This window comes from Bos taurus, chromosome 3, assembly GCF_002263795.3.
Source record: "Bos taurus isolate L1 Dominette 01449 registration number 42190680 breed Hereford chromosome 3, ARS-UCD2.0, whole genome shotgun sequence".
NCBI lineage: Eukaryota > Metazoa > Chordata > Mammalia > Artiodactyla > Bovidae > Bos > Bos taurus.
In genome coordinates, this window is record NC_037330.1 from 16,789,187 (window position 1) to 16,857,710 (window position 68,524).

At 49.3% G+C, this 68,524-nt stretch overlaps 5 protein-coding genes across 8 annotated transcripts; all 5 read left to right on the forward strand.

The window, feature by feature from the left end:
• The first annotated feature begins 19,303 nt into the window (after window positions 1–19,303).
• S100A2 (S100 calcium binding protein A2) lies at window positions 19,304–22,640 on the forward strand. Of its 2 annotated transcripts, none has more exons than NM_001034367.2 (3): window positions 19,304–19,343; window positions 20,721–20,874; window positions 22,388–22,633. In NM_001034367.2, the coding sequence occupies exons 2-3, from the start codon at window positions 20,734–20,736 to the stop codon at window positions 22,538–22,540; spliced, it is 294 nt and encodes a 97-aa protein (NP_001029539.1). In that variant the 5' UTR covers window positions 19,304–19,343; window positions 20,721–20,733; the 3' UTR covers window positions 22,541–22,633. The 2 variants fall into 2 exon arrangements, with proteins under 2 accessions (NP_001029539.1, XP_059739225.1); XM_059883242.1 differs by lacking the exon at window positions 19,304–19,343 and adding an exon at window positions 20,089–20,182 and having other exon boundaries at window positions 22,388–22,640.
• An 8,149-nt stretch (window positions 22,641–30,789) lies between these two features.
• On the forward strand, window positions 30,790–33,696 carry S100A3 (S100 calcium binding protein A3). Of its 2 annotated transcripts, none has more exons than NM_001083530.1 (3): window positions 30,790–30,803; window positions 32,662–32,801; window positions 33,234–33,696. In NM_001083530.1, the coding sequence occupies exons 2-3, from the start codon at window positions 32,667–32,669 to the stop codon at window positions 33,396–33,398; spliced, it is 300 nt and encodes a 99-aa protein (NP_001076999.1). In that variant the 5' UTR covers window positions 30,790–30,803; window positions 32,662–32,666; the 3' UTR covers window positions 33,399–33,696. The 2 variants fall into 2 exon arrangements, with proteins under 2 accessions (NP_001076999.1, XP_024845576.1); XM_024989808.2 differs by lacking the exon at window positions 30,790–30,803 and adding an exon at window positions 31,569–32,007.
• Window positions 33,697–35,073: 1,377 nt separating this feature from the next.
• On the forward strand, window positions 35,074–37,361 carry S100A4 (S100 calcium binding protein A4). The gene is given in 3 exon segments (NM_174595.2): window positions 35,074–35,099; window positions 35,904–36,059; window positions 37,063–37,361. Coding segments are annotated over 2 exon segments (306 nt in total). The 5' UTR covers window positions 35,074–35,099; window positions 35,904–35,918; the 3' UTR covers window positions 37,228–37,361.
• A 2,747-nt stretch (window positions 37,362–40,108) lies between these two features.
• Window positions 40,109–43,494, forward strand: S100A5 (S100 calcium binding protein A5). 2 transcript variants are annotated; one of them, NM_001192215.1, is made up of 3 exons: window positions 40,109–40,145; window positions 41,362–41,520; window positions 43,217–43,492. In NM_001192215.1, the coding sequence occupies exons 2-3, from the start codon at window positions 41,383–41,385 to the stop codon at window positions 43,358–43,360; spliced, it is 282 nt and encodes a 93-aa protein (NP_001179144.1). In that variant the 5' UTR covers window positions 40,109–40,145; window positions 41,362–41,382; the 3' UTR covers window positions 43,361–43,492. The 2 variants fall into 2 exon arrangements, with proteins under 2 accessions (NP_001179144.1, XP_005203744.1); XM_005203687.5 differs by lacking the exon at window positions 40,109–40,145 and adding an exon at window positions 40,673–41,102 and having other exon boundaries at window positions 43,217–43,494.
• Window positions 43,495–44,701: 1,207 nt separating this feature from the next.
• On the forward strand, window positions 44,702–46,699 carry LOC618256 (uncharacterized). Its single transcript, XM_059885072.1, has 5 exons — window positions 44,702–44,771; window positions 45,128–45,354; window positions 45,721–45,836; window positions 45,954–46,111; window positions 46,467–46,699. The coding sequence occupies exons 1-5, from the start codon at window positions 44,702–44,704 to the stop codon at window positions 46,601–46,603; spliced, it is 708 nt and encodes a 235-aa protein (XP_059741055.1). The 3' UTR covers window positions 46,604–46,699.
• Window positions 46,700–68,524: the final 21,825 nt, after the last annotated feature.

The window sequence follows — 68,524 nt, forward strand, 5'->3', positions numbered from 1 at the left end:
TGGGATCTTAGTTCCCTGGAGTTGTCCCTTTTCCTCCCTCTCCCCTGAAGTGGAATCACAGAGTTCTAACCACTGGATTGCACTGAGGATATTTTTTAATACCCTCACATTTGATTGACTATTTGGCTCTTTGCAAGATTTCTTTGAATATTTTAAAACATTGTGGTAACCTGCTATAAAGCACAGGAAGGTCACCTGGCACTCTGTGATGACCTAGATGGGTGGGAAGGAAGTCCAAGAGGGAGGGGATATATGTACACATATAGCTGATTCACTTCATTGTATAGCAGAAGCTAACACAACATTGTAAAGCAATTATATTCCAATAAAAAAAGAAAACTAGGGAAAAAATTTGCTGTTTTGTCTTCTTGCATTTAGTGTTTCTGTTGAGGAGTCTTATGTCACTTTGATTTTTGTTCCTTTGTATTTCTTTTGAAGATATTTAGAATTTTATCTGATTTGATGTTCTTAAATTTCAATATGAGTTTGAATGTGTTTCCCCCCTCCCCCATCTTAGTTACCCCAGTTACCACTTAGCAAATGCCTTCAATCTGAGACCTTTAACCTTTCTCTAATTCTCAGAAATCTATTACCATATTTCTTTAGCTATATCTGCCCCCTTTTTTTCTTCCGCTCTTTGGGGAATCCTATTATCCTGATCTCACACTTTTTATGTCATTTAGCATCTTTTGAAATATTCTGTCTCTTTAATCTTTTCATCTGCCCTCTGGGAGACTTTATTTTCTTGGGTTCCAAAATCACTGCAGATGGTGACTACAGCCATAAAATTAAAAGACGCTTGCTCCTTGGAAGAAAAGCTATGATGAACCTAAACGCCATATTAAAAAGCAGAGACATTACTTTTCTGACAAAGGTCCGTATAGTCAAAGCTATGGTTTTTCCAGTAGTCATGGATGGATGGATGTGAGTTGGACCATAAAGAAGGGTGGGCTCCAAAGAATTGATGCTTTTGAACTGTGGTGTTGGAGAAGATTCTTGAGAGTCCCTTGGACTGCAAGGAGATCCAAACAGTCAATCCTAAAGGAAATTAGTCCTGAATATCCATTTGAAGGACTGATGCTGAAGCTGAAACTCCAATACTTTGGCTAATTGATGTGAAGAACTGACTCATTGGAAAAGACCCTGAGGCTGGGAAAGATTGAAAGCCGGAGAAGGGGACAACAGAAGATGAGATGGTTGGATGGCATCACCAACTCAATGAACATGAGTTTGAGCAAGCTCTAGGAGTTGGTGATGGACAGGAAAGCCTGGCGTGCTGCAGTTCATGGAGTCGCAAAGAGTTGGACACGACTGAGCATCTGAACTGAACTGAACTGGGAGATTTCTTCAGCCTGATCTCCCATTTGTTCTTCAGCTGTGTCTATCCTTTATTTTTTCCCCAATTGTCGTGCTTTTAATGTCAATGAATATGTCTTTTATATTGGATATGTCTACTCAGTTATTTTTTTATGGCTTCTTGTTTTTTATTTCTATCATTTGTTCTTTATATTTTGAGGATATTTACTATCTTCTTTTAACTTCTTGGTTCATCAAGTTCAACATTTTTGCTCCAAACAGTTTAGGTTGCTCTTTTTTCTATGTCATTATAATAGTTAATCACTTCAGGTTCTAATTATTTTGGCTTGCAGGTATACGTTTCCTGGGCTGGGGTGGGATTTGTTCTCAGTCACTGTGTCTGCTGATGGTGCTGGGCCCCTCAGCCAAAGACACCAGAGAACTAGGGTCACTTTTTTCTTTGCTGCCCCTCTACTAGGCAGCACTGTGGGGAGGGATGTACCTCCAAACTTTAAGTTTAAACTCTGGGAAGAGGCAGTCTCTTTCATCCTCCAGCTCTGGGGATTTACAGAAGGAGGAGGCTTGGCTGCCTTAGGTCAGCCCACACCTGTTTTCATCAGTTTCTTATCTTGACAGGGCTTTTATGTTGCCCTGTTTGTAGTCAGCTGCCAAGAGTTCTTGTCTTTCCATGGAGGCAATCATCTTATCTTTTTTCTAATCCTGAGATCTTAAGAAAAATGGCCATAATCTTCAATTTAATGTCGAGTAAGGTGGTAAGGCAATGGCACCCCACTCCAGTACTCTTGCCTGGAAAATCCCATGGACGGAGGAGCCTGGTAGGCTGCCGTCTATGGGGTCTTGAAGAGTTGGACATGACTGAGCGACTTCACTTTCACTTTTCACTTTCATGCACTGGAGGAGGAAATGGCAACCCATTTCAGTATTCTTGCCTGGAAAATCCCAGGGACGGGGGAGCCTGGTGGGCTGCCGTCTATGGGGTCGCACAGAGTCGGACACGACTGAAGCGACTTAACAGCAGGAGCAGCAGCAGCAAGGTGGTAACAGTGGGAACCCTTTCCTTGTTTTTGACTTTTATAAGAATAATTTAAAGCATTCATTTACTATTGAGAATGAAATTACAGTAGGTTTTTGATAGATGCTCTATGTTAGTTAAGATATTTCTTTCCATTCTTAGATCACTAAGAGTTTTTATTATGAATGAGTATTGAATTTATTCTGGCATCTGTTGAAATAATCATATAATTTTTATTTTTAACCTGTTAATGAGGTAACTTACATTAATACAGTTAAAACCATCTCTGCATTCATGGCATTGATCCAACTTTTAACCATGATGCATTTTTCCTAACTGTAATGCTGGATTCCATTTGCTAATAGTTTATTTAGGATTCTGCATCTGTAAGCATAATTGAGATTGATTTCTAATTTTCCTGTCTCATATGGTACATTTCTGGTGCTAGCATCTAGGGTGATCTACTTAGTCCACAGCTTTGGCTGTGTAACGAATATCAAAAATAGCAGAGGCAAGGAGGAGGCAGAAATTGATTTGTTTATCTTGTACTATCTGGAGATTTGTGGTATAGGGCTGGTTTGGTGGTTCTGCTCAGCTGTCTCTGGTTTGTATGGTTCAAATGGCACATCTTTATTTTAAGCAGCAGTGAAGGAACAATGGCATGTTCTCTGCTATTAAGGGCATGAATCAGAACTTACACATATCAAACAAACAAAAGTTTCGCATATCACTGTTACTGGCTGGAGTTGGGACCGAATCCAGGTTCAGCTCAGAAGTCAATGTTTGAGAGACAAGGGTTGATGGGAAAAGACAGATGCTTTATTCAGGAAGTTGGCAACCTGGGAAGATGGATGAGTGTTACCCAAACCATCTCTCAGCTGCCAGTTAGATGGAAAAGGATTTTATAGGGAAAAACTGGGAACTTCCAGGGTGTGCAGGCAGGGGTTACATGCAGAACAGCACAGTCGGCTCTGACCAGCATCTCAAAACCAGCCATACAGTGACCTGGTCAGTAACATCTGTAATCTACAGCTCCAGGGTTGATTTGTTCACATTTCCTTGAGGCCCATTTCTGACATTAGGCAAGCTGTAGATATCAGTACTGCTCAAGATGGAGCAGCTTATATCAAGGCTACAGTTTGGTCATCATGCAGCTAGCCGTTTCCTCCTGGTGATGGTTTTAGTATTCACAAAACAATTCAGGAATTTGTGCTGGACACTGGTTTCCATGTCTTTCAGGAGAAGCTAGGATTTCTGGGACTGCCAGATGGCTGACCTGTTGTTAAATTGTTACTGGTTCTCCTGGCCCAGCTACTATCTTTTGTTACTATATATTCACATTCTTTCAATCCTTGATGCTTGAACTGGCTTTTTGTGACTCATAGAATGCCTGGGAGACCAAAGGTTTCCTATGAAGAAGCAGCAAGTGGAGGGCATGGATGGTGGAGTGGGGTTTGCCCCGGGAAGGCCCCACAGTTTCCTGCTCTGTTTCATCACTTTTATCTACTTCTTTTGGCCAGAGCTTAGTCATGTGGCAGGGAGGACTGGGGCCTGTGGCCTTTACTTGAACTTAAAAGTAAGCGTTCTTTTGCTACAAGAGATAAGAGGAGAATAAGTAATGGGACAACCAGCAGTCTTTACCTCAGAGACTATCGTATCTGCCTCATAAAGTCTGGTGCTTCTGCTGCTAAGTCGCTTCAGTTGTGTCCGACTCTGTGCGACCCCACAGACGGCAGCCCACCAGGCTCCTCCGTCCCTGGGATTCTCCAGGCAAGAACACTGGAGTGGGTTGCCATTTCCTTCTCCAATGCATGAAAGGGAAAAGGGAAAATGACACGACTCTTAGCGACCCCATGGACTGCAGCCTACTAGACTCCTCCGTCCATGGGATTTTCCAGGCAAGAGTACTGGAGTGGGGTGCCGGTGCCTTCTCCACATAAAGTAAGCTAGGCACTATTTTCTCTTTTTCTGTTTTCTGGAAATATAAGTTTTGTATAAGACTTTTTTTTCTTGGCTATTTGGTAAACGTCGGCAAAAATCGTCAGGATCTGTTTTATTTTTAATTTTTATCTTTGTTGTGTGGATTTATACTAGTGATCAATTTCTTTGATAGTTACAGGGCTTCAGTCTTCTTAGTCCATGTTGATGAGTTATATATATGTATGTATTTCTCCCCTGCAAAACTGCCTATTTTATGTAATTTTTCAAATGTCACGCTCAGTTTTATCCGGGGAAATCCCGGTTAATCTGTTTTAAGAGTTTGGGCCTTCAAAATCATTTTTCGTTTATTGAGTACCCCAGGCCATCACCAGTTTAGCACCACATTTTATGCTAACTTTTTACTTCCAGATTTTCTGAACTATGCCAGCCCCATAAACTAAAGTCCCAAATCTGCACAAAGACAGACCCAAGGTTAAAATTTCTCTAGGAAACCTATTTTCCCCCATCCAGAGTCCAGGTCAAGCTATAGGAGCTTCCTTGTAATCTCATTTTGCTGGTGGGAGATTTTCCTTTCAGGCCATTCTTTCACTGAGGAAGCAGTCCTTTGAGGGTCTTGCTTCGTGTAAGGGGCTTTCCAATCCCCAGATGCTTGCAGATAAAAGACTCATTTCTTCTCAACTGGTCCCTAAAAACTGAAGCCCTTTGTTTCTGAGACTAGAAACCACCCCTTCCCAAGCACAGCTGTAGCATTAACTCATGCTCACTCTTTATAGTTTCTTCTTTGCTTTGGGCCTCTGAAAATTTCCTTTCTTGTGAGCTTAGCTATGAATTAGAAAAAGTACGAATGCTACATCTCAATCAGAGGGAGATAGAAGTCTGATTCTTTTTTCTTTCTTCCTTTTTTAAATTGAAGTATAGTTAATTCACACTGTTGTGTCGGTTTCAAGTGTCAGCAGTGATTCAGTTACACGCACACATTCCACACATGCTTTTTCAGATTCTTTACCATCAGTATAGACTATTACAAGACACTGAGTATGGTTCTTTGTGCATACAGTAGATCCTTGTTGTTTACTTCTTCTGTATGCAGGAGTGTGTTTATACTCATTGGAGATTTTTCTGTTTCCCGAGGGAGGATTATATTGCTGTAAACGTCTCTCTCAGAACTGCTTTGCTGGGTCTCGTGGGTTTTGGATTGCTGTGCTTTCATTGTCATTTGCCTCTACTTACTTTTTGGTTGCCTCTTTGATTTCTTCAGAGCTCCATTGGTATTTGCTAACATATTGTTTAGCCTCTACGTATTTGTGTTTTTTCCAGTTTTTTTTTTTTTCTTGTAATTGATTTCTGAGCTCATAACCTTGTGCTTGGAAAAGATGCTTGATATCATTTCAATTGTCTTGAGTTTACCGAGGCTTGGCTTGTGGCCCAGGATGTGATCTATCCTGGAGAATATTCCGTATGCACTGAGAAAAAAGTGTATTCTGCTGGTTTTGGATGGAATGTCCTATAAGTAGTGCATATGTGTTAATCCCAACCTCTTAATTTGTCATCCCCCATTCCCTTTGGTAACCATAAATTTGTTTTCTAGGTCTGAGTCTATTTCTGTTTTGTAAATAAGTTCACTTACATCATTTTTAAATTTTATTAAACATTTTTGATTAGTTAATTTTTTCGCCTCACTTCACGGCACGTGGGATCTCAGTTCCTAAACGTGGGATTGAAGCCATATGCCCTGCATTGGAAGCTCAGAGTCTTAACTACTGGACTGCCAAGGAAGTCCCTGTATCACTTTTTGAGATTCCACGTATTAAGTGATATCATATGATATTTGTTTTTGTCTGACTTACTTCGCTCAGTTTAATAATCTCTGGTCCGTCTGTATTGCTGTATACTCTGCCATTTTTCATCGAGAGTGCCCCAGAGTCATGTTTAAGAATGAAGTTAGATTATGCCACTCTATTACTTAAAATCCTTCCCCGGTGTCCTATTAGAATAAAATCTGTAACTCCTTACACTGGCCTACAAGGCTCTGTATGACTTGACCCCCTTCTGACTTCTGCAGCTCCAGCTTGTGCTATTCTCTGCCTCGCCATCCATGCCCCATCCACACCGGTCTTCATGTACTTCTTTCACACCCCAAATTCCCTCCCATCTCTGGGTCAATGCCTGGAATGCTCATCTTCCACTCCCTTTGGGAGAACTCCTCATCCCGCAGGAGGCCCTTCCTGACCACCCTGCCCAGGTGATGATTCTCTCTCATTGCACGCATTGGTTTTCATGCATGGCTCTTACTATAACTTGTAATTTACGTTTACTTGCTGTCATCCTCACTTGATTACATGCCCCACCAGTGTAAGGAATGTGTCTGTTTTTTTTTTCACCAAGGTATCCCCAGGGCCTGCTGCAATGTTACTACCTAATTAACATTTGTTGAGTGTATGAATGAGGAATGAAATGGAGAGCTGTACCCTTGAGAGCCACACTGAGGAGTTTATTTATTTATTAAAAAAAGTTTTTATTTTATATTGGAGTATAGCAAATTCACAATGTTTTGAGAGTTTTAGGTGCATAGCAAAGCAATTCAGCCGCACATATACTTGTATCCACTCTCCCCCAAACTCCCCTCCTATTGAGGCTGCCACATAACATTGAACAGATTTTCCTATGCTACACAGTGGGTCTTTGTTGGTTATCCATTTTCAATACAGCAGTGTGTACATGTAGGTCCTAAACTCCCTAACTCTCCCTTCCCCCATCCTTCTTCCCTGTTAACCGTAGGATTGTTCTCGAAGTCTGTGAGTCTGCTTCTGTTTTGTAAATGAGTTCATTTATATAATTTCTTTTCAGATTCTTCATACACACTGAAGAGTTTAAATGATGTGATGGTCAGTGAAGAGATCCAGAAGTTTCTTGAGTAAGTGAGGGATAGAATGGATAGCTATGATCAGAATGAATGAAGGGAGGGGCTGTGGTCCAGGAAGAGACTCGTCAGGAGGTTGCTCTCCCAGGGCAGCTGTGAGGCTGTAGCTACAGGCACAGAGGGGAAGAGGTGGCCAGGTGAGGTTCCCAGGAAAACCCAGAAGCACTTGGTCTGTGCTCAGTGAGGACGTGGGTGGGCGAGGCTGCCTGGCTGGGTCTGGGGTTTCTACAGAAGAAGGCAGGGTGATGCCCATTAGATGACCAGGGGAGCAGTGAGAGCCTGAGACTCTCAGGGGAGGGTGGGGCGGCCTGAATGCAGATTCACACTCTTTCAAGTTGGTAAAGAATCTGCCTGCAATGCAGGAGAACCGGGTTTGATTCCTGGGTTGGGAAGATCCCCTGGAGTAGGAAATGGCAACCCACTCCAGTATTCTTGCCTGGAGAATCCCATTCACAGAGGAGCCTGGCGGGCTACAGTCCACGGGGGTCACAAGAGTCGGACACGACTGAGCAACTAAACCACCACCAAAATGAAAGGATAATGATGCTGTGAGAAAGAGGGGGAGAAAGAAAGGAGATGGAGGGAAGCAAGCAAGGGAGAAAAGGGTTGAACACTAATGTCAGCCACCAGCAGAGACAGGGAGAAGAGCAACCAGGGAAGTGGCTAGAGAAGAAACTTCGGGTGAAGGAGAGGCAGGGAGTGGGGGTGATTCAGGAGTGGTGCTCGGCAGCCAGGCCAACCTGCCTTTCAGTCCTGGCTCTATGCTTAATCCCCTGAGCTTCTGTTTCCTGATCTATTAATCACAGACATTCCCCACATTACAGGGTGGTTGGGAGGATTAAATTAGATAATGTAGGTATAGTGCTTGGAACAATGTTTACACAGAGTAAACACTCAGTACCTGTGAGTTTCTCCCCTCCTGCTTGACTGCTGGCCTCTTTCTGGTTTAGAAGCAGATGTTTATCAAGCCAGAAGCTGGGCAGGTTTAAAAAGTCTGTATTACTTAACTCAAGGATGAGCTTGTTCCGAGAGACTAATTCTTGTGAATTCTTATGACTGTGTGATGAACGCAAACATTCCAGAAACCAGCTCCATTTCTTACGAGAAGGAAAGTTTCTGTGAGAATCCAAATAAAGACCAGAGGTTGGCTGCTGAATAAACAGCCAGGAGAACTAGAGGTGGATGATCTTAACATCCTGAGTAACCTGGGATGATGATGTGTGTGTCTCCCCTCATGTAGGGAATCAATTTCCTTATCCATGACATGGGGTTCGGGGAGGCATTGAGCCAGATCAGCCTCGGTTGTCACCAAACTGCTAAATGTGAAGCTGGTCCTAGATATTTTACCAATTATTTGGACAAAATATGTTCATTTCCAAGCTAGGAGAACAAATGAAGGAAACGAGCAGACTTTCCTCAATTTTAAGATTTTCTTTATTATTTTTATATTCAGTTCAGTTCAGTTCACTCGCTCAGTTGTATCCAACTCTTTGCAACCCCATGAATTGCAGCACGCCAGGCCTCCCTGTCTATCACCAACTCCCTGACTTCACCCAAACTCACATCCATCGAGTCGGTGATGCCATCCAGCCATCTCATCCTGTCGTCCCCTTCTCCTCCTGCCCCCAATCCCTCCCAGCATCAGGGTCTTTTCCAATGAGTCAACTCTTCGCATAAGGTGGCCAAAGTACTGGAGTTTCAGCTTTAGCATCAGTCCTTCCAATGAACACCCAGGACTGATCTCCTTTAGAATGGACCGATTGGATCTCCTTGCAGTCCAAGGGACTCTCAAGAGTCTTCTCCAACACCACAGTTCAAAAGCATCAATTCTTCGCCGCTCAGTTTTCTTCACAGTTCAACTCTCACATCCATACATGACCACTGGAAAAACCATAGCCTTGACTAGACAGACCTTTGTTGACAAAGTAATGTCTCTGCTTTTGAATATGCTATCTAGGTTGGTCATAACTTTCCTTCCAAGGAGTAAGTGTCTTTTAATTTCATGGCTGCAATCACCATCTGCAGTGATTCTGGAGCCCAAAAAAATCAAGTCTGACAGTTTCCACTGTTTCCCCATCTATTTCCCATGAAGTGATGGGACCAGATGCCATGATCTTAGTTTTATATTAAAAAGTGTTAATACCTGATACTGTTCGTGCATGCTCAGTCATGTCTGACTCTTCCCGCCAGGCTCCTCTGTCCATGGGGATTCTCCAGGCAAGGATACTGGAGTGGGTTGCCATTTCCTTCTCCAGGGGGTCTTTCTGACCCAGGGATCAAACCTGCGTCTTCTGTGTCTCTGGCATTGACAGGCGGGTTCTTTACCATTGAGCCACCTGGGAAATCCCTGAGATTAGCAGAAGACAAGATAAGGGCTCAAAAAAAATGTATAAATGTTGACAGGGAAACGAGAAGTAGACTCTGGTCCTTGAGTTTCAGTGGATGTGTGGGGCCTGATCCTGGTTTCATGTTGCTGACGTGTCAGACAACCCCATCTGGGCAACGACATTACGTCTAACTGTATATCCTGGTTTCCGCTTTTACTGTTGTATCTAGTAACATTCACTGAGTGCTCGCTGGGACTCTACATGTGTGATCTCATTTGATCTCTCTGGTAGATGATAGTGTCCTCATGTTACAGGAGTGATAGGAACCTCCTGATTCCCAGCGGGGGTTAAGTCATGTTTGTAAGGTCACGGGTGAGTGTAGTGACTGCAGTAACTTGCTTCCTCCACTTGGAAAGAGATCCTTGATGGTAGGCTGGGAACCTTACCCACGCTGGCCGTTTATAATACCCTGCGTCCCTGGAAACAGGGATTGGTCAACAGCTGAGTACGTGAACCCGGTGGGGCCAATCAAGGCTCTTCCTGGGCTATGTGAACCCTGGGTTTACAAAGCTGGAACAGTCTGTGGCTACATTCCTTGATATATAGAGAGACCTTGTTACAGTAAGAGTGAAGCCAACGTGCAGAGAGACAGTGATGAGAGAAGAATGGACAAATAGATGGATGGTCTTAAGTTCTGGGTCCCGGGGCTGTGGTTCATTGACCTGTAAATTATCACAGTGACCTTACCAGTTATGTAACATAGTATATCCCCTTTTTTCTTCAGCGAGCTTGCCTTGAACTGCCATCTCTTATGGCTGAAAGATCTTGATCAATGAAGCTAGAATACAGTGGAGTTAAGATTCAATCTCAAACTCCAACGTCTTAACTTCTTTGCTACAACCATTTCCTAGTATTATACGTTGATCTCTTAGAACATCTCTCTTTAAACCACTTCCTCATGAGCAATATCCTATGGTTTTAAAAATCACTACTCACCTTCCTGAGTTACCTTTCTTTTTCTGAAACTGCTTTTAGCTCCTTTCTGAGATTTCAGAAGTTCCTAGATTTATCAGAACACAGCAGAATGCATCTCTCAAGCTGAGTGTTTCTGGGAAGAATGTTAATCACTCCCCTTTGTGTTGATTCCGGTTGGCACCAGTTTCACCAGTGATATTTTCCATCTGTGGCCCCATCTTCTAGCAAATGGCAGAACCCCACTTCAGACCTAGGTCTGTCTGACACCCAGGCCTGAGTGCTTGCCAGCAGGACAGCCAGAATCTAGGCCCCTGAGTCAGGCATCGGACCTTAGCAACTTACAGGCCCCTGTACTCTGACCTTGTAAGGAGCTGCGGGCCAGAGAGGCAAGTCCAGCAGTGCGGGGGAATGGCCCGGAAGGCGCCCGTGCCCCTGGGAGCCCTCTCTCATGAGGACACAAATGAGGGTGAGGGCGGCTGGAGGTGGGTGGGTGCAAAGAGTGGTTTGTTCCTGGCCAGACCCCTGAGGAATGACCCTGGTTAAAAGGTGTATATGCAGTAGAAGGGCCAAGATGGAGGAGACCTAAGTACTGGGGTTTCTGAGGGTACTAGTTGTTCACAGCCCGCTCCTTTTTGAGTTTGGAGAAAATGGACCAGAGAATATAATTTAGAACTGGAGCCCAAAGCCCTGTAAGTTCCCCCTGCTGCTTCTTGAGTTGACCTTCCCCATCTCATCACAGAGGGCAGCTGCCCTCCTGCCCCTGCCCCTGGGGGTAGTGTGGTCACCAGGGAGGTGAGGACAGGATAGGGCTGGCTGGTGGAGAAAGAGAGCAGCAGGCTAGGAGCGTGGCCTCTTCTAGCAGAGCTGGGAGGCGTGGACTGGCCCCTCCCTCTGAAGAGCCCTTCTGAGGAGTGGGCTGTTAAGTTGCCCCCTCCCCCAAACTGGCGTTGGTAAGAAGGCGGCTTCTGGTGACACTGGAGACAGCTGGATTTGTAGGATGGTAGAAAGTCAGCTTTTATTTGTTTATTTGCCTGCGCCTTGCAGCTTATAGTATCTTAGTTCCCTGACCAGGGATCAAACCCAAAGCCCCTGGCAGCAGGAGTGCTGAGTCCTAAACAGTGGACCACCAGGGAATTCCTGCAAGTCAGCTTTGAGAAGGTTCAGGGATGGGGGTAGAGGATTTAGAGTCTCGGAAATGTGGGGTCAAAGGGAGGAGAAAGGGTGGTGGCCATGAGGGACTGTGCTTGTGCCTCTTTCTGGCCATTCACGGGACACTTGCTCCGTGTCAAACACCGGGGATCCTAGGAGATGACCATACTCAGCATCCAGGTCCCAGCAGCCTGATCTAGTTGGGGAAGACACATAAATAAATGGCCACGACTACACATAAAATGTGCTGTTACAGGGCGATTGGCAATGGGCTGCAGAAATACGTAGGAGGGACACCTAACTTAAGCCAACACCCCGCTCTGTGTGTGTGCACATGAGCACACATGTACACTCACGTGTTCTAGTATGTGAGGGGGCTGGGGAGTAGATCCAGGGATGCTGCACAGAGGAGTTGATCTTTGAGCTAAATTTAAAGGGTGAGTAGGAAGAACTATACAAAAAAGATCTTCATGACCCAGATAACCATGATGGTGTGATCACTCACCCACAGCCAGACATCCTGGAGTGTGAAGTCAAGTGGGCCTTAGGAAGCATCACTACAAACAAAGCTAGTGGAGGTGATGGAATTCCAGTTGGGCTATTTCAAATCCTAAAAGATGATGCTGTGAAAATGCTGCACACAATATGCCAGCAAATTTGGAAAACTCAGCAGTGGCCACAGGACTGGAAAAGGTTTTCATTCCAGTCCCAAAGAAAGGCAATGCCAAAGAATGTTCAAGCTATTGCACAATTGCACTCATCTCACATGCTAGCAAATTAATGCTCAAAATTCTCCAGCCAGGGTTCAACAGTACATGAACTGTGAACTTGCAGATGTTCAAGCTGGATTTATAAAAGGCAGAGGAACCAGAGATCAAATTGCCAACATCTGTTGCGAAAGAGAGTTGCAGAAAAACACCTACTTCTGCTTTATTGACTATGCCAAAGCCTTTGACTGGCTGGATCACAACAAACTGGGAAATTGTTCAAGAAACAGGAATACCAGATCACCTTACCTGCCTCCTGAGAAATCTGTATGCAGGTCAAGAAGCAGCAGTTAGAACTGGATATGAAACAACAGACTGGTTTCAAATCTGGAAAGGAGTATGTCAAGGCTATATATTGTCACCCTGTTTATTTAATTTATATGCAGAATACATCATGCGAAATGGTGGGCTGGAAGAAGCACAAGCTGGAGTCAAGATGGCCAGGAGAAATATCAATAATCTCAGATATGCAGATGACACCACCCTTATGCAGAAAGCGAAGAAGATCTAAAGAGCCTCTTGAAAAAAGTGAAAGAGGAGAGTGAAAAAGTTGGCTTAAAACTCAACATTCATATAACTAGGATCATGACATCTGGTCCCATCACTTCATGGCAAATAGATGGTGAAACAGTGGAAACAGTGGCTGACTGTATTTTTTTGGACTCCAAAATCACTGCAGATGGTGACTGTAGCCATGAAATTAAAAGACACTTATTCCTTGGAAGGAAAGCTATGACCAACCTAGACAGCATATTAAAAAGCAGAGATATTACTTTGCCAGCATAAGTCTATCTAGTTAAAACCATGGTTTTTCCAGTGGTCATGTATGGATGTGAGAGTTGGACTATAAAGAAACCTGAGCGCCGAAGAATTGATGCTTCTGAACTGTGGTGTTGGAGAAGACTCTTGAGAGTCCACTGGATTGCAAGGAGATCCAACCAGTCAATCCTAAAGGAGATCAGTCCTGAATATTCATTGGAAGGACTGATGCTGAAGTGAAACTTTGGCCACCTGATGTGAAGAACTGACTTCGAAAAGACCCTGATACTGGGAAAGATTGAAGGCAGGAGAAGGGGATGACAGAGGATGAGATGGTTGGATGGCATCACTAACTCGATGGATATGAGTTTGAGGAAGCTCTGGGAGTTGGTGATGGACAGGGAAGCCTGGTGTGCTGCAGTCCATGGGGTCGCAAAGAGTGGGACACGACTGAGCGACTGAACTGAACTGAGGAGGAAATTCCCTGGTGGTCCAGTGTTTAAGATTCTGAGCTTCCAATTCAGGGGCACTTGTTTGATCCCTGGTCAGGGAACTAAAGTTCCACATACTTAACAGTGTGGCTAAAAAAAAATAAAGGATGAGTAGGAGATCGACAACAAAGGTCCCTATAGTCAAAGCTATGGTTTTCCAGTAGTCATGTATGGATGTGAGAATCGGACCGAAAAGAAGGCTGATTGCCGAAGAATCGATGCTTTAGAGCTGTGGTCCTGGAGAAGATTCTTGAGAGTCCCTTGGCCTGCAAGGAGGTCAAACCAGTCAATCCTAAAGGAAATCAGTCCTGAATATTCATTAGAAGGACTGATGCTGAAGCTGAAGTTCCAATACTTTGGCCACCTGATGCGAAGAGCCGACTCATTGGAAAAGACCTTGATGCTGGGAAAGATTGCGGGCAAGAGGAGAAGGGGGTGACAGAGGATGAGATGGTTGGATGGCATCATTGACCCGATGGACATGAGTTTGAGCAAACTCTGGGAGACAGTGAAGGACAGGGAAGCCTGGCGTGCTGCAGTCCATGGGGTCTCAAAGAGTCTGACGTGACTGAGCGACTGAACAGCAACAACAGGAGATTGACAGGGGCACAAAGCAAGAAGAGGCTTCTTCCTGAGAGAATGAACAGCTTGGGCAAGGGCTCAGAGGCATGGAAGGGCATGGCACGTGCCTCAGCACAGCTGGGTACCTAGGAAGGTGCGCCACGCTGGGTAGCCTTCTCCTAAGGTTAAGGGAGATCCCTCAGTGTTTTTACATACGGAGTGACATGGTCAGATCTGAATTTTAGGAAGATCACCCTGGTGGCAGAACAGAGAATGGGTCAGAGTGGGGGACATGGTTCGAGGTGGGGGAAAAATCCGGATGTGCTTACAATAGCCTAGGAGCAAGGTGATACAGTGGGATCTCAGGCAGTGTAGACAAAACTGAGCAGTTATTTAGAAGGTCAGCTTGCCTGACCTGGGTAACTGGAGGGCAGTAAGGGCAGGATAGGAAGACAGCCAAGTTTTTGATTTGGGTCACTGTGTGAATAGAGGTATTATTTGTTGCAACAATAAGAGTCAAGGGAAGTTTTTTTTTTTTTTTTTTTTAAGCTTATTTTAGATTCAAGCCAGAGTGCATTTGGAGGGAAAGGAAGAGGGGTCATTGAAAATGTCAGACCAGAGCAGGCGACAGATGGGCTCCTGGGTACTGGGTGAGGTCCAGAAATAAGACTCAAAGGTTGGGTAGAATGTGAGGGGATGGCTGGTTGGTCTGTGTAGGAATCAGAAGGTTAGGATTCTAGAGGAGTCTTTTTTTTTTTTTTTTGATGTGGACCATTTGAAAAAAAAAAAGTCTATACAGAATTTGTTACAAAAATGCTTTGGTTTCGTGTTTTGGCATTTTGGCCACAAAGCATATAGAATCTTAGCTTCCTGACCAGGGATTGAACCCACATCCCCGACATTGAAAGGTGAGGTCTTAACCAATGGACCATGAGGGAAGTCCCTAGGGGATTCTTGATGACTGGCTCTTCTAGGGAGAAGGCGATGGCACCCCACTCCAACACTCTTGCCTGGAAAATCCCATGGACGGAGGAGCCTGGTAGGCTTCAGTCCATGGGGTTGCTAAGAGTCAGATGCGACTGAGTGACTTCACTTTCACTTTTCACTTTCACGTGTTGGAGAAGGAAATGGCAACCCACTCCAGTGTTCTTGCCTGGAGAATCCCAGGGATGGGGGAGCCTAGTGGGCTGCCGTCTATGGGGTCGCACCGAGTCGGACACGACTGAAGTGACTTAGCAGCAGCAGCAGCAGGGAGGTTTACCATTGTGACCACCTGTGTTTAAGCCATGCCTCATTAATTGTGTGAACTTGGGAAAACTTCTCTGAGCCTCAATTTTCTCCTCTGCAAAGTGGTGGTAAGACTGTACCAACTTTCTGGGATTTTTGTGTAAATTAAATGGGGTGATATATGGACATCACTCAGCACACAGGAGGTGGCTCATAATGTCAGTCTGGACTCCTCCAGCAAAGGATATGACAAATCCATTACACATGGAAGATCCAGAATGACCCAAACCCAGTGTGATAATGCAGATTCTCTCATGCCGAATAGGCTATCAGGGGATGCGCTGTGCTGGGCTCAGTCTACTCAGTTATGTCTGACTCTTTGTGACCTCATGGACTGTAGCCCGCCAGGCTCCTCTGTCCATGGGGTTTCCCAGGCAATAATACTGGAGTGGGTTGCCATTTTCTCAGGGATGGAACCCTTGTCCCCTGCGTCTCCTGCCTTGGCAGATGGATTCTTTACCACCGAGCCACCGGGGAAGACCCATCAGGCAATAGCTAGATAAATTATTTCGTGCAGTTTGTTGAGAGAAAATATCTCAAAGCAGATTTGGGGAGGGCAGAGGAATAATAAAAAGGATCCTTGTGGTGAAAAATTTTGACTTCAGAGGTTGGTGCAACTTCCTCAAGTCTCATGCTTAAGTCAGAGGAAAGCAAGGGCCCTAGGGCCCCAGCAGTGAGACCATTTCTCTTTCCCTGGAACTGCCCCAGGGATGGTGGGGAGGTTGACAGAGCTTGACAGTGTTCAGCCCCTCCTTTTTGCCACCTAGTTCCTTCCTGCCTCCTCCCCACGGCTTTTAAACTGTTTCCAGGCATCCAACTTCCATTTCAGAAGTCCACCTGGGTGTCTCAGCAGGAACTGTCCTGGAAACACTTCATACGTCATGCAGGTGTGAGAGGTGTGGGCGTGGGAAGGTTTGCTGGAGATGAATTAGCATTGTCTTCTCCTGCCTGAGTCAAGAGCCGGGCTGGGCAGGGGCTGGCCGACCCAGACAGGAGGGAGGGAAAGAACAGGGAGACCAGCCTGCAATGTCACATCTCAACCACCAGGGGGCATGAACAAGACGGGGAAAACCCAGGAGTTGCTGATGGGAAACCTTTGGCACCTGGAACCACGCCTAGCGGAAAGAGGACACCCCGCTTCCCAAGCTGGGCATGGGCACAGTCACTGCCAGGATGTGTCCACTGCCTGCCTACGTCCTGGCTTCTCTGCCTTCATGAAGAAGTGGAGAGCATAGAATGGAATTGGACTTTGAGGGGTCAGCCTATCCAACCTTCCTGTTCTGCAAGGGGGAAGGAATTACTCTAGATTACACAGCAAGTTAGTGGCAAATTACTGTGATTTTCATCAATTTCAGGAATATGGCTCCTTGATGGGCCCAGCCCTGGTCTCAGTTTCGGGACAGGTGTCCAGATGCTGCCCCTAGCGTCAGAGGCGCTCTCTCTTATCGCTCTGGTCTTCCCTTTTCCCTCACACTTTCCATGACTCTGTTTTTCTTTGACTTTTTCTCCCAGTTTCTGTCTGACTGCCTCTTCCTCTCTTCCTCTGTCTGCCTCCTGTCTCCATCCCTGCCCTCTGGGGACTTTGCTGTGCTCCTTCCCTCAATGGGTCCCCAGAGCAAGATATTTCCTGCCGTCACTCCTCAGGGACTCATAGCTCTCTGAAGCTCTGTTTTCCAAGCCAGTGTCTCAGTTCCACTCCTGGGAGCAGGCAGAGAAGTTATGATTTGGTAGCATCATCAGTGATGTGATTTCGGGAGGTGGGAAGGCCCCCTGATACTGTCCCCAGCACTCCACCACCTACGGTGCCAACCGTAAACTCGGGATGGCACCTGGTGTGGGCAAGACCCGTTGCTCATGCGGTCCCTGCCCGGTGAGCTCACCATGTGGGAGTGAGGGCGAGAGAAGACAGGCACACGAGTGATTCAATCGAGATTAGAATGCTCTGAGTACCAAAGGAGCGCTTGCCGTTGGACAGAGCAGGTGGAGATAGACCCTGGTTAGCCCTGGGGCAGCTCCGTGAGGTGGGGGCACTGAACTGGGCTTTGAAGGATATGTGGGACTTCGGGAGGCAGGGATGTGGTGAGTGGGCACATTCTGAGCAGAAGGATGGGCATAGGCAGTCCTGGCCACTCCAGGTGCTCAGGCACAGTGAGCAGGCAGTTAGGAGACGTGCAGGAGAGGTTGGATATGCAGGTAGGGGCCAGAGCCCGAGCACCTCACTTCCAGCAAGGGCCATGGGGACGCCACTGCAGTTTCTGAGCAGAAGTGCCATCTGCCGAAGTCCTCAGTTAAGATGGAAGAAGTGCTGTACAAAGCAATGCATTGCACCCCACTGATCCTTACCCTCAGGGAGAACAATTTTTATTCCAAGCTCGACCTGAAATAGGTTTTGACAGGGAAGAGCAGTAGCACAAGGGGGCCAAGTGCCTTGAGGAGGAAGGACACTGGGTGGCTTTGCAGAGGTGTAGGAGAGGGCACCGGGGCCCCTGAGACCTGATTTCATCTATGCTGCTCAGGCCGCTCCTGAGTCCCATTGTGAGTGACCGCCGGGGAAACAGCAGCCTGGCTCGATGTCTGATCCTCTGTGGATCCTCAGTCTGAGTTCTCTGTGGTGTCATGACCCCAAACTCCCCAGAGTGGGCCTGATGAGGGGGTCTCTGTTCCAGTGCCCTGTCTGCCGGAGCTGAGTTGGGGTTTCTGCCTGCTGCCCCGTGACTCTGGCTGCCCTAGCCCTGGGGGAGGAGGGCGGTGCTGCTGAGTCACTGCCTGGGCCTCTGGGCCTGGAACTGAGGGTGAGTCACCTAGGACTAGGGGCTCCGGAGGAGGGGAAAGAAGCTGGTGGACATCTGGAGGGGGGAGGGGAGCTGGCACACAGGAAGGGCGGTGCCCGGGCTGGACTGAGGCAGTAGGCCAGGGGGGCCTGGGAAGAGGCCGCGTGAAGTCTGCTCTTCTCTGAAAGGCCCTCCCCTGGGCTGGGTCCTAACAGGCCTCAGTGTTTGCCTTTCTCTGGGCGAGTGGGTGAGAGAAGCCGAGGCTGTGACCTCATCCCCAGCCTGGCCTCCTGGCTTGGGAAGCTGTGCGGGCCTCCTCCTCACCTGCCCACCTCCCAAGCTGGAGGAGACTCGCATTTTCTCCTCCCTTCAACTCTCCTGGGCCTTCCTTACACACACAGACTGCTGCTCACCCCAGCTGACTATAGCAGAGCCATCTCCACCTCTCGCTGCCTCCCTGTCTCCTGCCAGACCCCTTCCTACCCGAAGGGGGCCTTTCCAGGTCTTTTAAAGCACACCCTCTTGCCTCAGTAAGTCACTGACAGTTATTCTGGGGCCGGCTATTAAAAGCCACTTTGTTTCCCTGCAGTCACCCCTGCCCTCTTCTTCCTGATAGCCCCCAGCTGCCTCCTGGTTCCCAGGCCCGTGAAGTCCCAGCACGCACCTGCAGCTTCAGGCACGCCAATGAACTGTGACTCGCAGGCATTTGTCATGAGAACAAGACTGGGCCTGAATCTCCAGGCCCCCATGAACAGGGGCTGCCTCCCCTTGCCCAGGGCCCAGAATACCTTTTCCCCGTGACACCTCCTGCTCCCGCTGTGGCCAGGGCGGGGCCGGGGGAGGGGCTGCCCTTGGCTGCCCAGGAGCTGGTATTGTCGGGAAGGGAGGGACTGGGAGGGGGTGTGTGGGGGTGGCAGGAGGCCAGCCTTTGGTGGGATCAGGTTAGGGCAGGTTTGGTTTCCTTAAAATGCAAAGTTAGGGGCCAGTGGGGCTAGCATATAAATCCCAGCTCTGGGCACCTGGACCTTTGCTTTCCTTCCTGAGTCTCTCTCTGCCCTCTGGTCTGGTGAGTACCTCTGTCCTGGGCAGGGCTGGGTGGACAAGACCCCCATGGGTCTCTGCCTTTGTCCCTTTGGCTTTTTTTTTAATGGGTTTTTATTGGAGCAGAGCTGATTTACACTGTGGTGTTAGCTTCTGCCGGATGTCCCCTTATGTTGGTCTTTGTCTCCTGGTTCCCTTGGTGGAGGGCCCGGGGTCTCTGTGGGTCTCTGCATTTGGGGGGACCTCCTGTGAAGTGTCAGATAGAGGCTTTTTCCCAGTTCCTCTGTGAGGTTTAGGGGTTGCTCTTGGGGTCTGTCTTGCAGCTCTCAGTCTGAGTGTTGCTGCTTCTTTGGGGTTTGGGTCCAGGCATATGAAGTGTGTGTGGTAGTGGGAGGTTTGGGGGGTGCTTTAAGGAGAATCCTGGTTTGGTTTGTTTGTTTTTGAAAAGTCCTGGATTCCAGCAGGACTAAGAGCCAAGGATCTCAAGCGAGTGGGCCTGACCGGGCCCCTGCCCTGAGCAGCGGCACGGCCCTGCCACTTCCCGTCTTCTCCCACCTCCTGAAGGCAAGGCTGGCAGGATGGGCCCAGGGTGCTTCTTGCCCCTGGCGCCTGCTCCTCTGGCCTCACCCTGGGACCTGCCTAATCCTCCCGGGGTGGTGTGACCACTCTGAGAGGCAGGGCCTTGGAAAGAATGACCTCCAAATTCTGTCCTTGGTCTCAGATTCTGTCCTGATCCTGGGGTACTGGGCTTTTAATTTCTTGAATTCCAGTCCCAGTAGAATCCTTGCTGTTAGGGAGAGTGTTCAGTTGCCAGCACCCCTGCTCCAGTGCCTCCAGCGTGAGGGGAGACACATTCCCTACCGGGTGAGAGCCCTGGTCTGACAGAGGATACAGCCTACCCAAGGGAGCTTCCAGTTAGATGGGAGAACAACGCCCTCTGGCTGAGGGGGGAGGTCACTCCTCAGGGAACTTCGTACCCCTGGGCTGTAGCCAAGGCCGCTGCCAGAGCCCAGTGAGCCCCACTAACTAGCCCATGGAGATGCCTGTCTCCGCAGCCCTGGCACAGAGCCCACTGGCCTATGATAGAAGCTGACAGAAAGGATCCCCAGTGGGACTCCGGCCACCCTGCCTTTTTTTTTCCCCCCATAGATGCTCTGGGCCCCAAGTATGGTGGGAGGAGACATGAGGCCCTTCCAAATACAGAGGAAGGTCTATCCCCTGCCTCACCCACCTAGTGTGAGATGGAGGTATGGCTTCTGGCCAGGGAGCCACAGGCTGAGGCGGAGACGCAGCCCTGCCTGCCCATTCTAAGAGGGACTTGGAGAGGCAGCTTGGGGCACAAGGGCAGCAGACGATCCTGCAGGCTGGGCTGAGGCATCTCCCTCCCTTGCCACCCCTGTAGCCTCAGATCCAAGATGTCCAGTCCCCTGGAGCAGGCGCTGGCTGTGATGGTCGCCACCTTCCACAAGTACTCTGGCCAAGAGGGCGACAAGTTCAAGCTGAGTAAGGGGGAGATGAAGGAACTTCTGCACAAGGAGCTGCCCAGCTTTGTGGGGGTGAGTGGGGCTCACCGGGGATGAGAGGGTCCTGGTGTGTGGTGTGGGGGCACGGGATGAATGTCTTCTCCCTCACTGGCTGGGGGTGGGCGGGCCTGGGGATGCAGACACCAGAGTGGGGTCAAGCCCTTTATGACCTCATCAGAGTGAGAGGGAAGCCTTTGTGTGCGCGAGTGGGTGCTCTACTGCCGGCCCCTCCCTGCAGCTTTCCGGAGAACGAATGTGCTGTCTGAGCCCAGAGAGGGGACGTGACTCGCTCAGGATCACACAGCTCTCATTTGTGATCTTCTCTCTCCCTCCCTCCATCCTCTCTCTCTTTTGGTTTTCATATTTACTTGCCAAACTAAGAAGGTGTCTAGGGAAAGAAAAGCTCAGCTAAGACACACCCTGAGATGTTTAGGAGAGAAATGCCATCAGTTCTCAATTGGCCCCTTACCCTCCCTTTAATCAGCTCCTCCCTCGTGTGTGCTCACGCACTCAGTTGGTCAGTCATTTCCAGCTCTTCGCAACCGCGTGGACTATAGTCTACCAGGCTCCTCTGCCCATGGAACTGTCCAGGCCAGGATACTGGAGTGGGTTGCCATTTCCTAATCCAGGGCATCTTCCTGACCCAGGGATCACACCTGAGTCTTTCATGTCTCCTGCACTGGCACATGGATTGTTTACCACAAGTGCCACCTGAGAAGTGCACCACTCCCCCTTCGCCCCACCAAAAAAATATTTATTTATTTGGCTGCACTGGAGTGAGGACAGAGGGAGGTATGTGGGCAGGAAGCTCCGGCTCTCCACCTCCTTCCACAGGCCAGTGGGCTCGATGCCAGGGCTGCGGAGATGACCAACTCCCGGGGCTGGTTAGTGGGGCTCACTGGGCTCTGGCAGAGGCCTTGGGTACAGTCCAGGGGTACAAGGTCCTTGAGAGTGCATGGGAGGGAGTCTTAATTGTGGCATGTGGGATCTAGTTTCCGGACCAGGGATCAAATCCAGGGCCCCTGCACTGGGAGTGTGGAGTCTTAACTATTGGACCAAATCCCAGTGGAGTCTTAGCTGCTGGAACAAATCCCAAAGTGACTTTGAACATACGAGGCATGTCCTTTTTTCTTAAAAAAATATTTTTGATCATACTTTTCTAATTTGGTTTCATTTTATCTGGGATGGGAAAGAGTCTGCCTTTGTGGAATTCATTTTTCTGGTGATGAGGCGTGGTGGTGGCTTCAGAAAGCTTGAGTTTCCTCATCAGCGGGATGTGGGTAATGCCCATCTCCCTGGGTCCTTGTGGGGAGCAGAGCTGACCCTCTGAAGGGAGGGTCTGGGATCCCCCAGCAGGGAGAGCTGGAGGCTCTGGCTCATGCACTTCCCTGTGTCCCCACTCACAGGGCACCCTAGTGCTCCCAGGACCTCCCTGCTCCCCATCACTCAAGGTGCTCCCTGTTCACCGCTTACCTGCTGCCCAGGGAGGAGGGGAAAGCTGGGTTCTGCCCCAAGAGCTGATGGCCTGACTGTCTCTTGCTTTCAGGAGAAGGTGGATGAGGAGGGCCTGAAGAAGCTGATGGGTGATCTGGATGAGAACAGTGACCAGCAGGTGGACTTCCAGGAGTACGCCGTCTTCCTGGCCCTCATCACGATCATGTGCAATGATTTCTTCCAGGGCTCCCCAGCACGGTCCTGATGCAGAGCTTGTGGCTCCCTGCTATGGGTCTCTTCGGCCCAGGAGGACTCTCTATCTTTTTTAGTTTTACTCAATAAACTTTTTTTGCTGGTTGACAGTATTTTCATTGCTCAGTGTTGCCCTGTCATCTGGCTGGCCCAGTTGCTGTGCTGAAAGTGAAAGACCCAAAGCTGCTTTTTGCTGTGAGCTGTCTTTGTCCCTTTCAGTGCAAGATGATACGATTCCTTTAAAAATGTTGTGGGCTTCCTGTCTATCAACTTACAAATTCAGTTAGACAAAAGCCACATTTATAAATCTCTTTGAGACTGGCCCTTTCCACCTTAGAGTCAAGGTGCTGGGAGAAAATGTCCTTATGATTCTTAAAGACCCTCTTGTCTGAAAGGCTCAAGAAGACACACTGTTAAAATTATTAGAAGACATAATATATATGTGAAATATGAGACTTGCCCTTAAATCTTTTTGAAGTCCACATGAAATTTCTCCTCTTTGACTTTATCTTACCCTGAGGCCCTTTTCCTTGGCAGGGCCAAGGATTTGATCTTGGCCCCAAGGCCATTTATTGAGAGCCATTTGTTGTCTGGGGCTCCCCTGGTGGCTCAGACAGTAAAGAATCTGCCTGTAGTGTGGGAGACCCAGGTTCAATCCCTGGGTCAGGAAGATCCCTGGAAGAAAAGAATGGACACCCACTGCAGTATTCTTGCCTGAAGAATCCTACGGACAGGGGAGCCTGGTGGGCTATATAGTCCATGCGGTCGCAAAGAGTCAGACACAACAGAGCAACTAACATGACCTTGTACTATGGCTGTCCTGGGCGCTCTATATTTTCTCTAAATTCTACTCGAATTGAAGAGCTCCTTTTTTTTGGCTGAACCATGAAGCATGCAGGATCTTAGTTCCTCCACTAGGGATCCAACCCATGCCCCCTGCAGTGGAAGCGAGGAGTGAAAAAGAGTTTTAACGAAAAGGAAAGGGGGGATGGATAATAGACAAGTAATAGACAATATTTTTGTGAATTACTTTCTTACTTTTCTCACTTCCCTGGCAAGCTTTGCTGCTTGGGAACTGCTTACAGAGTAGCTCAGACAAAAGCTCCCCCAAAATAAGGAGTGAGACACCCTGATTGTTCTTACTGTTCTGCTTTAACTGCACATCTGGGGCTGTTGCTGGGCAAGGTTGGGCAGGCTGAGCAATGAAAAGAGAGGAGCCTATTTCCTAATATAATACCCTGTAGGGAGAGGAACCAGTGAATACAGGTCAGGGATGTATGATAATGGTAATTAACATTTCCACAGCAGTTCCCAAAGCTGCTTTCAGGAACACTGTTTCTTCAGCCCCATGGTAACCCCCCAGAGAATATCATTAGGCCCCTTTTACAGATAAGGAAATCAAAAGGAGGAAGCGTCTGCCATTCAAGGCACTCTCGTTTTGGCCAGGCTCTCTGATAGGCCTGTTCGAGCAACATCCCACTGACTCTTCACAGCAGTTGTGTGAGGGCTGTATCACTTCTAACACCGGTTGTAAAGTCAGGACAGGTTGTCTCTGGCTGCTGGCCGGGCCTCGGAGCTAAGTGTTCTCTGCGGGGACATGGAGTCGGGTGCTCACCCGCTGCTTCAGGTTCCCCCTCCCTGAGTCCACCCCCACGGTGAACAGCCTGCAGCTCTGTCCCTCCACATTTCACAGAGGAGGACATAGGGGCTGGGAGAGGTGGCCCAGTGGTACAGGATCTGCCTGCAGTTCAGGAGACATGGGTTTGATCCCTGTGTCAGGAAGATTCCCGGGAGTAGGGAATGGCTACCCACTCCAGTATTCTTGCCTGGGAAATCTCATGGGCAGAGGAGCTACAGTCCTTGGGATTGCAAAAGAATCTGGCATGACTTAGTGACTGAACAGCAGCAACAGAAGTTATACAGGGAGCGGTACTGGAATTTGTCCCAAGTCTGCGAGAAAGGGGCTCCTGCTTAAGGGACATGCAGGTGACAGCCTGGGCCTTCCTCTCCTTCCCCTTGGGCTTTGTGTGAGATGAAGGGGACCTGGCTGGGCAGAGTCCAGATGCCCTTGGTTTCTTGATCCTGAAGACATGGGGAAGTGGGTCCACTTCTTGGTGATCGCATGGCCATAGTGTGACTGCTTGCAGTGGATCCTGGCTTCTGCTGGCACTCTGTCCCAGATTCTGGGGCTGTTTGGGCTGGTGGAGACTGGCCACGGTTGGCTGCCTCTGGAGCTGTTCCCCGACTGGCTAGGCACCTAATGGGACAAATTTCTTTCTGTGTATTTGACAAACTAACAAACACATGAGTTTCCTAGCTGGTCTCAGTAATCTTCCCTCATCCCACCACTCCCTGCAAATCTCTGTGCCAAGGCAGAGAGCAGGAGGGTCTGGAAAATGGTGTTTGCTGCTCAGGGGCCTGCTGGCCAGATTCTCTCTCATTTTCTCCTGGAATTAGGGCAGGGAGCAGAACCTCAGGGAAATATATCTCCCCTTCCATTGTGTCCCATTGCGACTCTGCTCTTTGCTCTTCAAGGTCTGTCCTGCAAGAAAAGAGGGCAGAAGGCAAAGGTGGATTCTGAGACAGTTCAGTTCAGTTCAGTCGCTTAGTTGTGTCTGACTCTTTGCGACCCCATGGACTGCAGTGCTCCAGGCTTCCCTGTCTGTCCATCACCAGTTCCCAGAGCTTGCTCAGACTCATGTCCATCGAGTCGGTGATGCCAACCAACCATCTCATCTTCTGTTGTCCCCTTCTCCTGCCTTCAATAGGAGCCACCCAAATGAGGCTCCCCATGCTCCCACCTTTAGGTCATTTGAACTCCTCACCAACTCAGGGCTCCCATCCAGGAAATGGGCAGAGTCAGGCATTGACTAGGCACTCAAAAGAGGTAGTAGGTCTAAACTCTACAGGTTCTCTTTGATCCCAGTTCAGATTCTCTCCCCACCCCCATTCCCTAATTCTGTAGCAAAGGCCTCCCTGCCTCCAGCCTTGGTAAATCAAATACCCCTTCCCACACTCTCTCCACACTGGGCTCAGATGATGAGAGAGAGGAGATGAGTCAGTTTGAGGAGGTTCACTGACCCCCACAGGGCTATGAGACTGGGGGGTGGGGTCACCCTGTCCCTTGGGCCCAGGTCCTTGTGGCACAAGCACAGGAATGTTCGGACGCTCCAGGACATTTCATCTTATTTCTCCCTGAGGTGCAGAACCGGACACGGACCTTCCAGGGGCCAGGGGGTTTCCCAGAGGCCTTTGTAAGGTGAGGGTGGTGATAGTGGGGGACCGAGGCGAGGAGCGAGGGGAGACAGAGAGGAGGGACAGTCCTGCCAGGTCAGAGAGCATCTGCTTCTCTTCCTGCTGCCCCCACTGAGTGGGGGATTTTGCGTGGGGTTGCTGAGTTAGACGCGGGGCCTTCAGCTCTCACACGCTCCACAGGACCGTCAAATGATATGAAGAACTTTCACACTGAAGTCTCAGGGCAGGAATCTTCCAGATCAAAAAAAAAAAAAAATCAAAGCCCAAACAAGGTAAAGGACCTCAAGGTGGAGAGAGGAGGGTGGCGGAGCTCAGAGTGAGGGCTCAGTGAAGAGGGCTTCTCATGACAGTCCTCCAGCCCCAAAGCACCTCCTCCCAGACCTCCCAGTCCACCCACCCTCCCTGCCGGGCTCCAGCCCCGGTGGATCCAGGGGTTTCAAAGGGGAGACGGGCTTCGGCGATCAGGAAACAACAGCTTACTTAAATGTTAATTAAAGATACAAAGAGTGGTTAAATAAGGATAGCTCAGTGAGGAAATTCAGTGGAGAAAAGAGGCTGAATAATTCAGCCAGAAGGTGAGAGAAAGAACGACATGAGGAGACCAAGCTTCGGTGAACAAGGCCCGCACTTTATTTTCCAAAGTAGTTTTTATACCTTAAGTTATGCACAGAGGATAATGGGGGAAGGGGTAGAGTCATGCAGTAAGCCAGGCTTTCTTCCTGCAAACTTATCATATGCAAAAGTTTAGGTGATTTGCATCATCTTCTGGCCCGGAGGCCTGTTAACATTTTAAGAAACTTATTTTTCTCTAAAGGTGATTATTCTAAAGTCAGGCACCACCCTCCAAAAGCATTAGATAAAGTTGCATTCCTATAGGGCAAAGGTGTGATGGGCTATAACAAGAAAAAGAATTAACTCAAGGGTCCAAGATTACAAACATTAAAGCTACTACTTACACCAATTATATTAATCAATACACTGCCAGGGACACAGCAGGTAAGGGATATGGAGACTTAGCAGCAAACATTGGCCCAACAAGTGAAAAACCCTTCACCAATACAATTTCTAATCAATCTTTTAACTACTCAAAGGAATCTGTGTTTAGACAGTTTAGAACATCTCATGCCTCTCACAGTTGGGAGGCTCTGAACAATCACATGTGGCCGGAAAAACCTATTCAGGCAGGCTAGAGGAATTCCAAAGGAGTTTGTAGGTTGAAACACTATCACACCCAGGAACTTTATTAACTGGAGCTGTAAGCTAACTCTTTTTTCAGAGAGAGGTAGTGGGGGACAGCCCCCTGTAAAGTCAGAGGTGTAGGTGAAAGCACAAAGCAGAAAGTAGGCAGACTCTGGTTTGGGGGGTAGATGCTCGAGAATTTCCAGGGGGACTCCTGAGGCTCGATCCCGCCTTTGCGTATGCCGAGCCTCCTTCCTTATGACCTTTGCCACGGGTGGAGTTCCTCACGCTGGCTCCTGGCAGTGATAGAATTCCAGTTGAGCTATTCCAGATCCTGAAAGATTATTCTGTGAAAGTGCTGCACTCAGTATGCAGTATGCCGGGAGATGGCTCCCGGCACTCCCCTCAGCTGTCACCTACTAGGGTGAGCGCCTGCCTGCCTCAGTCTGGGCAAACAAAGAGGAGGAGTCCTGGGTGGTGCAGCCAGGCTGGGAAACAGGAAGGGCTGGGGGATAAGGACTCAGACGGGGAGCAGTGGCCCGGCTCTTCCTTGACCACTCACATAGAGTACCCCAGGCCCACCACTGTAGCCCTGCTTTCCTGCTCTCCCTTGCATTTATGTTACCCATCTCTCATACGTATGTTTGTTACCGTTTGTTGCCTGCGTTAGAGGGTCCTTTCCACAGAACTTGGATTTTGTCTGTTTTGTTTATGGCTGTACCTCCAATGCCTAGGAGAGGTGCTTCTAAATATTCACATGAGGACTTCTTGGTGGTGCAGTGGCTAGGAATCCATCTGCCAATGCAGGGGACACAGGTTTGATCCTTGGACTGGGAAGATTCCACATGCTATGGAGCAACCAAGCCCTCGTGTGCCTAGAGCCCGTTCTTTTTCTGCAACAAGAAAAGCCACGGCAATGAGAAGCCTTTACACTGCAGTGAAGAGCAGCCCTCGGTCCTCACAACTAGAGAAAGCCCATTGTGCAGCAACGAAGACCCAGCGCAGCCAAAAATAAGTATACTTTAAAAAAATAAAATGAATACTGACATGAGTCATGAACGGCTCTAACCCCGTCACTAATTAGCTGTGTGACTTGGGCAAGTTACCTGCCTCTCAGCTAACATTCACATGCTCACCAGGTGCCAGCGTATTTGTCTATGAGCCGTGTACATACTAACTCATTTATGCCTCACAGCAGTCCTATGAAACGGTGACCATTATTTTCCTTGGTCATCCACAGATGACAAAAATGAGGCCCAGAGAGGTGAGGTGATCTGCTTAAGGAAGGTGGCTGCTCGTGGCATTCCTGGGGTGGCACAGGTGGGAACGAGTGCTTGACCCAGAACTGAGTTAATCGCTGGTCCACACTGGGCCCCTGCTTCTGTCCCCTACTCCCCGTAATTCCTTGCCTATAAAACAGAGGTAATCATAGCCCTCCCTTCCCGGCCCTCCCACTGCTTAGTTCCCTCATTTAAAGGGGCTGAGTCTTCAGGCAGCTGATGGCTGAAGGTTGAGCTGCAGGTGCAGGGGGACTCAAGGGAGGCCAAGGTGTCATGAACTCTCTGGCTGCCCCATAAGCATTAGGGTTTCTTCCCCATTCCACACTCTTCTGGATCTTGAGTTCTCTTTCTGAGAAATGAGGAGGGGTCTCTCGGGCCCAGGGATGAGGGGCGGGAGGAGAGAAGTGATATGAAGGGATTTCCATTTCTGGTAATATGGTGATCTGTGCCTGTTCCAGCTAAAAACAACAAAAAGTTCTGGAGAGAATAAAAACAGCTTTTCAAAGCATTAAAGAGCTCACAAGGCGGTAAGGAATGAGATCAAAATCTAAGTGAAAGCAGATTCCAGGAAGAGAGCCCGGTACCAGGCCCCTCATATCCTGAGGACATCACTAAACTGAGCCAAAGTGACCTTTGGCTTTGTTTGTGGAAAGAGGAAGGGTTCATTTAAGGCGTGGAGGCAAAGGGGACACCCCACATAATGCTGGGACCCCAAAGGGCTATACCGTTAAGCCCCAAACCAGAGGAAAGCTACCCCCACCCCAAGGGAGTGCAGGGAGCTCGGCCTTGGTGCCATGTGGAGCCAGGAGGACAGGACACAAGAGCTCTAGCTCCAGGCTGCCCTGGCGAGAGTCTGTGCTTGGTGGGGTGGGGTGAGGGGGCAACCAGGAAAACACAGCCTAGCCTTCCAGAAGGGCCCCTAGGAGCAGCACGCCTTCCTCCCGGGTCTCAAGGCATTCTGCTGATGATCCCCTAGGGAAGCAAGCAGTTTTCCGCCCAATGTGTCCAAGCAAAACCCTTAGGTGCTGTTTCAGGGGCTCCAAAGAGCTCCAGTACCGTAGTTCTTTACGTCTCAGCACAGAAAAGAATTCAGGGAGAGGTGAAGTGACATAGTGAAGAAATGATTTACTGGAATAGGACGCTTGTGAGACTTAAAAGCAGGAGGACGAGAAATGCCACACTGTGAGACCTTACTGGGCTACAGTTTTATAATCAGAGGAAAAATGGGGAGGGAGAGAAGACCTTCTTTGTCTTTCTTGAGTAGACATCAATGCTTCTATCGTTAGCTCCTCCTCCAGGTTGAGCTTGTCTCTACATAGTTAAGCTAGGTTCACAAATGATTGTTTTCTTAATGTGTACAGACAGCATGTCCTAGGGATCCTCAGCTGACTGAGCTCCCTGCACAGGATGTGGGTCTCATGCTGCCACTGTTTCCTTGTTTTGGGGGGTGTCTTGTGCTTCTTTTGTGTGGTTTGTTGCTAAGGAAGCCTGCTCGGTTTCGTGGTTAAGCAAACCTGCTTTCAGGCTTCCCTGGTGACTCAGTGGTAAAAAATACACCTGCCAATGATGTGGGTTTGATCTCTGGGTCAGGAAGATCTCCTGGAGAAGGAACTGGCAACCCACTCCAGTATCCTTGCCTGGGAAATCCCATGGACAGAGGAGCCTGGCAGGGTGCAGTCCACGGGGTTGCAAAGAGTCGGACACGACTGAGCGACTAAACAGCAACAGACCTGCTTTCTTGAGTAATCATTAACATTCAGGGGTCTTCCGTATTTTTCTACTTACCATCCCCTAGTGGGATTACCTATTTAATCACCTATTTTGTCCCTTTGAAAGTGAAAATGTTAGTAGCTCAGTTGTAGCTGACTCTTTGTGAGCCCATGGACTGTAGCCCCCCAGGCTCCTCTGTCTATGGAATTCTCCAGGCCAAGAACACTGCAGTGGGTAGCCATTCCCTACTCCAGGGGATCTTCCCGACCCAGGGATTGAACCCCAGTCTCCTGCATTGCAAGTAGATTCTTTACCATCTGAGCCACCAGGGCTATGCCCCCATCACAAAGACTGTCGGTCTGGGGATCTAGCCAGGAGAGTGTCTGATGGGCTCAGTGGTCTCACCATAAATGGGGGAGCTGAACCAGAGGCTCACCAAGATCCTCTCTGGCACGGGGATTCTCTTGGGGTGAGGCAAAAATGTGTCCATCCTTCTTCTGGGATGCCTCTTCAGCATGAAGAGATGGAGGGTGGCTGTGATGAATGACCTGTCTCCTCTAACCATGCAGGAGGGAGATGGACAGGAGGCCATGGCCTGTTCCCAACGCTGGGGGAGGCCAGAGGGAAAATGAAGAGGTGGTGGTGTCTTCAGCCTTTGATGTATGCATGGCTAGGTGTGTGAGTGGCGTTTGTAGTAGGAGTTGCCAGGGAGGGAGGCAGGGGAGCCCCTGGGGGGCATCCTGAGCTTGACCTACTTGGATCACCCCATAATTACTCCCTTCCTTCATCAGGAGGCTACAAATAGGGATGTCCTGTGTCTGGGTTCCTCCACTTGAAACGCCAACATCAGTGGTGAGTGCCAGCTGCTTGGGTCCTGCCCTGGGTTGGGTGTTGGTCAGCCCGAGTTCTGTTTCCTGGCTCAGAGTCTGAGCTTGAGGGCAGAGGGATGACTACAGCAGGAATTAATGAGGTGAAGGGAGTCTGGTGATGGACTCAGGGATTCCATGGTACAGTAAGGGGATGCTGGGGAGCTTGGGTTTAGGGGGTGTGCAGAGCTGAGGTCTGGCCGAGGGATGGGGATGATGGGCTTAAGGCACTGCTGTTGCCCACAGTTAATTCCCCCCTCACCCACTCCCTTCATTCCTCCCAGGGGGGTGAGATGGGCCAGGGAGGCGGGCAAGAGAGGATTCCCTCTAGTCTCCAGGCACCGAGCTCCTGAAAAAGCCACAGTGGTGGCGCCAGGCAGGCTGGCAGGAACCCAGAAGGGCAGTTCAGCCTCTCTGCATTTTCCTATTCCCTGCCATCATGGCCCTTTCCTCTCCTGGGAACCCGGAACTCTGCTCCAATCCTGGGCTGTCACAAAGCATTAAACCCCAGGCAGCACTTAACCCCATTGTCTCTCCCTACTCTTGACCATCCACAGCGCCCAGCAGAGGACAAATCATTAGGGAGGGAGAGAGCCTTGGCCCAGGCTGCCACATGCTGCAGGACTCCTGTCCCCTGGGGGAACCAGGAGTGAGTCACTCAGCTCACGTGGAAACAACACGTGCCTTCCTGGCTGCCTTAGGGTTTCCCCAGGCTGGAGGCATCTCCCAGGAGGGCAGTGGGAGGGGCCAATGTAATGGGGGTGGGTGGGCAATTCTGCGGAGGGCTTCTCCTCTAACAGAACGGGGTAGCTGTCTGCAGAGCCTTCTGTCTCAAGACCCTCAGGGGTCAGGGTGATGGCTATAGTTGGGGCAGATCACAGACTGGTCCCTACCGGAGCTGGTTGTCTCCAGAGACCATCTGATTCAGGTCCCCGATTAGGTCTGTGAGGTGGGATTAACCCCATTTCACAGATAAGGCACCTGAGACCTTAAATGGCTCATCCTCGCCTGCACAGCTAGTCAGAGGCATAGTGGATCTTTGCATGCAGCTTCCCTGAGTTCAGGGCAGAAGGGATGGTGAGAGGGTGGTGGTGAGACTGTAGGGGTTCCTCTGAGACCTGACCCTCTAAGGATGCTCAGCTTTGCCAAGGACCTGAGGCCGGGAGCCCAGAGCAAGGATCTCCGTGCAGGTTCCTATGGAAGGGGCTCTGGGGTCCTGAAGGGGAGGAAGATTCTAGGCTCAGGGGGCTGTGTCTCAGAGGGTGATGCAGAGCCAGACTGAGCTATGGTTGGGTGTCAGATGAGAAAAGATGGAGACAATAAGTGGGGGTTTCCCTGGTTGCTCAGGTGGTAAAGAACCCCTGCAAGGCAGGAGACCCAGTGTTTGATCCCTGGATTAGGAAGATCCTCTGGAGAAGGAAGTGGCAAACTACTCCAGTAAGAACCTGGAGAATCCCCTGGACAGAGGAGCCTGGCTGGCTACGGTTCATGGGGCCACAAAAGAGTCCAACATGACTTAGTGACGGAACTACCACCGCTGTGGGGGAGTGAGGTGACGAGTGGGCCGCTCTCCCTGAGGGGTTTGCAGTGATGTTGGGCAATTAAGGCCTCTGTCCAGAAACAGAACAAGTGGTGGTGGTGGGAGACGGTGGGGGCGGTCGGAAAATAAACGAGGAGCTGGTGTAGTCAAGGAGGGCTGCTCAGAGGAGGGGGAGCTTGTGGGGTTGGAAGTGCGTAGGGGGTTAATCCAGGTCTGGGCTCAGTCCCTGGGACACTTAGAGTGCAGCGGTTAGAGAGGGGTTGACTTGGCTTCTGCCATGAGTCCCACCTTTGTTCCATGACAGGCAATATGGCCAGTCTTCTGGAGCAGGCGTTGGCTACTCTCGTGCGCACCTTTCAGGAATATTCACAGTTCTCTGGAAACCCGCTCTGCCAGGCGAAGTTCAAGGAACTCCTGGAGAAGGAGCTGCCTACCTGGGCCCCGGTGAGCACCTGGGCTTAGCCCCCAAGGGAAGCACTGCTTGAATTCTGCGAAGAGACCCTGCTCAGAGTCTGGGGCACAAGGGGGTGGAGGTTAGACTGTGGGGAGGGGTGCTGGGAGGGAAATGGGCACAACCGGAATCTCAGTTTCTTCATCTGTAAAGTGGAAGAAAATCACCTCCCAGACTGGCAGGGCAGTTGGGAAGACTGAGGGAGAGCTCTGTGAAGAACACACGTTCCGTAAATGGGCTGAGAAAGAGGGTTTGGGAGGGGAACTGACACGGTGAATCCTCAGAACAGGGAGGCTGAGGTTGACCCCGAAGGGGCGTGGGTTGCGGATGGCGGGGAGGAGGCGTGGAGGGGAGGGATGTGTGCACCAGGCTGCTCTGCCCTCCTCAGCCTGCCTCCTCATCCCTCCCCGCCCCACCCCGCACAGACGACGCTCCGGGAGTGTGACTACAAGCAGTTCATCAGCGTCCTGGACACCAACAAGGATTGCCAGGTGGATTTTGTGGAGTACATGCGCTTGCTCGCTTGCCTCTGTATCTACTGCCATGAGTACTTCAAGGACAGTCCCCTGAAGCCCTCCTGCGCCCAGTAACGGAGCCGCTCTGGCTCTGCCCCGAGGTCATCCTGGGCCCGTCAGCTCTCCCCTTCCCAGCCCCCCGGGCCCCTCCTTCTAGACTCTCCCAGGTTTGCCCCTGGTGTGTCAACCCATGAGTCCAGGAAACACGAGGGGACCATCCCCAGAACCACAGCTAGTGATCTGAAGAGCAGCCAGCCGCTGCCTCCCCCCACCAGCCACAGGGGTGGTGGCTGTCAAGGCCCAGAAGAGCATGTCTGGGAGAGAGATTGTGGCGGCAAAGGCCTCTTTTGTTCCTAATAAATAACTGGCATCACTTGGCTTCCTTTGGTTCTTCTGAGATGACGGCACTGGGGCATTACCCCTCCCTGGACTTTTCCACGGGAGGACAGGAGATTGCGAGCAGTTTCAGACCCTGCGGAAATGAAATGGTCCCAATGTCCAGCAGGAAGGCATGGGGGCAACTCGGGGACAATGTCCATGGGAGGATAGTTGGGGGGGGGCTCTCTGTCTGTATATGGCGGGTCTCTGAAGAAGAAGCTCCCTTGGGCTGTGAAGGAGGTGAGAGGGGGGTCAAACTCAATCCCCCAGACCCGATGTTCTGGGAGGAGGGTGGGGCCGTAGGGGAGAGGGCGAGTCTGTTCCCCGCCCTGGGCTATGAGAGCCCAGAGTGCAGCACTAATGGGATTAGGGGTTGGACTAGGGTGCTGCTCCCTGATCATCTGGGGAGGGGTGCTCTGCTGTTGAAGGGGGAAGGAGAGAGACCTTCAGGCAGACCCCTCTGCTTGAAGTCACAGCCATCTGAGGGGTTTAACCCCCGACTCCTGACCCTCCCTCAACCCCTGAGCTCATACCTTATGCTGGGAGGTTCCCCTGATCCCTGCCTCCCCTCATTTTGTGCTGCATCACCTCTAACTTTCCTCCGCTCCCTGCCCTCTTCATCCCTGACACCCATCCCAAATCTAAGCCCCCTCCCAACGCCCTCTGCCAAATCTAAGCCCCCTTCCAACGCCCTCTGCCACCGACCGCTCTTGGTCTCTTCAGTCCATCCCTGAGCCCCAAGGCATGCCTCTCCTTCCCCATTCCATCACTCCTGCCACAGTGCCTTTCTCCAAGGATGTGCCTGTGGGGGTCCCCAAGCCTCCTTTGGGTGTTAGCCTGTTCCTCCTCCCAGACCCCCAGCTCCCGTCCCGGGGCTCACTCAACATAGTAGGAAGCTCTTTGGGGAGGGGCGCAGGGCAGCATGAGCCATCCCCAGCACCGAACCTGAGGGGCCCTCCCTGTGTTCTCGGGCTGCCACATCCCAGGGCAGTTTCCCACCTGCCACCTTCCACCCCTCTATGCCGGCTGCCTGGTGGGACACGTCCTCCTTGTCCTTCATGCCCCAGGCACAGCCTGTCCCTTCCCCCAGCTCCCTAAAACTCAAGCAGAGCTGTGCACACCCACCCTCCAGGCCCCTGCCTGTGCCCCTGGGGCTCTCCCATGTTCGTCTGTGCCTGCTGGGGCAGGAAGCTGGCTTTCCAGGCTGGGCGGGTGGAGAGGGGTGGAGGGGGGCCACTGTGTTCACCACATCAGCCCACGATAGGAGGGCTGGGTCCCGTTCTCCCCCATCCCCTGCCATGGGCAGGGCCTGGCTCGGGTATAAATAGGTCAGACTGCTGGGTTCTCCCCATTCTTCCTCTCTCCCCATCATCTCTCCCCAGCACTTCCTCTCTCTTGGTGAGTTGTGGTCGCCTGGCTGGCACGCAAGGGGTGTCAGGCCGAGGCTGGGGGCAGGAGGAAGGGGGGTGGGTGGGAGCCAGAGGCGCTAAACAGGTCCAGATGTGAGATTCCGATGTGGAGGCTCTGGGATGGGTGGTGTGTGTGTGCATTCAGGAAAGAACAACAAGCGTGCAGGTGGCTGGTGGGAACTGTCTGAGGGGTTCTGTGATGCCGGGGCTTGCGTGTGGCGTTGCTGCCCTTTGTGACTGGTGGGTGTGCACGTTGGCTGGTGTCTGCTGGGTGGCACACTTGGGTGTGGAAAGCACAGTGAAGGCAGAAGGCGCCTGTGGGCTCTGGCTGGTTATGTCCTAGGAGCCTCGGTCCTGCAGCAGCAGCCCGGCCCAAGGGAGGGTGGCCTCCCTGTCCCTCCCCTGCATCCGTGCCTCTGCCACCTCACCCTGCCCCTCCCTATGCACTGGTTTTTTCCGCTAGGCCCCTGGGCAAGCCTCCAGCAGCCTCGCCCAGCCCAGTGCTGGGAGGGGGAAAGAATGGGCTGGGGTGGGGCTGCTGTGGGCTGAGCTCAGGAGTGGGTGAAGGGACCAAGTGAGGGTGGAGGAAGTGCTGCTGGGGAGCTGGCTGCCTGGAACCCGGAGCCCTGCAGGGGTTCACTGCCCCAAGCATACATTTCCCTCTCCCGCTAGGAGCTGAACCCCTTTCTGGATGGGAGATGTGCTCCCTGAGGGATGGGAGTGGGGGCATTTACAAATACATAGCTGGGGGTGGGGTGGGAAAATAAGGTTGTCTCTGTGACCCTGCCCCCAGCTCCTGACTGCTGCCATGGCATACCCCCTGGAGAAGGCCCTCGATGTGATGGTGTCCACCTTCCACAAGTACTCGGGCAAGGAGGGTGACAAGTTCAAGCTCAACAAGTCTGAGCTAAAGGAGCTGCTGACCCGGGAGCTGCCCAGCTTCTTGGGGGTGAGTGATACTGCCTGGGAGGCACCCGTCCTCTGTTCAGCATTACCTACAGCTGGCATCAGCTGCTGACATGGGCAATTTCCGGGCAGAGAGCTTACCCTGGGTGCCTGTGGCCAAAGCACGGTGAGCACCCACCGCTTACTTCCTTGCACCCTCAGAAAGAGGGCAGAGTGAGCAGATAGGGTACGGTGCTCTGTACAACTTCCCTGGAGGGAAACTGATGCTCAGAGAGGCTAAGTAACTTCCCAAGGAAGTCCGTGTTTAAAGCTGAGATCATGAACCGCGATGGTCGAACTCTTGCCATCACTCCAGCAATGAACCTCTTTTTTTTTTTTTTTAAGATTCTGTGAAAGTTATATGCCTTCTTCTTCTTTTTTTTTTTTAGTTGAAATATCGTTGATTTATAGTGTGTTCATTTCAGGTGTACAGCAAAGTGATTTAGCTATATATACACATCTATTTTTTCAGATTCTTTTCCATTATAAGTTATTACACAATATTGAATACAGTTCCCTGTGTTATACAGTAAATCCTTGTTTCTTATCTCTTTTATATACAGTAGTGTATATCTGTTAATCTCATATTCCTATTTTATCACCATCCGCTCGCCCCATAAACCATTTTTGAGTTTCTATTTGGCTTGTGGACATGAAGATATAGTTCTCTGGAGACACTCACACACCTACAGAATTCTCCTGAGCAATCCCAGTTGCCATCTGTATCAACCTTTACGCTTTCATGACCATTGTATAATTGGACTCTTAAAATGACCTTGGCAGAAGAGGCTGTGGTCTCCGTTACGCAGTTGTACCCAGGTCCTCAGACGTCATCTGAGGGGTAGCTTAGCCCCTAGGGCTGGAGGTCCAAAGCCAGGCCCCACAGGGGTGCCTGTGCCTTCCTGAGCTCCCATCTGGAGCTCAAGCCTCACCCAGTCCTAGCTCTGCCCTACTCCCCCACCCCGACCTCGCTTCCGGTTTCCACCGGTAGCCTCTTCCTCCTGCAGAAAAGGACGGATGAAACTGCGTTCCAGAAACTGATGAGCAACCTGGACTGCAACAAGGACAACGAGGTGGACTTCCAGGAGTACTGCGTCTTCCTGTCCTGCATCGCCATGATGTGCAATGAGTTCTTCGAAGGTTTCCCTGATAAGCAACCCCGGAAAAAGTGAAGGCTCCTCAGGTGTGGGTGGTGGGGGGCTGCCAGCTGGGGTCTTCCCTGTTGGCGGTGGGCACATCAGCTCACCCTGGCTCCTCCAGACGTGAGCACCATACTGAACAAGTTCAATAAAGATTCTTGAAAGCTATGAGGCTGATGGTCTGAGAAACTCCGGGGGCGTGGGGGTGGGGCCTGAGGGATGCGTTGCGGGGGCAGTGGGGCGGGGGTAATGGAGGATGCTGGGAGCTGAGTTGTCATCTTGTGGAGAGTGGAGAGCAGACTAGTGAAGGTGGGAGACGGATGTCGGGGACTGTGCATGTGTGTCGCGGACAGAGGCGACTCTGGATGGGGTCAAAGGCAGGGAAAGGGACCCCAGACGCTTGGAATGTCCCAGCTGTAGGATCTTAGCCAGTGTTCTCACCCATCCCACCTCCCCAGCCTTGCCTCTGGCAGGACCTCTGACTGAGGCTGGGATGGATTCGGAGGTCACATCTGCTCCTGGCTCAGGTCTGGAATGGAGTGTGGGTGCCCTGGGGTGGTGGGGAAAGGACTGAGTCATGGGGAGGAAGTAGTGAGGCCAGAGTGGAATGGGGAGGAAGGCTCAATCCTGACACTTACAGCTCGGGTCCCGCCTGCCACCTGTTCCAGTGCCCTGGCTTCAGACCCCAGGAGAGATGAATCCTTCCTGTCCAGGGTCAGATCAGGGAGGTGACATGGAGGAAGGGCAGGTTGATGGCCACAGCATGGGAATATCATCCTTCTCTAAGCCTATCTCTCTGGAGGCCCTGGGATGAGATTTGTTACCAGTTAACAGTCATGTTCCATCAGAGGAGGACAAAGGACCTTGGAACTGAAGAGTGGACAGTAACTGTGCTGGGAGGGAGGGAGATAGTGGGAGGCGACCAGAGTTTTGGAGACAAAATTCTAGGCATGAGATTTTATAAGTGAATTGAGACTCCCCTCCTCCTTGCTGCTGCTAAGTCACTTCAGTCGTGTCCAACTCTGTGTGACCCCATAGATGGCAGCCCACCAGGCTCCCCTGTCCCTGGGATTCTCCAGGCAAGAACACTGGAGTGGGTTGCCATTTCCTTCTCCAATGTATGAAAGTGAAAAGTGAAAGTGAAGTTGCTCAGTCGTGTTCGACTCTTAGCGACCCCATGGACTGCAGCCTACCAGGCTCCTCCCTCCATGGGATTTTCCAGGCAGGAGTATTGGAGTGGGGTGCCATTGCCTTCTCCGCCCCTCCTCCCCAGCCCTCCTGAAAATATCAGGCATGATAGTGCTTCTCTTTAGGTTAAAGACCAGCGGCTCCAGCCTGCAATGGGTGGGCATTAGATTTCCAGGCCTTGCTTGGGTGGTACAGGGACCTTCAATGAAGAGATGAGTAGAAGGCAGGTCCAGAGACAGAGAAGGTCTGGTGTCCGTGACCTTTCAAGCTTTCCCCTTTTCTTCTCATCGTGTTGTTTTTCTCTCAAGTTGCAGAGGAGTGGGGTAGGTGACTCAGATGTTCCTTCAGAGTGTGACTACAGAGACTCGGATAGAATTTTGATCCAGGAAAAAGTTTGCCACTTCTTCCTTCTCCCCCTCACCCCCCTCCCCGGTCTGCCCATCTTCCATTGGAGTGCCCTCCCCTGAGTCTCCCTTCTGCATCAACTCTCGACTTTGGAAACTCCTGTTGCTTAGCGACCAGTCCCTGCTGCCTCTTTACCTTTGGCAGCTGGGGTGGGAGTGGAATTGGGGGCAGCAGGGAGCATCTAGGCAGGCTAGGGTGAGGCGGCATCAGCCACAGGCACTAAGCCCCTAACTCTGTTCTCTTCTCATTCTTGAACTGGTTGTTGGTGGTAGAACAATGTCCGGGCTTCCCTGGTAGCTCAGCTGATTAAAAATCTGCCTGCAATGCAGGAGACCCCGACACGGTTCCTGGGTTGGGAAGATCCCCTGGAGAAGGGATAGGTGACCCACTCCAGTATTCTTGGGCTTCTCTGGTGGCTCAGATGGTAAATATTCCGTGTGCAATGTGGGACACCTGGTTTCAATCCCTGGTTTGGGAAGATCCCCTGGAGGAGGGCATGGCAACCCACTGCAGTATTCTTGCCTGGAGAATCTCGTGGACAGAGGAGCCTGGCGGGCTACAGTCCATGGGGTTGCAAAGAGTCAGACACGACTGAGCAACTAATCACAGAACAATGTCTGAGTCTCTCCTGGGATATAGGCAAATCTCCTTGACCCACACCCTGGTCATTATTGCACCTTGAACCTGCTCCCCAGAGTCCACAGCCTCTACCTCATCATCCAGCCCTACCCTTCCCCGATTTCTGCCTTGGTCTCCCTGATTCTCAGTTCCCCAAGAGTCTCTGACAATTCTTTCCCATGGTGACCAGAGAGGTGTTGAAGAAATCATCATTGAAAAGTCCTTTAAAATTTTAGTCTCCATACTCGCTAATGACCTTGACCATGCCCTTGGCAGGAAATATCTTCCCCTGCTGATTTCCATCTTGAGATGCATCTGTTCTGCTCTTGGGTGGGTGGGAGGGCCGCAATACAAAGAGCAGCCTAGGGTATGGGTGGATACCCTGCATACCTCCTGATTCTTCTTTCCAGGGAGCCTGGCTGTTGTCCCATCAGATTGTGAGTTCTGGGTTTTGGTTGGAAAGACAAAGCTTCTGGGATTGAAAATGTATGTACCATGGTAAACTCCGTATGCTCCCATCCCCTCTGTTTAGAAACAAGGATGGTGAGATTCGCAAAAGGGGGTTTCTCTGCAGCCATGTCCCAGGAGGCTCTGACCTAGGCCTCTTTGTCCCTGGCCCCTTCTTATTGGCCCTTTCTTTCCCCTGGTTTCCTGGGGACTGGAACAAGGGAATATAGGCAGACCGCAGTGGCAGGCAGCCTGTGTCTGCCGCGTGAGTTCTCTGGCTCTCTCCTTCCTTGGTGAGTCCTTCCTTCTGATCTCCCTGCTCATTTGTACGGTAGGGCAAGCTGGGCGATGAGGCCAGAAGCCGACAAGCTCTGGTGACCTTCCCCAAGAAAGGCTGGGTCTGATGAGTGGGCATGTGCTCAGGGAGGAGAGGGCCAGGTATTTGGCATCATGGCTATGAGAATTTCCCGAGAAAGTGGCTCTGGAGGTGGAGGTGGGGATCAGAACCAGCCAGGAGGCTGCTGCAACTGCTGAGACCCCCACCTTCCACTTTGGTCCTGGCTGAGTCTCCCGGTGGTGGGGAGTCTCCTGGTGGTGGGGAGACTCCCGAGGGTTTGGGGAGGTAGGAGGCAGGAATAGCCAGGTGGGCTTCCAGCTGAGGGTAGGAGACAGCAGCTTCTTCCTCCTTTCCTGGCTCAGGACCCTACACAGATTTACCTGCAAACCCCAAGTTCCTTGGGTGTTGGCTCCTTCCTGCCTAAGGGGGAAGTGGTTTCCAAGTCTGAGTCACAGGAGCTCCAAGAGCCTCTTCCTTTGGAGGGGTGTGTGGCTGTGCTGGTGGACTGGAGGGCCCCATCAAACCCAGTCTCTGCATCCAGCCCTCACAATGACCCCGGAGAGGAGGCCCACTTCCTTCCCTGACTCATGACTGGTCTGTGTGTGCAGTTCTCTGGGCTGGAGCCTGGGGACCAGCCGGACAAGTCCTGTCCCCCCTTCCCGGCTTCCTGTTGAGATCTTATCTTCCAGTTTCAGCCCCGGTTCCTCCAACCCCTGGACTCTCTCTTTGCCCTGTCCCCCACTTCTGTAATGGGACACTCCCTGATAGCGGGCGGTTCAGGCTCCTGGGCCAGGGAGGGTGACTAGGGTAAGGAGAATGACCTCTGGAAAGTGAGTGCCCAAGCTGGGTCAGGCCGGAAGAAAATCCTGACCCTTCACTGGCTCCACCATCTGCCACCAGTTCTTCTGGGAAGGTCAGCTTGCCCCTAGACCTTTTTCTCAACATCTTCTAAGCAGGAGAGTGTGCAGTCTCCTTCCAGGGCTGGTCAGGCTCTGGCTGCTCCAAGTTTGCCGTGGGTCTCATTACAGCCTATCCTGAGACATTGGGGTCCACGTGCCAGACTTTGGTCTCACCATGCGTTCCAGTCACTGGTCCTTGAAGGAGAAGCTTGGAGAGGGGCTAGTGATGGGGTCCGGCTTCCTGGGGAATGTGATCTTTCCCTCTCGCTTCAGCCTCTGGAACTGCACACTGTGATGGAGACCCCTCTGGAGAAGGCACTGACCACTATGGTCACCACTTTCCATAAATATTCTGGGAGAGAGGGCAGCAAACTGACTCTGAGCAGGAAGGAGCTGAAGGAACTGATCAAGAAGGAGCTGTGTCTTGGTGAGGTAGGTTCCGGTCCCTCCCCTGCACCCCAGAGTCCCAGTGCTCCCTGGGTAGGTGGAGGAGGGGAGGGAAAAGAAGGGGATGCCACTGTCAGGGGCTCCCTAGCACGAGGTGGGGAGGCCCCTCCAGAGGGGACACATGTCTGTCTGTAAGGTACACTAGTCTCAGCCAGGACAGGAGGGCCCAAAGTAGGGGCGGAGACCCAAGGAAGACAGTGAACATCCTGGGCGTGTACAACTCTAGACCTAGAGCCGAGGGATGAATCAGGTATCACTGGGAACAGAGAGAGCAGCGTTTGCAGGGAGGACCTCAGCCCGGGTGAGGGATGCAGATAAGGAGATCAAGGAGACTTCCAGGTTGAGGCTGGGTTCCTGCAGCTGTGGAATCTGTGAGAGGAATGGGGTGGGTGGTGGGTGAAGGGATTCGGGGGTCCAGGTCAGCTATACATAACTCAGGGGCAGGGCTCCCACCTGGCCCTGCTCTGTGCGTCCACCATTGCTGGGGCTTTCAGCCAATGCTGACATGGGACCCAAAAGGACCATTCTGCTAGTTTGTGAACACAGGTTGGAAGGAAGCAGAACTGATTCTTACCAGATGGAGATGGTGGGAGGGAGGCAACTGAAGAGGGAGAGGCCTGTGAGGTAGTCATCATATTATTGTTACAGTTAAAAAAAAATTTGAGGCTCAGATGCATTATATAATCTCCAGCTAGTGAGAGGTTGGAACTCAAGGCCAGCTCCATGTATCACTCTCCCTCTTTCCTTTAAAATCAGCCTGGGGCGGGGGGCTCTCCTGTGGCATCCTGAACCTCAGTGGACCTCCCTAGAGAAAAGTGGGAATATGTCTCTGTGGACAGGGGACCAAAGCAGGTGTGGGTGTCACCGGGCCTCCCCTCTGGCCTTCCTGCCTACTTCTCTGCATCCTGGAGTTTAATGAGGGCAGAGGGAGGGGCCATGGGTCCGGCAGGGTTAATTACAGGGAGACGGAGGCCCTGGGGAGGGCCTGGCTATAACAGGAGCCCAGATTGGGGACAAGCATGGGGTCACAGAGAGGCTGTTTCCATCTCCGTACGTCCCGACGTCCTGTCTCCTGTGGCAAAGCTGGGGTGGAGGACAGCGGAGAGGAGCGGGCAGGATGTGCCTGTATTTTCTTCCTGTTCCCTCCAAGTGCCCTGTCTCCCTCCTCTTGTAGAGCTGGGCTGGGAGGGCAGGGGACCAGACAGAGAGCAGGCCTGGGTGCCAGGCACTCGTGCCGTATAGCTATCCTGCAGGCTCTCCTAGCTAGGGAACACAGAGCTCTAACCTCTGCTCTCGTGGAGGGATGTGTGATCTGCTTGCGTTCTGAACGATCCCCAACAGGGACAGAATAAGACTTGGATCCTGCTCAGTGCCAGTACAGTCACCAAGCTGTTTCTATGAGGTGTTGTAGGAAGTCTAGCTGTTTCTTTGAACGGTAGAAATTGTTGAGAGGAAGAGGGGTGCCTGCAGTAACCCGAACTCGAGTCATTTATTCAGGGCACGGAGGCTCTGCTTGGTGTCAGATCCCATGCTGGCTGTGGCCTGGGGGGAGGCTCTGGGGGTTGAGATGCTCTGTGTTGCTGACTCAGCTGGGGATCAGCCTGAGGCCACCTTCCCAGGGGGCACGGCAGGGCTGGGAGAGGTGGCTGGCTGACCTGTCTCTCTATCTGGGCCCTTGAAGAAGATGAGGGAGAGCAGCATTGACGACCTGATGAAGAGCTTGGACAAGAACAGCGACCAGGAGATTGACTTCAAGGAGTACTCGGTGTTCCTGACCACGCTGTGCATGGCCTACAATGACTTCTTTCTGGAGGAGAACCAGTGACCGGGGCCTAGTCCCTGGCCCCTACAGCTCTGCTCACAAACCCTGCATGGCCCCTCGCCTTCCCCTCCCTCCCAGATAGACCCTGCTTCAGCCTTCCCCTCCAGCAGAGGAATAAAGGTTTTCCATTCCAGGTGTCCAGGGCTGGTTTGGTAGAATTCTTTTCCATCTTGGCTGGGGGTGGGGTGGGGCTAGGCAGAGCTTCTCCTTGAGTAAGTGGACAGCCTCTGGGAGTTAGGGTTCTGAGTCTTTCAGAGTGGATGTGACTAATCTTATCCAGGCATAGTCTTGCCCTCCAAAAAAAAAAAAAAAAAATGGGGAAGTAGGGCCAGGCTTTTGCTTGCCTCGAGGGAATGCTGCAAGTATGCAGAGAAAGTTGCTGGGGGAAAGTGGCTCAGGGAATGAGGACACTCACAATAAGGGTGAAATCCTTAGGTGCTGTTTCAGGAGCTCCAAAGAGCTCTGGTACCATAGCCCTTTAAGTCTCAGCACAGCAAAGAATTCAGCAAGAGGCTAAGTGGTAGATAAGAAGTGATTTACTGGAAGAGGATGATTGTGAGGCTTACAAGTGGGTGAGTGAGAGATGCCCGGCCCTAAGAACTTACTGGGTTACAATTTTACAATCAGAGGAAAGGTGGGGAGGGGGAGAAGACCTTTGTCTTTCTTGAGTAGACATCGTGCTTCCATCATTAGCTCCTCCTCTGGGTTGAGCAGGGGAGTTTTCATATCTCTACATGGTCAAGTTAGGTCTACAAATTACTGTTTTTTATGTGTACAGAGAGCATGACCTAGGGATCATTAACTTACTGAGCTCACTGGGCAGGATGTGGGGCTCAGGCCATCATTGTTTTGTTGTTTGGGGGTATGTCTTATGTTCTGATGCATGGTTTTGTTGCTAAGCAAGCCTGCTTGATTTTGTGGCTAAGCAAACCCACTTTCTTGAGTAATCATCAATTCATAGGGGTCTCTCAAACTTTTTCAATTATAGTCCCCCAGTGGGATTAACTCTCCCACTACTTGGCCCCGTTGTTCTGTCCCTATCACTGGGGGCAGCTGGGATGTGGTCCCTGAGGGCAGTGGTGGGCAGGCCAGAACGACTTGTCCCTGGCTCACAGGAGGCTCTCCCTCCGCCCCCCGCCCCCACCCCCAACACACTAAGAAAACAGTCTGGCCTTGACCTCCATGCCAGCCCCCTTCTCCTCCATTTCCTCCTTTGCAATGAGCCCCACCCCCATCATCTCTGGGGGCCAGAGATTTCTGCTCTCCCCACTTCTCCATATCAAAATCCTTTCTTAGGAGAGGATCTGAAAAACTTTGCTGTGGAGGGTAAATAACTCACGACACATGGCTCCGCTCGCCCGGGTGTGCGTGCACTTTAAAGGGCAAGAGGTTCCGAGTGGAATTCCGGAGGGGGGTGGGGTGGGGGAAGGGAGGGGGTGGGGTGGGGGAAGGGAGGGGGTGGGGTGCGGGAAGGGAGGGGGTGGGGTGCGGGAAGGGAGGGGTTGGTGGTGGCAGGAATTTATTTTCCCTAGTGGGATGGCTGTTCCAGATGCCCTGTCAATTCTGTCCTTCATCGAGGGTTTTCCCTGCATCGCTACCCCCTTACTTCTACACAGACAGACAGACAGACAGACACACACACACACACACACACACACACACACACAGTCCCTGCCCGGTTCTCCGCCTCCTCCCCTTGCCCTGTCACATCACGACACGGGGGACAAACTGAGTTTTGGAAATTAGGAGGGAGTGCAGGTCTTCCTTAAGCCCCTCACACCCACCCCACGGAGCCCCGAAAAGCCCCCGGGGCAGGGGACGTGCAAAGCTCGGCCGGGGTGCTGCGTAAAGAGCCGGCAGGGTGGGGCGTGGGGCGGGACGTGCGCGGCGGGGGCGCCTTCGCTGACCGGCTTCCCGGCCGCGCCACTATAAGGCGGGCTGGCCGACCGCTCAGCCTTCCGCTCGGTCGCTCCCTTCTCCTTTCGCTGCAACCGGCGGTGAGTTCTCTCACCAGGGCGGCCCCGGTCCTTTTGGGGCGGCGCTCCCGGGTTGGTCCGCTCGCATTCAGAGTAGGCCGGTGGCGGGGAGAGGCAGGCCCTGTCAGGCTGGCCCCGGGCTAAGGCGTCCTATGGGGCAGCTCCCCACAGCGGGCCTGGGAGGCTGCAGGAGGGTGTGTCCCAGGCGTGGGGTGTGTCAGTGGCACGGTATGTGGTCCTGTGAGGATGTGTGCGTGTGTGTGTGTGTGTGGGGGGCGGGGGGTGCGGCTGGGTGTGCAGCCTCCATCCCACACTCCCAACATACTCCCCAACTTTCTTGGAACCCCTAGAGGAGAGTTCTCAACTGTGGTCCTGTTTATTCCTTAGGATCCTCGAACCACCTCTGCTCTGGTTCCCTTCTCTGCAGGGCACGCATCTCTTGGCCCTAGAGTCTGCCCTCCTCCTCCCCTTCCAGTCCCCGGCTTTCTCCTTTCTCCACCAAGGTTCACCTCACCCTAGTCAAAGGGAGTTGAAGGGGTTGCTTGACAGTGGTCTTGAAGCGTGTGGGTGAGTGAGAAGGCCTTGCTGCCCAGGCTGCTGACCTGTCCCATTGCCTGCAGCTCTAAGCCCAGTCTTCAGCTATGGGGACCCCCCCTGGATCAGGCCATTAGCCTCCTGGTGGCCATCTGCCACAAGTACTCTGGCTGTGAGGGCGTCAAGAACACCCGGAGCAAGAAGGAGCTGAAAGAGCTTGTCCAGAAGGAGCTCACCCTTGGAGAGATGAGTGAGCCTCCCAGGCCCCCTCTCCCCACCTCCACTCTAGCAGCAGGACTGGGAGAGGGCGGGGTGCCAGGTGCATCTGACTCACCCCTATCCACATTCCAGGGCCCTAGACCACATGCCTTAGCATTGGTTCACACTCTGTGGGGCTGGGGCTACTCAGCCTGGAATTCCTTCCCTTTGAGTGAGGAACAGAGGAGGGGTAAAGCCAAGTGAACCCAAGGTGGAACTGGATCTTTGGTGACAAGTGAGAACAGAGACACTTGTATGAGAGAGGGCTGCCTGGGAGAGGGAAATGCAGAGAACTCAAGGTCTCATCACCATTGAGTCTGGCTTTCCCATTCTGACACGTTAAAAGATGCAGGATGCGGAAATCGCAGAGCTAATGGACGAACTGGACCAGAACAAGGACCAGGTGGTGAACTTCCAAGAATATGTCACCTTCCTGGGGGCCTTGGCTATGATCTACAATGAACTTCTCCAGGACTGAAAATAAATTGGGAGGTGGAGACGCCCTCTATTTGGTCTGTCTGTCTAATGGTGGTAATTGTACAATAAATTTATTATTATTTTTTGGTTAAATCTACCCCTGTGTCCTGGCTTCCCAGTGATTTCTGTCTCCTCCTCTGCTTGATGCTGCATCAACCATCAGAAGGTTTTCTCACAGTTACCTCTGGGAGTGACTCAGTGACTCACCAGGCCAGGAAAACTGGTGGGAAGGCTCACAAGATGGTGGATGTACCCTAACAGAGTGGCTGTGAGCTCACAAGTTGGCTTTTATGTGAATTAGAAAAGATGTCCACTCTGGGTGAAGCCATCTTAAGGAAAGGCTCAAGTGGTCCCCAGGCTTCCCAGGTGGTACTAGTGGTAAAGAACTGCCTGCCAATGCAGGAGACATGAGAGATGGGGGTTTGATCCCTGCGTCAGGAAGATCCTCTGGAGGAGGGCATGACAACCCACTCCAGTACTCTTGCCTGGAGAATCCCATGGACAGAGGAGCCTGGCGGGCTACAGTCCATGGAATTGCAAAGAGCTGAACCCAACTGAAGTGACTTAGCATGCATGCACACACAAGTGGTCCCCAGTAGAGTGGGTTCTGGGATGGGCTTGGAGGAAATGGTGCTTGAGTAAGGCTGTGTTGAGCCCAGAGTGGAGCAGAGATAGTCCTAGCAAGGTCCCTGATGATGAAGACTTAGTTTTGTTCTGGGTATGGCCAGAGTGGAAGGGCCAGAAGCGCTGGGGGGCGGGGCTGGCCCACGTCTCACCACAGTGAAGTGGGGGCAGAGAAGGTGCCATGGACATGCCCAGCGCCTGGTCAGGGAGTGTTTGTCACTCTGTTGAGACCACCACAGACGGACAGGACACTGGATGCTTGAGTTCCGTTCTGCTGCCTATGCCCTGGGTGGTCAAAGTTGGGAAGCACGCTTTAGGAGTGTGTCCATGCATTCAGGGGGCAGGGTAATTTGTACTAGGGGTGGTGGTCTGAGAAGCTGGTAGCTGTGTGAATATGTGAATCATGGGGTGTTTGTGAAAGGGGCGGGGTGGGGGGTCCCCAGGATGGGGTGGGGATCCCAGGGTTGGGCAACCACGGCTTCAAGCTTTTCTATCAATATTGATCCAGCCAATCCCTACAGCCTTAGCAGAATGAATCACCCCACTTATTCCGTCAGAGCCAAGCCTCATTCTCAGCCCCCATCAGGGAAGGTGAGTAACTGTCTGAATTATTGCCTGAGTTCATTGTTTGCATTAGTGTTTTCACGTGGCGGGTGAGGGTGGGGCAAGGGGGTAAATTGTGTCTCAGGGTGATGGGGCAGTTGTCATAGTCTGTCCCCTCCAGGCCTGGTGGGGCCAGGCAAGTTCCTCTGTAGGCTCTGGGGACCTCAAAGGGAGACCATATCCTCCTTTTCCTCTTACCTCCGCGCTTCCCTGGGGCCCAGGTTTGCAGCATTGTCTTCTTCCTCCTTGGGGTGGGGATGAGTGGACAGTCTCAAGAGGACTGGAAGCCTTACCTTTTGGTGTTCCTCCTTCTCTAGTGGCCTCTCCTTCCCTGCAGGGTGTAGTGACTGGCACAGCTGGGAACCAGGAAGGGACCCAGGGCCTGCGGTCCCAGGCTGCTCGGCCTTGGTTGCACCCAACACCACCTGGAAAGGTACCTTCCCAGAACCCCAGAGGCCAGCATATTGGGGCGTGGAGCCAGCGCCCTCTTGTGGGCAGAGAGCAGGACGCTGCAGACTGGCGGGGTTGGCTTTCTCCAGCCCCTGGGGAGGGGCCGATGGTCGTGGAGTCCTTCCAGGGAAGAAGGACATGCCACTTGGTGCTCAGGGAACGTCAGCCAGGTGATCTTTTGGCTCCTGGCACCTAACCTTTGGACAACAAGATCAGACAAGTCAGTCTTAAAGGAAATCCACCCTGAATGTTCACTGGAAGGACAGTTGTTGAAGCTGAAGCTTCAGTACTTTGGCCACCTGACATGAAGAGCCGACTCCTTGAAAAAGACCCTGATGCTGGGAAAGACCGAAGGCAAAAGGAGAAGGGGGCGGCAGAGGATGAGATGGTTAGATAGTGTCACCAACTCAACAGGCGAGTTTGAGCAAACTCTGGGAGACAGTGGAGGACAGAGGAGCCTGGTGTGCTGCAGTCCGTGACGTTGCAGAGTCAGGCATGGCTTAGAGGTTGAACAAACACAAACCTAACTTAGCCCTCAAATAAGCAATTCAGCTTCAGCTAAGACACGCCTGCCACCAGCAAGTCAAAGAAAGGAAGGCGGTTTGCAAAGACAAATAGGATCTGAACCCTTCCCTTCCCCTCGCTCAATTCCAGGGCCAAGAAGACTTTCATACAAAGAGGGAGGAGGGGTCATTTCAGCGGGTGAAGACCCACTGCAGGGGGAGGGGCTACTCAGACAAGGCCTTCAGCCCTGCATCTTCAGGGAGCTCCGGTGGGTGGGCAGGCCGTGAGGCCGAAGGAAATCAAGAAACAGGCACGGTTCACCTGCGTTTTAACAGATGTGTCCTTTATCAGCTGTCTTTCCATAGTAGTGGCGGGGAACAGGAACATAGATTTAAAAATAAAACCGCAAACAAATAGCAAATCTTCTGTTTGCTTTGAAGTTATGGTTTTTAAGTTTTTTTTTGTGGGGGGCAGTGGGAGGTGACAGCATTTACAATGAAATTTGGCGGGTGGTCTACTCAGAGGGTGGGATTGGGTGTGGAGGGGAGGCACAGACTGGTCATGTTTTATTGCATTTGCTTCTAACTGATGTAAGGTTGGATGTGAAGCCTTTAACTCACGCTGTGGAACAGGGGTCTGGGCTTAGAGAAGAAGGAAATGTTCAGATGTGATCTGGGGGCTTCACACCTTGTCTCTTTGCTGAGGCTGATCCAGGCCTCTGGTGGAAATGGCCGTGCGTTCCCCCATGCCCCTTGATGAGGCTCCCTTTTCCCTTGCGGTATATAAACAGGCATTAATCCTACAACCTAGTCAGCCTGACTCCCAGGAAGCTGAAACAGCAACATCACAGCCCACGTCTGTAAGCTGGGGCGGGCCCCAATCAAAGGAGTTTAGGACTGAGTCACACTCTGTAACTCTCTGTTCTCTGCCAAGAGTATCCAGTACAGTGGAGAATAAAGCCGCTGTACATTTGTATAGTGAGTTTAGTTTTACAAGGCACTTTCTTATCCATTGTCTTTTGTGGTGCTCAGAAGATTCACGGGTGGTATTAATTATTAACCTCGTTTGACAAGTGAAAAGACCAGTAAAGGAGTAAGTGCCTCCACCCTGGGCAAACTTCAGTTCAGAACTGGGGCCTCTCCAATCTCTTTGCCAGTTCATCAGTGCTTATCGCATCATGACATATTTTGGCTATTTCTTTTTCATGTTTTTCTCTTAAATGTTTTCATTACGTATTGAGAGTGTACAAAATGATTTATAGAAATAATCAGTGAGTTGCCTTGGCATGGATCTTATCCTGGGCTGGGTCCCATTCAAGACCAGACATTCAAAGACCAGTGACAAGGAAAGATGATTTTTCACTACTTGTAAGGAGGGAAAGGGAACCTTTTCTCTTCTTCTGGAATCATCTCCTTGGGAATGTCACTGGCCTGAATCCTAACACCACCCTTTGGAATGTAAATAAAATTTCTCTAGGAAGAAGATAGCTCCAGGAGTCTCCAGTTTTTAGATCCTAGAGATCTCTAAATTCCGAGTCTTCATCTCTTTTGAAGTATAAATACCTAGATAGATAGCTTTGTTTTCTTGATCTCCTTGGAGCTTAACCTTGGGACCTACCACAGACAGTAAGCATTTGACTCGGGAGACAAGTGAAAGAAAAGTGGAAGTGTTAGTTGCTCAGTCGTGTCTGACTCTTTGTGACCCCATGGACTGTAGCCTGGCCAGGCTCCTCTGTCCATGGAATTCTCCAGGCAAGTATACTGGAATGGGTTGCTATTTCCTACTCCAGGGGATCTTCCCAGCCCAGGGATCGAACCCAGGTCTCCTGCATTGTGGGCAGATTCTTTATCATCTGGGCAACCAGGGAAGCTGTGGAGCAAAACAATTTAGTACAGAATGCCTGCAAATGTAATTCTCAAGGCATGTGAGGAGTCCCAGTGTTGGGGGAAGCACACTGACTGGAACCGCCCACCCCAGCCAGGCACCATAGGAACCATCGCATGAGTTGCTTTCCACAGTAGGTCCTGGTAAGGAACACAACACTAATAAGCCATCACCAACCAGAAGAATTCAGGAAAGGTCAGAAGGGTACACCACGTGTCCGACCACCTGCCAGAATCCTTGATGGCATTCATCTTGGCTGAACAAGGCGTGCACCACCAGCAAGGACTCTGAGTCAGAACGATTGGCTAAAGACAACCCCAAAACTAATCTCAACACTATAAAACCCGAGACTGAGAGCCACATGGCAGAGCAGTCCTTCTGAGTTCCCTGGCCCTACCGCTGTCCGCCTGGGCGCCCCTTCCCAATAAAATCTCTTGCTTTGTCAGCACATGTGTCTCCTTGGACAATTCAGTTCTGAGTGTTAGACAAGAGCCCACTTTTAGGCCCTGGAAGGGGTCCTGCTTTTTGCAACACCAGGAGGCTAGGGCTGGTGCTGGGGAACTGAGATATTCACTGAAGTTTTATTTTCTCGCACTCAAACAACTAATGCTAAAAAACTAGAATGCATTATTCCATAGCTTGTTTATGACCATATTACTATATATAGATGCAGTCCCATATATAAGAGATGTTTTGTATAATTGCATTATAAAAATAGCATCATGATCTGTATATGTTTTTCTCATTTTATTTTTCTCCATTTATCAATATATCATGAAAATCCTTTCGAGTCAACCTGTAGAGGTCTAAATCCTTCTTTTTAATGGCTGTATATTATTCCATAGTACAGAGACACCACGTGGTGCTTGCTGCTTCCTATTTCCTATTTCCCTAGTGGTGGGCATTTCCTACCCCCAATTTTTTTCACTATAAACAATAATAATATTGATGAATAAACATCTCTGTATACACATTTTCAAGAACTGATGGTTTTATTTATTTAGTACAGAATCTCAGCAGTGAAATTGCTGGGTTAAAGGGGTGATACATATTTAATTTAAATAGCTATTACTATATTACTTTTCAAAATGACAGTAACAGTTCCCACTTCCCGCTAGTGGCAAACGATTCAGCATCCTGGGCAGCCTTAGGCAGTATCATTTTAAAAAGTTTTAGCTAGTCTGATGGGATCTAGTGGATTTTGAACTACAAGAGCTCTTGTGGGTTCTCAAAGGTGGTTTAGGGGCTGGCCCATGGTGGGGTGATTCTCATGGTGCAGCTCTGACAACTTACCATTTCAGCCAGTGCTGTGCGCTCAGTCGTGTCCGACTCTTTGCAGTCATATGGACTGTAGCCCGCCAGGCTCCTCTGTCCATGGGATTCTCCAGGCAAGAATACTGGAGTGGGTTGCCGTTTTCTTCTCTAGGGGATTTTCCCAACCCAGGGATTGAATCCACATGTCCTGTGTCTCCTGCATTGCAGGCAGATTCTTTACCCATTGAGCCACCTGGGAAGCCCTATTTTTGGTATTTTTCATAGACCAGTCTCCTCCATAATGTTTCCTTTTAAGAAAGGGTTCCAGGAAAAAAGGGCTCCCCTGGTGGGCTCAGACCATAAAGAATTTGCCTGCAATACAGGAGACTAGGGTTTGATCCTTGGGTTGGGAAGATCCTCTGGAAGAGAATGGCTACCCACTCTAGTATTCTTGCTTGGAAAATCCCATGGACAGAGGGCTACAGTCCATAGGGTCACAAAGAGTCAGACATGACTGAGCCACTAACACTTTCCAGGGGTAAAGGAATGTTTGAAAGCCCTGCTTCTAAACTATGGGTATGCAATTGGTATTGAAGGTTTTGAATGAGGTGGTTATCTGATGAAAGCCTGGACTTCAAAGAGATCTGGAGCCTGTGGAAGAGGCCAGGAAGCTGGCGACCCCTGCGAGTGGGACAATGAGGATCTGACCTGGAGTGCGGCGGGGTGGCAGGAAGAGGGCAGGCAGTTACCCAAAGATGAACCTGTAGGATCTCCTGGATATGTGGTGAGGATGGAGCTGTAGACAAGCTAGGATGCCCCAGGTTGGCACCCAGTGGTTGGCTAGGAGGCCTGTGATGATGATACTCCTGGAGTGAGCACACCAGTCTTCCTGGCACTTTGGGAATTAATTTATAAACCAAGCCGAGGTGGTTAGCAGGGACAGACCCGGAGGAGCCTGAAAAAGGAGCTGGGTAAGGGGTGGTGAGGGGTGTGTAGGGCTGATTGTAGCTCTTCTGGCTTCTTGTAGGAAGGGTGTGGTGGGAGAGCTGGAGGGGAGAAGGGGAGAAAGGGAAACTTTAGTCAGCCACCGGTCATTGCTCAATGGAATGTTCAAGCAGACCCTTGCCCTGCCTGTGTCCTCTCAGAGTCCAGGGGAAAGCACCCCAGGCCCCTATTCAGAGGGAGGGGGAAAGGTGGGGAAGGTCTGGAGGCACCCCCTCACATCTCTCCTTGGGAAGGGTACACTCACAGCCTCAGGAGGCTATTCTCCTGCCTCCAGGCTTCCCTCGTGGCTCAGATGGTAAAGAATCCACCTGCAGTGAAGGAGACCTGAGTTCAGTCTCTGCGTTGGGAAGATCCCCTGAGAACAGAATGGCTACACACTCCAGTATTCTTTCCTGGAGAATTCCATGGACAGAGGAGCCTGGCAGGCTACAGTCCGTGGGGTTGCACAGAGTCTGACACGACTGGGCGACTAACACTTTCACTTTCCAGGTCAACGGTAGGGCTCTCAGGTGGGGAGTCCTATATGGAAGCTCCCTCCCTGGAGCTCTCCTCACGCAGTTCTTTAAGCCTCCAGACCCTCCCTCAGCACACGCCTCTGCTCTCCTTATTTAAGGGTGTCCCAGTATTCAGGCCCTTGGTGCTTTGGGAGCTAACAGAGCTTTTGCCCAGGCTTTGCCCTCTCTGGAGGGTTCAGGGTTGAGGGGAGGCGGTAGAGTTCCAGACTGAGGAATAGGGTCACCAATCCTGGTTCTTTCCCTACAGCACTTGAAGGCTGTGACCAATTTCCTCACAAATTACCTCGAAGCAGGACTGCTTTTGACTTCCATGAGCTCTAAGTACTTTTGCCTCTGTGAACTCTTTCCTCCATAGGAGCATAATAAAAATCATCTTTTACTACTGTATTGGTGTAAAGACAGATGTGAACCAAAATGGATTCATTATTATATATGCATTATTTGCATATTCAGATTTCTCATACTTTTAAAATAAATGAATTTGTTTTCAAAGCTCTCGGCACAGTGACTTCTGTATCTAATAGGTGCCCCCTATCCAGAGGCTAGCACCTCACCCAGGGACTGTTTTCATTACAAGAAAAATTAGCTGTCTCTCTCTCTTTTTTTAAACAGGTTTATTGAGGAATTGAAATTAGAATCTCTCAGAGACATCTGTGCTCCCGTGTTCTTTGCAGCATTACCCACAATAGTCAACATCTGGGAACTATCTAAGTGAATTTCAGTGGATAAAGATGTGGTGTATATATACACACAATGGAGTATTATTCTGCTACGAGAGGAAAGGAGACCCTGCCATTTGCGAACATGGATGGACCTTGAGGGCGTTAACACATACATCAATGGAACAGAATGGAGTCCAGAAATAAATTCACACTTCTGTGGTCAGTTAATCCACAACAAAGGAAGCAAGAATATACAAAAGGGAAAAGACAGCCTTTTTAATAAATGCTGCTGGGAACACTGGACTAGGTGTGTAGACAGGGAGGAACCTAACACACTCTGATAAAATTTCTCTCTGTGTCTCTTTATCTTTAAATGACCCAGCAAATATTTGTTTACCAAACATTTGCTTTTCTATCTCCATGGGAATTACCTTCTTCCCCTTTGAAGTCCGAAACCACTACCGCCAACATCTTATTTTGTCTTTCACTGAAGATGGTATTTAAGATGAGTGTTCTGGCCATTTTGGTGAGTTACTCAGTTTTTCTGGGTCTCTCCCATGTATCCATGTTATCAAACTTTTGATTTTCTCCTTTTAGTCTGTCTCAGGTCAATTTAATTCTTAGACCAGACAGAAAAATGTTAGGCAGGTAGAGGGTATGTACATTATAGATATGGTATTTTTCTATCTCAGAATCATATTGCCAAAATTAACTTGAAAAAGTACTCTATGTAATTGGTTTAAAAGTAAGTAGTCACAGGAGTTTCCCGGTGACTTAATTGTTAGGATCTTGGGCTTTCAATGCTGTGGCCCGGGTTCAATCTCTGGTCGGGCAACTGAGATCCGGCAAGCCATGTGGCACGGCCTAAATAAATAAATGCAACCAGTTACAGATTAAATATTTCCAAAGCTCAAAAGTATAATAGAAACTAACTCAAATGTTTTCAAGTTCACATGATATAGGATTAATCATTGGTAAGTAAATAAAAGCAAGTTTAAAGGTATTGGTTTAATTAAAATAAGAGCCTCTTTAGAGTTATTAGCATTAAATGTAAAATTTTATAATATATTCAGCTCAGTTCAGTCGCTCAGTCATGTCCGACTCTTTGTGACCCCATGAATCGCAGCACGCCAGGCCTCCCTGTCCATCACCAACTCCCGGAATTCACTCAAACTCATGTCCATCGAGTCGGTGATGCCATCCAGACATCTCATCCTCTGTCGTCCCCTTCTCCTCCTGTCCCCAATCCCTCCCAGCATCAGAGTCTTTTCTAATGAGTCAACTCTTCACATGAGGTGGCCAAAGTACTGGAGTTTCAGCTTTAGCATCATTCCTTCCAAAGAACACCCAGGACCGATCTCCTTTAGAATGGACTGGTTGGATCTCCTTGCAGTCCAAGGGACTCTCAAGAGTCTTCTCCAACACCACAGTTTATAAGCATCAATTCTTCTGCGCTCAGCTTCACAGTCCAACTCTCACATCCATACATGACTACTGGAAAAACCATAGCCTTGGCTAGACGGACCTTTTTTTGGCAAAGTAATGTCTCTGCTTTTCAATATGCTATCTAGGTTGGTCATAACTTTCCTTCCAAGGAGTAAGCGTCTTTTAATTTCATGACTGCAATCACCATCTGCAGTGATTTTAGAGCCTCCCAAAATAAAGTCTGACACTGTTTCCACTGTTTCCCCATCTATTTCCCATGAAGTGATGGGACCAGATGCCATGATCTTCGTTTTCTGAATGTTGAGCTTTAAGCCAACTTTTTCACTCTCCTCTTTCACCTTCATCAAGAGGCTTTTTAGTTCCTCTTCACTTTCTGCCATAAGGGTGGTGTCATCTGCATATCTGAGGTTATTGATATTTGTCCCAGCCATCTTGATTCCAGCTTGTGCTTCTTCCAGTCCAGCGTTTCTCATGATGTACTCTGCATAGAAGTTAAATAAGCAGGGTGACAATATGCAGCCTTGATGTACTCCTTTTCCTATTTGGAACCAGTCTGTTGTTCCATGTCCAGTTGTAACTGTTGCTTCCTGACCTGCATATAGGTTTCTCAAGAGGCAGGTCAGGTGATCTGGTATTCCCATCTCTTTCAGATTTTTCCACAGTTTATTGACTTAGAAAGATGTAAATCTATTTAAAGGTCTAAAGATAGTTTCCAAGATCTTTCAGGAATGTAACGCTTTAGTTTTGCTAAGTTAAATGATGGAAATTCCTTAGATGCCTAGATTATTTCCAAATAAGATAAAATGCTGAAACATTAGTTGCTAAATAAGCCTGAATTTACTTACTTTTTTCTTATTATTGAAAAACTAAAGATGTTTGGGTCTATTAGAAAAATGTTATGTACCACTGAAAAAAAGTTATGCTATGAGGAAATGTATATTTTTAGAAATTATAAAATGTATAAGTTTGCCAAAGAAAAAATACTGGTATAACAGTCTTCAATTGGTTGCTTCCTACTTTTAAATAGAAATTAAGGTTTCTAAGGGTTAATAATTCTAATTAACATATGTAATTAAAGTTACTAAAATTAAGAAGGAAAACATTCTCATATGCAAAGAAATTTTAGAAGTATAAAGTTATGGAAATGCATTTTGTTAAGGGAAAAGAAAGTAATTTTATACTAAAGAGAGGTTGAGAGAGAGAGGAGAATGGGACAAAATTCTGAATGTAAAGAATTAAATTATAGAAGATTTGTGGAAAAGGAACCTTGGAAAAAAGAGTTTTATATTTGGTCAAGGTGGCTAAGATTAAAATGAATTTAATTAAGTGAATGAGTTTTAATAAAGAAGTAAGCTGATACAAAATTAGAATCTGGCTTTCTCTCTCTAATAACAGGAGAGCATTTTCTTGGAATATTGATCTATTTTGAACTTGGGCCATGGCAGTTAAAGTGCTGAGTCCTAACCACTGGAACACCAGGGAATTCCCTATCGATTTTTTTTGGTAACAATTGTACAAATTTTTTTACCTTTTAAGTATTAATAATATGTTATAACTTTCTGTATTTGTCTTTGAAATCTTTTATTGAAACTTTGGTTAAATGGATAAGTATTGTTTCACAGTGACTTATGATCCTATTTGACCAAGTGTGTAAAAAATCTTTGATAAAATTTCCCACATCAAATGCTAAATAAAGCCCTTTTGACCGCTAGCTAACTTAGAGAATCAAAGGGCCCCTGAAACATCTCCAAAAGAGATATTAAACTAATTAGTCTCATTCATCATGTTAAATTACATGCAACACATTATCAAATAAATAATGATAAATCTACTTAGGTTATATTGTATGGATAAATGTCATTAACATAAATATGCTAGAAATTGTATAAGATTCATAAAAGTTGGATATGTCCTGTTATGTCATCAATTATATTTCTAGTTATTATGTTCAAATGTTGTATGTCACAGAAATGACCAAATATCTTTTTCAATTGCATTGTCATCAAATCTTTAATGTGGCATTTAAAGTCTTTTGGCATTTAAAGACAGTTATTATCTTACTCTGATGTTTTGGGGGAAATGCTTTAAGCTTCATAGATAGGACATTTTTTAAAAAAACAGACAAGTTTCTGATGACTTTTAGATAATACCAGTGAAACTAGGTAAGAAATTACAGAACTCTAATGAAAACGCTGATGGCTTTCTGAATATACTAAAAATACTAACAAAAGATCAAGATCAACAATAATTAATTATATGGGACTAAAATGAACTGATGAGTACAATTCTAATTTGTATAACTTTTTGTCTGGAATATTCAGTTCAGTTTCAGTTCAGTTGCTCAATCGTGTCCGACTCTTTTCGACCCCATAGACTGCAGCACGCCAGGCTTCCCTGTCCATCACCAACTCCCGAAACTTACTCCAACTCATGTCCATTGAGTCAGTGATGCCATCCAACCATCTCATCCTCTGTCGTCCCCTTCTCCTTCTGCCCTCAATCTTTCCCAGCATCAGGGCCTTTCCAATGAGTCAGTTCTTTGCATTCAGTGGCCAAAGTATTGGAGTTTCAGCCTCAGCATCAGTCCTTCCAATGAACACCCAGGACTGATCTCCTTTAGAATGGACTAGTTGGATCTCCTTGCAGTCCAAGGGACTTTAAAGAGTCTTCTCCAACACCAGAGTTTAAAAGCATCAATTCTTCAGTGCTCAGCTTTCTTTATAGTCCAACTCTCACATCTATACATGATGACTGGAAAAACCATAGCTGGGATATTACTGATTTTTTAATCTTTGTTTTCCAGTTATAAGGACACCTTTCCTTTTAAGCTAACTATGACTTAACAGCTATTTGGTAAATTATACCTTTGTAAGGACAGTTGAAACATTTATTTTTTTTCTCTCTCCCTGGTCCTTTTAGAAGTTGGCACCTCTTAGTGGGTGTTCTTATTTTCACAGTAATAAGTGTGTGAGAGATAAGTTGCCTTAGTTGTGTCCAACTCTGTGAGACCCTATGGGCTGTAGCCTGCAGACTCCTCTGTTCATGGGATTCTCTAGGCAAGAATACTGGAGTGGGTTGCCATGGCCTTCTCCAGGAGATCTTCCTGAGCCAGAGATCCGTGGACCGTGTCTCTGATGTCTCCCCTCCTCATTGGCCGGCGGGTTCTTTACCGCTAGCGCCACCTGGGAAGCCCTGGCAATATAATTATTTAATATATTTGCTAAGAATCTGTTCTCCTTCTAATAGGACACAATTGGAAACACAATTATGAAGACTTTGGCTGGAATATCATATTTGAAGGAGACATGCATAGAATCAGATGTGACAGCTTTAAGGAGCTAAGATTGATGTTATTGAGTCTTAAAGCCCCTTGGAAAAATAGTCTGGAACCTTCCTTACAGGGTTCCCAGCAGTCTTACCAGGTGAGTAAGAATGGTCACTTCCTGGCAAGCACAAGAACCTCAGGATATTTGGGGGACCTCAGACAGAGAGGAATTCACCCAAATTTGTAGGGATCACAGGCAAGTCTGATGGCAGGTTTTTGGCATGGTTTCCTGACCTCGGAGGCGTTTAAAAGTTCACTCTGGAGATTTCTTATGAAAAGTTCTCAACAAGCTGATTTAAAAGAGCCTATTGGTCAATAGCTATTCTTGCTGGATTTATGTTAAATAATCAGACCAAGTTTACTGAAACTAAATTTATTTTGCAAATATGTTAGTCTTAATTGGCTATCTGGTTTAGAAATGAGGGTGATTTTAGAAAAAAATTGTTTCAACAGAAACTATAGTAAATACTTGTAGATTTTAATTAATTAATTAATTAATTTTGGCCACACCACGAGGCTGGACTTTCCTGTGTATGTATGTTATTAAACTTCTGTTTGATGTTTTCCCGTTAATCTGCCTCATGTCAATTTAATTCTCATACCAGCCAGAAGAACCGAAAAGGGCAGGGAACATTTTCTTCCTCTCTGACCGAATAAACTGGTGATTGCCAGGGGAGGGAGATCAGGGGAGGATGAATGAAATAGTAAGGGAGATTCAGAGGCGGAAACTTCTAGTTGTGAAATAAAATGTGAAAATTATAAGTAAAATAAATGTGAATGGAATAATGTGAAAATAAATGTGAAAAGCAAATGTGACATTATATCCCCATGGGGATATATATACAGTGTAGGGGACACAGTCAATAATATTGTAATAATTCTGTATGGTGATAGATGAAAATTAGACTAATTGTGGTAATCGTTTTATAATGTAACATTGAATCACTATGTTATACACCTGAAACTAATATGATATTGTAAACCAGTTATACTTTAATTTAAAAAAGAACACAATTTAAAAAAGCAATCCTCATCAGTGGTGCTGTCCTTGAGCGGTGAATGTAACTTTGTGGACAGTTTGACAGTTACTGAAGGTGCTGTCATCTTCATCTAGACTGAGAGGGGTGAGGGGCAGCTGGTTCCATCTCCTAATGACCCCATTTCTTAAAAAAAAAATTTAATTTATTTTTTGTCTGTACTGAGTTTTCATTGCTTTGTGTGGGCTCTCTCAAGTTGCTGTGGTGGGGGAGGGCACCATTCTTTACTGCCATGCGGAGGCTACTCCTGGCCGTGGCCTCTCTCCTCGTGGAGAACAGCCTCTAGGCACGCAGGCTTCAGTAGCTGCGGCTTGGGGAGGTAGGAGGGGGCTCCGGAGCTCAGTAGTTGTGGCAAACAGACTTAGTTGTCCCAAGGCATGTGGAATCTTCCCAGACCAGGGATCAAACCCGTGTCCCCTGCATTGGCAGGTAGATTCTCAACCACTGTACCACCAGGGAAATCCTCATTTCTTGCTTAATTTGAGATGCTTTTGAATTTCTTTTCGGGGCCTCCTGTCTTTGTTGTTTGTTGTAAGGTACAGTTTCTGTTTTAAAGAATATACATTCAGTTTGCTTTGCCTTCCTTGTGCTGTGCTTAGTCACTCAGTCGTGTCTGACTCTTTGCAACCCCATGGATTGTAGCCTGCCGGACTCCTCCGTCCATGGGATTCTCCAGGCAAGAATACTGGAGTGGGCTGCCATGCCCTCCTCCAGGGGATCTTCCCAACCTAGGGATTGAACCCAAGTCTCCTGCATTGCAAGCAGAGTCTTTACCATCCGAGCCACCAGGGAAGCCCTTGTCTTCCTTATTGCCTTCATATATGAATATGGATGATAATTTGGAGGAACTGGTATCAATTTTGGTACTAAAATGTCCATCATCCTTTGCTCAGGGATAAGAAGAATTATTTTTTACTATGTTGATTGCCATTTTCTGTCACCTTTTGCAGATTATGGAGGTATAGAAAAATGTTTTCTAATAGAGTTAATCTTTGTTTGAGTTGAAATTTTAATGTAACCTATAATTCTTAGGTACACTTCAATATGAAAATGGTTAGGGTTTCAGGTTTTAAAAAATATTGAATTAATGTTGCTATATTGACAAAATACTAATAGTTTGGTACCTAAGAATTACACAATGTACCAGAATACAGAAATATATAAAACAGGCATTATGATCACTTATTCTTTAAAATAAGCGAGCAAGCAATCAAATTCCCAACCAAGCAGGATACTCCTCTGCCTGCCCTCACTCTCTCCGGGAAGGAAGACTACATTTGCCTCCAGGAATGAGTAAAAACTTAAAAAAAATTCTTTTAATTTTATATTGGAGTATAGTTGATTAAGAATGCTGTGATAGTTTCATGTGTACAGCCAAGTGATTCAGTTACTCATTTACATGCATCTATTCTTTTTCAAATTCTTTTCCCATTTAGGTTCTTACATAATTCTGAGCAGAGCTCCCCCTGTTATACAGTAGGTTCTTGTTGGTTATCCATTTTAAATACAGCGGTGTATACACGTCAGCCCCCAGTTCCCTAACTATCCCTATCCCCCTGGTAACCATAAATTCCTTCTTTAAGTCTATGAGTCTGTTTCTGTTTTGTAAATAACTTCGTTTGTATTATTTCTTTCCAGATTCTGCTCATAGGATATTTCTCTTCCTCTGTCTGACTTCACTCAACACGATAATCTCTAGAGCTATCCATATTGCTGCACATGCATTATTTCACTATTTTAAATGGCAGCTGAGTAATGTACCATTGTATATCTGTACCGTGTCTTCTTTGCCCATTCCTCTGTCACTGAATATTTAGGTTGCTTTCATGTCTTGGTAAACAGTGCTGCAATGAACACTGGGGTGCATGTATCCTTCCAGATCATGTTTTTCTCTGGATATATGCCCAGGAGTGGAATTGCAGGATCACAGGGTAGTTCTATTTTTAGTTTTATAAGGAACCTCCATACTGGTCTCCATAGTGGCTGTACCAATTTACATTTCCATAAACAGTGTAGTAGGGCTCCCTTCTCTCCATTTCCTCTCCAGCATTTATTATGTGTGAATTTTTTTTTTTGATGATAGCCATTTGAGTCAAAACTCTTTTAGTGCCTCCCCCTTCCCCTACAAAAAGAAAAGACAAGCATTTCTACTCTCTTACCAAAATTTCCTACAAGTACATCATTTCCATTTTACTGGTGACACACAGTTCCTTCCTGTTGATGTTCCACATTTGCTAGTGTCCCTTAATTTTGGACATTTAGATGGTCCTTTCCTCCTCCCAGTTAAGATCACCTATGGTAAATATATTAATAAATATAGATTTAAATTGTGAGTTACTCTCAAGAGTGTGAATTATTACCAGATTGTAATTAGTTCTGAGGCTCACACCCAGCTCTAGCTTGTGATTTTATGTTCTGAGAAGGGTCCTTGCTCACAGCTCAGAGCATTTATTTAGGAACACACAAAAGTATGACCCAAAACTTGATCAGGAAGTTGCTGAGTTTGGTAAGTAAAAACCTTCCTAAGAAACTGGGAAGAGCCTTAAAAAAAAAAAAGTATGTGTGTATGTTTGCCCTGAATTTGGGGGGAAAAAAAATTCCACCTCCTTCCTTTTCTGATCTCTTATTTGAGGTCAGAGTGGGGTTGGGGTGAGGGGGGCGGAGAGGCTGGCAATGATGGAAACCAAGGGATCAGGCTGTGCCAGGGTCTGGAACCTGGAAGATTTTCCTTTTCACCACGTGGTGGGAAGGCTCTGACCAGCCTTGTGACAGTCCAATTACCAGTCCTCTGGTGCCCCCTGCTGACCATTCAGTCTCCACTCAGCGTGGTCCTGTATACGGGGAAGCCTGAGAGGTCTGGGGTGGTGAGATTTTGCCAACAGATTGCCTGGAAGAACCTGATGGCCAGATGTCTTGATCAGAAGTCAGACCCTTCCTCTTTAGTGCTGAGTCACACCGCTCTGCTAATGGGAAGCCCTACAGTATAAGGAAAAATTGAGTTAGACCCGGTTTGTCTTCCACATTGCTGTCAAATTTGTCTTTCTGGCTAATAAAGCTGATTCTGCAGCTTAAAATCCTGTATTGACTTCTGCTATGGACTGAATGTTCCTTTCCCCCAAATTCATATGTTAATCCCCAACATGATGATATTTGGAGGCTGGGGCCTTTGGGAAATAATTGGGTTTGGATGAGGTCATGGGGGTGGAGCCCTCAGGATGGGATTGGTGCCCTTATAAGTGCTCTCTGCTGGTAGAAAGGAGCACTGCACACATGCTGGATACTTGCCCTGGTCCCTAGATCTTGCCGTGTCCATCCCATGATTTGTCCAGGCAATTTCTTCTGTCTCTCGGGAAACCCACTCCAGGCTCAAGTGTCACCTGCTTTGTGACATGTTAGGTCTCTGCTCTTAACTCCTATAGCACCTCTTACACCTGTCTATATTAGTCTGGCTACGACTTAGTGGAAACACCTGCCTATAAGCCTCTTCTCCTTCATTTCCCCTTCCTTCCATCCCCTCTCCTGATACTCACACTTGGAGCTACTCAGAGCGAGGGACCGTGTCATCCTTATCTTTATTTTAGCACAGAGCCCACCACCTAATAAGTGTCCCATACATCTTTGTCGGATGGATGGACACACTTCTACACTCAGGAAGGATGTGGGATAAAGGGCTAGGAATGGGGGACTGCACAAGAATTTTTACATAGAACTCGGAGCCACACAACTTGAAGCTGGAGAACAAGTTCAGCTCTGAGGCAGGGGGATGGAGGAATTGATTAGTCAAGATCAGGCTCAACACGTGGGTTCTGAGTCTGCACATACCAAGCAGAGGGTTTCCATGAGTTACCCTTTCAGAAACATGGCTGAGGGGTGGCGGGCAAACACAGCTATGGGTGGGCATAGACCTGGAATTCCACTCTCATGGAAATGCCAGAAGGACCACGAGGAACCCGGGGTGTGTTCACTGCTGTGTCCCTCATTCCCAGCGCCGTATGGGGCGCAGAGCAGGTGATTCACGAAACATAACCAGCTTATTGAATGCTCTGCACTCAGTGAAGTATAGATGAAAACGAATCTATTCTCTCCAAATGCTCTCCGTTAAACCTGATTTCTCATTCTTCTCTATCTGTGGAGGAAATCTTGCAGCTCTTAATTTTCAGGAAGTGAAAAGTTGAGTCCAGACTTCCATCTCTCATCCCAGTGAGAGCCCTTGGCCTGCCTGGTGGGGGCCGAAGAGGGGTGGGGGTGGGGGTTGTGGGGTAGGGCGGTGGCCTCTTCACTGCTCCCACCTGCCCTTTCACCCTCCTTCCCTGCTCACCATGTCACCTCTGGCACTTCTGGGGGACAGAGACAGGAGAGACAAGGGGTCACAGAGGTCTCAGTGACCAGGGCACACATCAGCTGGCCTTGGAGTCCTCATGGGTGGGGGCTCAAATGCTGACTCTCTCAGGGCGAGGGTAACTTTTGTGGGTTTGTCAGAACCCCCCTACATTGATCCTTTACAGCATCTCACCTCTACTCTGCTCTGACATCCAGCAGAAGTCTCCATGCAGGCCCTCATTTGGGGTCCCTCCATCCTGGAGGCAGGCCCCCTTTGGTGGGGGTCTGGCCATAGGACCCCAGCAATTGCCCCACAATTGCGGGAGGGCAATCTCACCCCTTGGCAGGCATCTCTCCATACCTGCTGTTGGAGCAGCCAGCCTCTTGCCTGGAGGGTTCAGGTGTCCACAGGACACAGCCCATTCCCTGAGAGGCTCTCACTTGGCTTAAGGGGAAGGAGAAGCACCTTGCCCTCCACCTCTTTGGGGTGTCTCCACCACCCTGCCTCCCTCCTGTCTCTGACTGACCCCAGCCTTTCCTTCCCCCGAGTCGAGGGATAGGTAAAGACATTGCCTTTTTGCTTCACCTCCTTCCTAGGAAGTTCTCCATAGTTGGTCAAGAGCCTCTCTTTAGAATGTGTAGAAACTTAACCCTTTGACCTCAGCCTGTGGCCTCCGTCAAAAAGAAGACAGTTGAAAAAGTTCCATTGTTTTTTTTTAACATCCTGTTATGTCAAGGTTGTCGGACAACAATCAGCATCAAGGCCTCCAAGAACAAAGAACTTCATTTGGGCTCTTAAGACCTGCAGTCTGGAGGCACAGATTGGGGTCAACCAGAAAGAGTGTTCTGAGGAAGAGACAGTCAGGGGCTCACAAAGACAAAAGCCACAAATCTGTCCTCTGACACAAGGAAGGAAGTATTGTCTTTAAGGGATAGGCTGTCGTGAGTTATTTTAGGGTAAGTGTCCGATAAGTATCTTGGAACATCGAGCAGATGCTCTGGATGTCTTTGTGAAGACAATGAAAGGTTAAAAGGTCAGTTTCCAGATGGGCTGAGACGTGCATAGGTCTCAGTCCCTCATTGGCCTCTTGGCTCCATTTTAGGGCGTTCTCTTAGCAACACTGACTCTAGGGTTTGTGGAATGAATAAAGGGATGACCAGGAAGCTTCCTGGGTCAGCCATGAGGTGGCAGGAGGGCAGCGAGGGGGGCCCAGCTTGGATCCCCAGAGTAGACTGGGACCTGAATGCTGGCTCTGTCATTTCTTGGTTGTGTTTTGGGGACAGCTGCATATTCTCTCTACAATTGGCTCATCTCTAAATAGGGATAATTATAGAAGCCACCATACAGGGTTAGGATTAATGAGATGATGTAGACTAATGAGAACTCAAGTGGCGCAGTGGTAAAGAATCTACCTGCCAATGCAGGAGATGTGGGTTCGATCCCTGGGTCAGGAAGATCCCCTGGAGGAGGAAATGGCAACTTGCTCCAGTACTCTTGCCTGAAGAGTCCCATGGACAGAGGAGCCTGGCAGGCAACAGTCCATAGGGTTGCAAAGAGTTGGACATGACTGAGCCACTTAGCACATAGATTAATAGATGATGAAGTCTGCAGGAGAGTCTTCACTCTGGTAGTAATACATTTGTTGGGGTTATTGTTCCTCAGAGGCCAGGGGTGGCTTTGTCAGCAGGCTAAGGGTGGGGTTGGGGCTCAGGTTTGGTTGGAAGCAGCAGGAGGAGAAGAGACAGGGAGTGAGGAATTCAGTCCAGAGGGGAAGCCAGTTTCCAGCTCCTGGATTGGGTAGCTGTTGGAGGAGAAAGTCAGAGATGAATCCCCACCTTCCTAGCCACCCTCCCCCTCTCAACTCACTCAGCCTGGTTGCAGGCAATCTGCATTTCCTCACTGTGTGGGGAGGACCCACTCAGCCCTGAGCTGGGTCCCTGGAGAGTGGCCCTGGTGGGCAGGAGAGAGCGTCCTGTTCCCTCCGAGCCCCAGACCAGGTCCTCTCCTCCCCCTTCCTCTCTGCTGGGTCGGCCCCTCCTCCCTGCCCCAGGACCTGGGCCCTCATGGCTGACTCATGTGCTCTTGGGGTTCTCTGGCCAAAAAATTCCACAGCCTCCCCTCTCTGGTCTTGGAAATGGAAACTCTTCTTCATGGAGCTGGTGTAGGAAGCCAGCTGCGCAGAGCTGGCAAGTCAAACTGGACCACATGACCGGCGAGAAGGGCTCAGTAAGGTCAACTGCCCCATGAAGGCCCATGGAGGCCAGTTGGCTCTTGGTGTGCTTGCTGCTTTCATTTTCATGCACGCAGGTCTGAACACTCTCTCTTCCCCTTCTGAGGAACTTTCCTTCCCCACTCTCACTTCATTCTGGCTGTGCTCCCAGTTATACCGCTTTACTCCTACAAGCCGCAGTGGGTGCGTGAACGCAGGCTGGCTGGTCCGACAGCCTTGTCCCCTGGCGCTGTGGGCCCTGGCTGACCCGCTGTGCTCAGTCGGAGGAGACACCTGGTGGCTGAGGGTCGATGACCACGCTGACCTGGATGCAGTGTGGCTTTGCTACAGGAGTGATACAGCAAGAGGGGGCTCAGAGCCGAGAGGACATTGTGCCTGAAACTAGGGGTCAGGTCCAGGTGACGCGGTTTCCTGAAGGTCAGCTTTTGATCTTGTCACTCTGGAGTTTCAATGTGACAAAGTCGAAAACATGAGGGGGAATTGGAAAACTTCAGAGAACAGCTTCCAGCCTGAGATCCTCTGGAATGTCTTATCGGGTGGAATTTTTGGGGTCTTTTGCAATAAAAACAAACTACACAAATGAGGTGTCAAAATGCTCTTTTCTTCAAGCCTCAAATCCAGCTCTTGTGGACGATGTCAGCCTGGCCACAAGATTATTGAAGGGCAGACATGTGACATTGTTCAGTTGCTCTGTTGTGTCCGACTCTTCTTTTTTGTTAAATTTATTATTATTATTATTTTTTTGTGTCTGACTCTTTGCAACCCCGTGGACTGCAGGACACCAGGTCTCCCTGTCCCTCACTATCTCCTGGAGCTTGCTCACACGCGTGTCCATTGAGTCGGTGATGCCATCAAACGATCTCCTCTGTCACCCCTTCTCTCCTGCCTTCAATCTTTCCCTGCATCAGGGTCTTTTTTCAATGAGTTGGGGCTTCCCATCAGGTGGCCTAAGTATTGGAGCTTCAGCTTCAGCCTTAGCATTAATCCTTCCAGTGAATATTCAGGGTTGATTCCCTTTAAGATTGAATGGTTTGATCCCCTCCAACACCACAGTTCAAAAGCATCAATTTCTTGGTGCTCAGTCTTCGTGGTCAACTCTCACATCCATATGGTCAACTCTCACATCCATGCGTGACCACTGGAAAAACCATAGCTTTGACTAGATGGGCCTTTGTTGACAAAGTGATGTCTCTGCTTTTTAATACGCTGTCTAGGTTTGTTATGGCTTTTCTTCCAAGGAGCAAGTCTTTTAAGTCATGGGACCCAAACTGGGCCAATCGGGGTCCTTTCCTGGGGGAAGGATGCTAGAGGAAGAAAGCTCTCATTGCCACACATATGTGATAAAAGCCGTCTGTCTTCTCATGGAGGAAGTCCTCCTAGGCAGAGGAGAATGGGATCTTCTAAGAGAGACAGGGCATCAGTGGATCCATCACCTAGAAAACAGGTGATATCATTTGAGTCTTGGCATTTCTCTGTATCCTCTAGTGATATGAGGTTTTTTTCCCCCTGAAGCTACATTTAGTTTTGTTCTTTTCTGTCAGAAGAGTCCTCATAAGACGTACCTTCAGAACCCCTGCATTCACACTCTGTCACAGCAACTTATATCCTTGGTGGTTCTGCCCACCCCAACCCCAAACTCCTTGGGCCACTGTCTTTTGTCCACCTCCCCCCTCCCCACATACACATACAGTCGAGGATAATTAAGAGATAACTACTGTATTAATGTCTTCTCCTCCCATTTGGCTCTGCAAATGACTCTGTGAGGCAGATGGGCTGGCCAGGTCAGCTGTACTCCTACCTTACGGATGAAGAGACAGGCTGAGACAAGTGAAGTTCTGGGCCCGTGGCTCAGGGCTGGTGGTGGGGCTGAGACACATGCCCAGGTGTTCTGGTGCTGGATGGCATTGCAGAAGGGAGGGAGGTGGACTTTCAAAGGGCAGTTAACTTCTTTGAAACTTAGTTTCTTCAGCTGAAAAGTGGGGATAACATGATCCATCCCACAAAGTTGCCATGAGATTGCAAAGAGAGCTTCTGGTGAAAAGGGGTCTGGGCTGCATCCCCT

What these genes read in the sequence shown, in the direction of transcription:
- S100A2 (NM_001034367.2), top strand. Translation starts at nt 20,734, where the DNA reads ATGTCCAGTCCCCTGGAGCAGGCGCTGGCTGTGATGGTCGCCACCTTC. An exon ending in AGCTGCCCAGCTTTGTGGGG is followed by an intron (nt 20,875 to 22,387) that starts GTGAGTGGGGCT and finishes TCTTGCTTTCAG; the next exon opens with GAGAAGGTGGATGAGGAGGG.
- LOC618256 (XM_059885072.1), top strand. Translation starts at nt 44,702, where the DNA reads ATGGCTCCGCTCGCCCGGGTGTGCGTGCACTTTAAAGGGCAAGAGGTT. An exon ending in GAGTGGAATTCCGGAGGGGG is followed by an intron (nt 44,772 to 45,127) that starts GTGGGGTGGGGG and finishes GTCTTCCTTAAG; the next exon opens with CCCCTCACACCCACCCCACG. An exon ending in TTTCTCCTTTCTCCACCAAG is followed by an intron (nt 45,837 to 45,953) that starts GTTCACCTCACC and finishes CATTGCCTGCAG; the next exon opens with CTCTAAGCCCAGTCTTCAGC.
- S100A3 (XM_024989808.2), top strand. Translation starts at nt 31,950, where the DNA reads ATGCTCAGCTTTGCCAAGGACCTGAGGCCGGGAGCCCAGAGCAAGGAT. An exon ending in GAGCAAGGATCTCCGTGCAG is followed by an intron (nt 32,008 to 32,661) that starts GTTCCTATGGAA and finishes GTTCCATGACAG; the next exon opens with GCAATATGGCCAGTCTTCTG. An exon ending in AGCTGCCTACCTGGGCCCCG is followed by an intron (nt 32,802 to 33,233) that starts GTGAGCACCTGG and finishes CACCCCGCACAG; the next exon opens with ACGACGCTCCGGGAGTGTGA.
- S100A5 (NM_001192215.1), top strand. Translation starts at nt 41,383, where the DNA reads ATGGAGACCCCTCTGGAGAAGGCACTGACCACTATGGTCACCACTTTC. An exon ending in AGGAGCTGTGTCTTGGTGAG is followed by an intron (nt 41,521 to 43,216) that starts GTAGGTTCCGGT and finishes GGGCCCTTGAAG; the next exon opens with AAGATGAGGGAGAGCAGCAT.